Source organism: Gobio gobio (genome assembly GCF_949357685.1).
Source record: "Gobio gobio genome assembly, chromosome: 8".
Taxonomy (NCBI): Eukaryota; Metazoa; Chordata; class Actinopteri; order Cypriniformes; family Gobionidae; genus Gobio; species Gobio gobio.
This window is the reverse complement of record NC_137114.1, coordinates 39,471,481-39,543,569: the sequence shown is the minus strand read 5'-3', so window position 1 is coordinate 39,543,569 and position 72,089 is coordinate 39,471,481. Positions and strand designations below refer to the sequence as shown.

The following is a 72,089-nucleotide window of genomic DNA, read 5'->3' as shown; positions in this document are numbered from 1 at the left end:
TTCGGCGCGTCTGTGTTCACACGAAGCGATTTTCACTGGTGATGCGCCGAACGAACGTGTAAATTCAGTAGATGGCGCTCCCGGTACACAAGGTGGTGCTGCGCCACTTTACGCTTCTGACACTCGCTTGTCACACAGAAGAAGAAGAGAAACTGTATTTTCGTGCTAGCCAAAACCAACCATTCACACACTTTTGCTAACTGGCAAGCAGCACCATAGATATACATAATAAAGGCTAGATGTCTCGTCCGCGCTGCTGGCCAATGCAGGTCGACGTCCGCACCTGGCGGCCATCTTGTCACAGGCAGCTCGCTCACTCGTAACATTGTTTTCATGGTGCTTGCACTTTTTAAATAACCATAACTTGCTCAATTTTCTAATGATTTTCAAACTGTTTGGTTTGTTATAAACGTCAGATGTAGTTATGACACTGCATACTTATTCATAATTTGTTCAAGCATCCATAATTATAGCCACGTTAATAACGTTTGTAAGAAACCAAACCATTTATAAATCCGCACATCATCTTTGGCTACTTACTTCCTCTTTGTCGTATCAATGTGTGCTCGGCAAGACCGTTTTGTGCTTGAGTGCCACCAAGTGGTGTTTTCCTGTAGCTTCAGCAGCTCCAGGCACGTGAACAATTGGTCGGTCGGTTTGTAACGTGCCTTGCCGAAGAAAAAAACAAACCCATGGCGTTTTTAAAAAAAATTATGCTTTTACGTCTGGCGTTTTGCGTGTCAGTGTGCACACTCACATTGGCGCCCTTTGTTTAGTCACGAGGCGTTAAACGTCGGTGATAAACGCGTGTGAAAATCGTCCCGGTGTGAACAGGCCTTTAGGCTCGGAGCGGATCACTGCAGCTTCATGGCCTTACTGCCTATATAAAAAGGTTATCACGTTCCACATGCCTGGCAAGGTTTCATAAAATAAACATGCAGCAACAAAAATTTAATAATTTATAGATAACATAACAAAGAGGTTGCAAAGAATCGCACAGATGCAGTGGAAAGCATGTGATACTATTGCAATGAAGTGACATCTGTATGAGAGATTGACTGAGTCATGTTTGATGCTGTTGTAAAATACTAAGATTAATTATATATTTATAAAGCCAAAGTTAATTACCTGCTAGCTGACCTGTGTTGTGATAGCAAGTCCAAGGTTATCCAACTTTTTCGCCACCGAGATATTTTTTAATTCCCATCACATTATACTAAAATCTTCTTGAGGTTGATCCAAGGCCATGAGAAGATCTTTATTCAGGGATATGCGATAAATGTTTTAACATAGACGGAAAGTGTTTCATTTTTTTTAAGATTTCCTGTCAAACGTGCCCCTAATTGAAGAATCCTCCATTAATGAATACAAAGAGTATTACCATAATCGTATCATTATAATTGATGCACTGAATTTTCTTTGTCAGATTGATGCATTTTTACATCCTGAGTTAAAAGACTCTGTGTCCCTATCACACACTAACACTATATAAAATTACTTCAAAGTGCACTAGTACTTCCAAAATTTCTAGAATGCATGCCTAGGGGGTTTAACCAACAAACGTTTCATTGTGATCTGAGTTTCACTGCTGAAAAAACTCTTTGTCTTCTGAAAATGTGACTGAAGCACACAGCTGAAGGTTGTGTCCTGGCCCCAATTGCTCAATGTCCTCAGGTAACAAGATCATTCGGTCGACAGTTTTGGCCCTCAGAAGCCCCTGTGGGTTCCAAGTGTGCTTTAATCTGCATCTTCCAATTTCTCGTGGTCGAGTCGCTGGCACGCATGAAAAACTACTGAGTGTAGAGCATCTGTTTTTGCAGCCTACCTTTCAGACATCAGCGTGTTTTATTGAAGGACAGACGGTCTACTTATGGCTTGTGTGCTGCACATCATGCCTGAGGGCTCTATAACAGTCATATAGTATGCAGTGGGCTCTGACCCTTAACAGTATGCCACAAATATCAAACCAATGACGTTAAATAAGAATTATATCTGATGTCAGTGCAACCTGTTGTGTGGTAGTTCCCCACCATTTGCAGAGCTACACTTTACGCTTGCACTTCTGATGTACGTTCCGCCATGTCAAGCTTACATTTTATTTAAAGCCACAATATGTAATTTTTCGGCGCTAGAGGTCACTTATACAAAACAAAACCGCTTCTCCCGCTTATGTGTATGTGGGGTATGGCAGCACTGTTTTATCATATTAGATACATTTAAGTGTGTTGAAAGTTATGTTATAATGCTACTCTGTGTGTTCGCTCGGTGGCTACAATGAGACACTTGTTGCACACTGCAGTAAGCTAGATCGATATTAGGCATGGTAAAACACGGTACTCGCGGTAAATCAAGAAAACCAGATTTAAACAATCAGACTAAAGGTCCTCTCACACTGGACGTGATTTTGACGCGCGATTAATTTGCGCAATGGTTTTATTTTTTGATCAGCTGTTTGTGCAATGAGTGCTTCCACACCGAACGCGAATGTGCTGTGGCAAATTTATATTTTCTTTTTCGTTTCGATTTTTTTTAACACTCGCAGTGACAGAAAAGGCTTCAACCAATCACATACAAGGAAACAAAGGTGATGAAATGTCCAGTTGATGTCATTAGCTATTCAATCAACATTACCCTTTGCCAGGTATCGCATTCTCATGATATTACAGCTGTATTTGTAGTTACAGGTGTACAGCTGAAACTGTGTTTGCCCACTGTAGGCTACAGACAACGATAACATAACCTTTTGAGTTAAAACTCGCACATTTTTTTCTAAAACTAATTGTGTACGCGACTATGTAAAGTGAATGCGTTTCCGTCAGTACGACTGTGGCACTTAAATGTTTACATTGTGACTCAACTGGAAACACAGCAGCTCCGGATCGACTGGTAGTCGTGTGTTTGTCTCGTCAGATGCGCTGCTACTGTCTCTGGAGGAGCTCCTTAAAATTGTCCCACGGACATTTGAAAGTAAGTGCGGAACCGGCCATGATAAAGTTTTAGCTCCTGTACAAGATTAGCATACTCCCCTTCAGACTCTCTGTTCTTTAAGACTGGTTGCACCCAAAACCTTCTTTTCTGTCTTTTAACGAAAATGAAAAGCTCGTCTTCACTGAATGAGGAAGTGTCCGTGTTTTCTCAGCTGTCGCCGCAAATGTTTCGGAATGTTGGAGCTCTGAAACGTCGCGGCTGATGTGAATGGTTTTGACGCGAACTATTCGCACACAAAATATTCGTTTTTCCGTTACGCGTCCGGTGTGAAAGGGCCTTAACTGTGTTGAGCTGTATAACAATTAGTTTTATGTCGATGAATGTATCCAAACAGTTGCTCACTTGTCTAATAAAACATAATATATTAAAGTGTCTTTGGTGTTTCCATGGTTTCTAGAAAATAAAACTCAAGGAAATCAATGGTAAAGCGGGTATGATGATGTCATTGATAGGTGATGCACTGACACGATCCGTGTCCTGGTTAAAATTGCTTATTTCTCTTGATTTAAACATTGTTGGAAACATTTGGGATAATGCAAGTACACAAGTCAACAAAATATATAACATTGTTCTGATTTTGGATATTTTAATTAAAAAATCTATCTTACATATTGTGCCTTTAATTGAGTATTTTATTTGAGTTTAATTGAATTGACAATTTGTTGATAATATCACTGCCTTATTATGATATATTCAAATGATTTATTTTTATAATTGTATTTTAATTATGATTATTATCTAATAACTGACAGCTCTGTAGTATTCCTACAATGCGGCAAAAGGACCAGCAATTTATGGCAGTGTCCTTGTGCCCAGTTATCTGCTACTGGGTTTGCATTAATAAAACCCATCTGCCCCAGTTTGTGCTGGCTGTCTCCCTGAGCCTTCCTCAACATCAATGAAAAACCACCCGCCTGCCATTCTCATGGGACTCTGATCGCATCTACAGTTTACAGTCTCTACCATCCTTTCAAACGGGGCACACAATGTCCCTCTCTGGCTGTCACTCATTTTTGACACCTGTGGTGCCACACAAACTCTTCTTCACAGCTTGTGGGCTTGTTAACACAAAAGGGCAGTCAGTGTAATTGTGACTAAGTGATCTTGGGTAAATTGTAGCTTTCGAATCAAATATGGCACCGAATATGGCATCATGTAATTTGTTCTTATCTTGTGAATGAGTCATTGATGCATATTTTACTATTGCGCGATTTTACCTTTTCAACTTACTTTCAACTCTTTGTGTAATGTGGCTCCAAAAAAGGTCTGCAATGTTACAAAGCACAAAGTCACTCCAAAGTTAGTTATTCTCTATATCAGTAAACACTGTTTCTGAACTCCATTTCTCATTTGAAAAAATTCAGTAAAATATCCAAAAACCACTAGGCCAGTGTCATATATTTTGTTCAGTTGAGTACTTACAATATCCCAAATGTTTCCAAATATTTGTAAATCGTGAGAAAATTGCTATTTTAACCAAGGAATTTTATTCTGGTTTTATTTTGCAGAAACGCTTTACCCTCACTGCAGTGTGAACAAGTGTCATAGCAGCCAATTTTAATATGATAAACAGAGCTGCGTTACCTCATACTCATGACCAGAAAAGCGGAAGTGGCGCCGGCGACTGTGGCATAATAAAAGTCCTGCTGCTCGTGAGGCGTGTGTTGCGTTCATCTTATTAACAATCGCTCCAGCAGCCTTGCTCCGCTCCCACAACACTTGGTCCTGCTCTGCTTCATACTACAGTAACGTTAATAATCGCATCTATGAACATGATTTCTGCCCTAATCCTATCCCGATTCTTTTCCACCGGCTGTGAGGTGAAGACCACATGTCCCAAGATTCTGCGCTCAAACTCAAACGACATCAAGCTACGCCTTCGTTTTGAACAGGCGACCTCTAGTGGGCGGAAAAGTTACATAGTGCACCTTTAAATAATTCCCAAGACATACACAAAAAAAATGGGGGTGTTGCAAGGTTATTAGTGAGTTGTCACTATGTCAGAGACACAATTTTTCCACCTCGAATCTAAACTGCCTTTTTTGGCCTTCCTAGGGCGAATGAACTGAAGAAACAGTGGTTAAAGTGTGTTTTCTATTCCTCAGCTGTATACAACCACAACCTATTGTTGTGTTCTCACCATTTTTCTGCTTTCTGAACCATGCAGTTCGATGCAGGTCAAATGTTTTAAATGGCACAGTTATAATATGTAAGAGAGGTATAAAATAAAGAATTACCAGTGTGAAACGTCCTGCACAATTCGTGCATGTGAAGGTGGTTCAGGTTCAGCTTGTTGTTCTTGACTTTCATTATTGAACTCGGGCTCAAACTGATACGGCAAAACTGACGGCAGATCAGAGCTGATACTCGCTGGTTATGGTAAAGAGCGTTACCTTTCCGGCTGACCAATCACAGCAGACTGTGCTTTTTGGAAGGTGGGTTTTAAAGAAACCAAATCTAAAACAGAGCGTTCAGATGGCAGATGAAAAAAGGTGTGGCAACATGCGATTTTTTTATGATAAATTATGTAAACGTACTCTAGTGCCCTATAAACAAAATTATGAACTTTTTAATGCTTAATGAGCATAATAGGACTCCTTTAAGAACTATGGTGGAGAGGAAGCGGAAGATTTTTTAAAAGATTCATCCTTCCCTTGGGTCATTTTGACCCGAATATTTATTTATTTATTTATTTATTTATTTATTTATTTATATAAATATATATATATATATATATATATATATATATTTTTTTTTTTTTTTTTTAAACAATTGAGTGTTCATCGGAGTGGTCCAAGACCCTAGGACTTTTGTCATACTTGAACTACGTATACACACGGAAAAAAATTGACAAGTTTTGTGGTTGAAATTTTTTAAAAGTAACAAATCATTCCCTCACGGGTCAGTTGGACCCCCTTAGGAATGAATTGAATGTGAGGAATGCTTCAGTACACAGTACAAAATTCTAACTAAAAATGCTAGAACTTTACCAAAAAATTATTTTATTATGTCTACGTGTTTATCTGAATGCATCCTGAGAGGAACCGACTTTAGGACCCAGCAGAACAGCTCATTTGCTTCATAAAGAGCTATACAGCTAGCCTGGGAAAACCCAGACAACTTCCGGCAAATTTAGATTTGCTCTGCAAGTAGTCTGGCAAAGAGTCCATTCAAACCCATTTCTAAACCCTAGAAATCGCGGCACCAATCAGAAACGTTGGGGCGGGCTTTACACGATGACGACAGCGCAGCGACATTGAAGCAGATTTTCCGCTGCTGTGGAGCATCACTCGTTCGAATCAGCTATCGCATCTGTTTTAAGCGATTTAAACTTTTCATTTTCGTTAAAACCCGAGCAAAGAACAACACTCGAAGCCTTTATATCTAAAAAAGATGTTATCGCTGTCTTACCGACTGGATTCGGCAAAAGTCTGAAACCAGCTTGGCCCTTTGGTGGCTAAACGAATGGGTCTTAGCGAGAGTCCTCTGGTAGTGTTAATGTTTTACAAAATATAGTTTTAAGTCCTTTTCAGGAGTGAATGAAATTGTTTAAAGCTCAAATCTGTGGTTTATTTATAAAGAGAGCGCCCTTTTTTGTAAATTTGATCTGCCGTTTTCGGAGTTGTGAGTTCCAGTGGTTCAGCGGCGCTCAAACGATTATTGAGCCCGCCGAGAGACGCCTTTCCTCGGCCAGTCCTTCTGCCGTCTGCCGCTGGCTCTGATGTCTCTGTAGTGGTTAAACCGTCTCGTCTTGTGTAGATCTAACGGCTGATCTTTGCAATCATTAATCTATAATTTGTTCCTAGACAGATTGTTTTGTCTGAGGGCAAAGTGAAGTTCCATAACTTTATATTTTTAAGATATTAAACCTTACCGTTGTTGTCTCCTAGCGCTGACTTTGACTGAATTGCTTTATTTATTGTATAGCTTCTTATACCTTTTACTTATACTTTTATATTTGCTATTGATGATCACACATAAACTGACATTTAACAAAAAGAGACTGGGTTGTGTTTTGTGTCATATTTAATTTATTACAGTGATAATCATAGCCTATATTATGTGTGTGTTTTTTTAAATGTAAACGAAAAGCGGCTGGGTTTTTTATATTTCGTTTTGTTATAAACATGCATTGAAGATAATATGCATTGCCTGCACTACATATTCAAATATATACTGAGTGATACTGTCAAGAGCATAGTAGGCGGACTAGTGTCCTCCCGTCCTCAGGAGTTCGTTCTCCGGAGTCAAACTTGGTAAGTCACGGACGCAAGTCAGAAGTTTGCGTACGAAATATGTCATAAAACACCACTGCCTCATTTCATAAAAAAATTAAACATAATAATAATAATAGCCACACGAATGTGGTTCAGGCAACGCGTAGCTAGGCCTACATTGATTATCTTATATATTTATAATAAAACGAAGTATAAAACACCCTGCCTCTTTTCGTTTACATTTAAAAAATAATATATTAAACATTAATACGTGGTTTAGGTAAGGTGACCAGATTCCTGAAATGGAAACCGGGGACATTTCCTATTTGAGAACACAAGTACAGACAAGAACGAATATTGAGAAACGGCCAGAGTCAGATGTTTCTCCGTCGCTCTGCATACGTCATCTCCCTCATCGCTCTGATTGGTTTTAGGTCTATCCAATTGCGCCGAGAGGCATTTGAGCGACGCCTGTTGGTGACGCCCCTTTGGAAATGATTTGTCTATGAAGCTTTGCCAGACCATAACTCAGTTACTACTGAGAATGGTCTGGTTTTAACCAGGCTACTATACAGCCATCTAGTGGCAAGAGTCATGAAATATCATGTTATATTATTTATTTTTTTTCCACAAGAGGTCAGCAAAGACACCCAATGTAAGACATTTGCATAAAATTGTGAGTTATCTTGAATTTAAGTTGAAAGAATGTGCTTAAATTATTATTTATTTATTATTTATGGATAAAATCTAGTAGGCTAATTTTTAGGTAAATGAAATAAAAATAACAAAAAGGGTAGGATTTCTTACAAAGTGCGAGGGAGGGATGAGGGTTAATTTTTTGGTGCCGTGACCCATGACTACTGTAGGTGTTAAAGAATAAAGGCTTGATATATAAGAGCAAAGATTAACCTCAGCAACCCAAAGTGCTGATAGAGTCAAAGGCCTCACTGCTGACTATCACAGCTATTTATACAAGTGAGTGAGTGGAGAAGTGGGAAGAGAAGAAAGAGAGAGGAAATTAAGGAACATAGGCCTGCTCTTTTTTTGCTGTATGCATTACTTTTTGCTGAATGCATTGGTTCTAAACATAAAGCATATCGTTGAAGAGATATTGCCATCTACACAGTCTCACATCATTCAAATCCATATGATTTGAATTTTTTTTTATGTCTTCTGTGTAACACCAGAGATCTTGAAAAAATACAATAAAAACGGAAAAAATTACCAGGGAATGCCAAGGTACAAACAAACAATATACACAAAAGACTCAAAATATTCATTTGACTCAATATGAAAGTCACTTCTGTTTCAAATTTGCAGCATCATATTCGGGTATGAGGCATACAAGATATCTTCTTTAGTTTTCCACGGTGGAAGTCATACAGGTTTGGAATTAAATGAGAGCAACACTAGCAAATTAATCACAACTATTCCTTTAAAGATAAATGTGTGCTTGTATTTCATTATCAAAACACAATGTTTATGAAAAGGCACTTAAAATCCACCCCCCTGTACATTAAAAGCAAATTAAAAGCAACCACTCAATCTTAATGTCTTTTCCATTGGGTGCCAAGCAATTTTGCTACAAACGCAGTAATTCATTTTCTCCACCTGTGGAGTGGCGTGAACAAATATGCATGGAATGACAGTAATGGGCTGCTATGTCAACCTCACACACACACACACACACACATAGACACTCATCACTCAGTGTGTGTCTCTGGATCTGCCAACACCAGTGCACATCACAGATTCAGTGCCGCAGGTCTCGGATGCTGTGTGTGGAAATTCTCCCAGAGTCTGATTCCACCTCCGCAAGCATTAATGGGAATGAGAGACACCTGCTGAGAAACTCGAGCCCCAAAATGGCAGCCCTTCTTCCACACCAAATGTGGAAAACAGGAAACTAAACCTGAGCCGTGTTTACTCTACCAGCTTAATCTTGTCAATGGCCTAATGAAACAATCCATGCTCATTCAACAAGTGGTTCCAACCTAAAGAATTAGTAACATTTCAGATGCAGACCTTTTAAAGATTTAAATTTTAATATGCTAAATCGAGACAATAATAGGCCTATCCGTTTCACAATGGGCTGTCTATGAGAATCATAAAAGAAAATGCAATACTCCATTGCACATTGTTCATTTTTACATTTCTGTGCATTTCTAATTAATTGTGGTCAACCAATTATTATTCAAGTGGTCAACAAATAAGGGCTTTTAATGACCGATACCCATGCCGATATTTATACAGAAAGGTGAATGACGCAAAAAAAAATCTATTTTACACTATATACCTATATATATTTGTTTGATTCACAGAAATTATTATTTGTTCACAAATCAGATATAGTTTGTTTACAGCCTACAAGGAGTTTGAGTTGTAAAATATTTATTTGGACATGCAAACTTCAGATTTTAACCTACACCTGTGTGCAAAAACTGCGAGTTTCTGAAATGCAGTTAGGATATTTTTTTTAGAGTGAACAACATGGTTGTTCGATTACATTAATTAAAGAAAGCTGACTAAGGGTTAATATTAGTACTAATAATAATATGTAAGTCAACACTGAGGTGAAAGGAACAGGTTAATGCCAGTGAATGAGTGTATTTTGTTGCATTGAGCGCTTCATGTCTGACTCAGTCACGCACATCAACCTGTTCCATCAATGGCACCCGTGACATATTCAAAAAAGCATTTGAATGGGAAATAATACTAAATATCTACAACTGATACGACGGCGAACCTGTTGACTGCTCAATTTGAAAGAAACTAAGAGTAGTTCAAACTCTAGTGACGGGAAATTATTGAAGCATCGTTGAAAACATGGCAAAAACATCGCGGAAAATTACAACTCCTCTCACGCACGCGAACTGTTTGTGTTCACTTTGCGAGCGTTATTGCAACGAGCATTTTCTTTTTCTTTCATTAAACGCATAGTAGCATTTGTGTCGGACAAACACACTTGTAAATAGGCTACGTTACATTTCCGAGATCACAAAACATCACAAAAGCGACACTGTTGCGTCAACATCAGCGTAGACTCTGTTTAACAAGATTACTCTGAACCAAAGAACAGACTTAACTTACCTCACACACAAAACATTGTCCTCTGAAATTATACACGGGCTACACATTCACTTGATGCAGAATGTATCTCTATCACGCAAACAAGCTTATATTGTGGGAATATTCCTTCAAATCTGACAACTCCACGCGCTTCCCCGTGAAGGAGGTGAGCGCGCGCGCGTGTCTATGGTGCGTATGACAACAGGAAATTTTCTATTGGGAAAACATACGCTTATAGAGCACAGAAGCGCCTCCCCCGTCCAACACTACAGCCAGTCAGTCCTCACACCGACACATCACGATCCACACTCAGCTACAAATATGACAAGACATTCTCAGCAACAAACATCATGTGGACATGATGAACATAACGCCACTATAATACATTTAAAGAGCCTCAGGCGCACGAGGGTGGTGCAAATATACAAGCCATGGAGTTCAGAATATAATCTCTATATTAGCCTACACTAATTTAGTAGCCTAATTACTGTTGGATTAATTGTATTTTGGACCAGTTGCCAGTCATTTAGAAGCTGTTTGTCAATAATAAACTAGAAACCACTAAAAAGTTAAAACGCAAGCAACAAATCATAACATTCTGAGTTTGTGGATTGTACACTTCTCAAATAAAACATGATATCTTAATGTCAAATTATAAAGAGTTAATAATTAACTCATGATTTAAAATTATGTCATTATTTACTCACCCACATGTTCATATGATTTAGGCCTACTTTCTTCCTTGGAACATTTCTGTGAAAAAAAAAAATAGCAGATAAAACATGACATTTTGTCGAATTTCACTCCAAGACTAATGATCTTTTAAGCGTTTTATATGTAGCAATGTTGTCAAAATGGACAATTATATTTTTATGAAATATTGCAGTATTTTTTTAAATAAATGCTTTACCTGTGCACATCATTATTTAAAAAAAATAATGTGCCCTCATAATCTTAAAGTCCCAGTGAACCGGAAGTTGCAACCGACTTTATTTCAGTGATTTGACGTATTTCCGAGAGAAACGGAATACTAAATGAGCAGAACAGAGGACGTGGTTTGTTTTTTCCTCCCTATGACCTGATAGGATATAGAAACATAGGCGTTTCATTCAGAAAACGCACCTCCTCGCCATCTCTGTTTATTAGCTCGCGGGCAACAGACTGTCAGTTGGATGGGCGTGTTTAATGATGACATGTCGGCGTCGAAGCCCAAGCCGTCAAAGAGACGTCATCAAAAAAGGCCTACCAATGTAGAGGGGAGGAGCATTTTCAGATTTTGATTAAAGATTACGAAGCCAAATAATTTTTGGATGCGGATTGACTTGCACGGATGGATTGTTCACCACAAAACTAGCAATTTGCGCTAACAAAGTAAATATGGTCAATTTTGATTTCACAAGGACTTTAAATCAAAATAACATCTCTTCTCTGATGATGTGTTTACTGGCGCGAGGGCGGGACAACCTGTCAGTCACACGAGAACGACCAATAGCAAACCACAACCATCCAATCAATACCCCACAATCAAAATCAAGTCCCAGCCTACATTTTTATTGTTCAAGGAGCCGTATCATTCGGATATGTCACAATAGGGAAGAAAAAACGATCACATCTTCTGTTTCATGCCAACTTTAATGAAATGTATTATAACGTGTCACTGATAATATTTTTATTGTATGTGTAACCTGTCCTACTAGACCTGCTCCAAGGGGGATTCGAACCGGGGACTCCGGCATGGGAGGCGGGCGCACTAACAAGGACACTAAAGACCACAGCCTCTAGGGTCAGTCGCTAGCGCACCTCTTGAGGCCAGGGGAGTGAGGTTTTACATGCACAGCTCTGGCATACGTCCATTACACTCACCCCCATAAATCTCACTTCCATACGGGTCACGGCACACCAAATGTAACCGGTCCTACTTGACCTGCTCCCAGTGGGATTCAAACCAAAGTCTCCGTCGTGGGAGGCGCTAAAGACCTCTTGAGGCCAAGGGAGTGAGGTTTACACACACACAGCTCTTACTGGCTTACTGGTCTGTTACACATGGACCAGAGCAGCCTGGACATTCTGCCTAACACCTCATTTTGTGTTCCATGGAAGAAATTAAGTCATACAGGTTCGAAAAATGCATAAGGGTGTGTAAATGATGACAGATTTTCAGTTATTCCTATTTTCTGCCCACCCATTTGATGAATGGATACATTTTGACTCATACATAAACAGATTATTAATTTAATTATATGAGGGTTTGAATGACACTAATTTCAACCTGAAAATAATTTAATTAATTTTCATCAGTTGATTTATGTCTGCAAGGCTGACACTTTACAATCACTGTATTAACACTTAAGCCGGAACATATGGGCATGAGCAGTTCCTGGAATGGCACATCTCAAACACAAACGTCATGCTTATCGAGGTCAAGACAGCAGGAAATATAATGCTAAGCTTCAGTCTCAGATGCTTTGCTGTCACAGTGCTGCAAGCATTTGAGGCACAGAACATTTTATTTGAGATATCTCACCTCGGAGGCAAACACAGGGCTGTACTGTTTGGATTTCCAGGATAGCCGTAGTGGCGTCAGAGGCAGGAACTGTCTGAAAAGAGAGAGGACAAAGACTGGAAGAGTCAGTGGCACACCTGATACTCTCTGCTGGGGAGAGAGATCAAGCCCAAGGGATGGTGACTGCTTTCTGTTGCTCTGAACAATGCAGACAGTGAGACGGCTGGTATATAAACATGCTTCTAATATGTAGCCTACCGTTTAGGTGATATATGCACACTTTTGCCACCAATGTGTATCTTTGAGGTACTCTTTAGGTACAAAGGTGTACCTTTTGAAAGGGTTCCGCCCCAGTGACAGCTTTTGTACCTTTCTTTCTGAGAGTGAAAGTAAAATAAAAGTTGTTTGGCTTTAAATCAGGCGAAGAACCATATTTGAAGGGAGCAGAATCTCATTGAGCCCCATGTTAAAATGTCTCAATGACAAATGACCATATAGCATGTTAGTTAGCTAGAAAAATTAACTCTAGTGAGTAGGCTAGCATTTAGATAAATATATGTACTATATTACATATTTATTATATTTTTACTCTTATTCTCACTCCAAGCTAAACTCAAAAGTTAGCTCGATATTCTGGTGTACTGCTAAACGTTAACACATTTAGCAGATATACAATGTATCAAAGAAAAAAAACAAGTATCTCAGTTTCCACAAAAATGTAAAGCAGCACTGTTTTCAACTGATAATAATAAAAAAATGTTTCTTGATCACCAAATCAGCATATTAGAAAAATTTCTGAAGCATAATGTGACATTACATTAAAATAAAAAATAGAATAGAAAAACTGTTATTTTAAATTGTCATAATATTTCACAATATTACTGTTTTTACTGTATTTTTGATCAAATAAAGGCAGCTTTGGTGAGCAGAAAAGACTTATTTCAAAAACAATAATCTTGCTGACTCCAAAGTTTAAACGGTAGTGTAGCCTATATTTAAAATAGCAAGTCTTTTTGCAGGAAAATGAACCAAAAATTATTTGGTATGATATGTTTATCCTATCAAAAGCTCTCTAGAATGACAATGTCCCTTACGCATTACCACCTGCTAACATCTGGTGATGACAAATAGCAGAATATGGTTTTGTGAGTGAGTGAGTGAGTGAGTGAGTGAGTGAGTGAGAGAGAGTGAGTGAAGGAATGAATGAATTAAATGAGTGGATGAATGGAGTGAGTGAGAGTGAGTGAGTGAGTGAGTGAGTGAGTGAATGAATGAGTGAATGAGTATGAGTGAATGAGTGAGTGAGTGAGAGTGTGTGAGTGAGTGTGAGTAAATGAATGAGTGGGAGTAGATTAATTAATGAGTGAGCGAGGGAGTGAGTGAATGAGTGAGTGAGAGTGTGAGGGAGTGAATTAATTAATGAGTGAGCGAGTGAATGTGTGAGTGAGAGAGTGAGTGAGTGAGTGAATTAATTAATGAGTGAGCGAGTGAGAGTGAGTGTGTGAGTGAATTAATGAGTGAGTGAATTAATGAGTGAGTGAGTGAGTGAGTGAGTGAGTGAATGAATGAGTGAGTGAGTGAGTGAGTGAGTGAATGAATGAGTGAGTGAGTGAACGAATGAGCGAGTTAGTGGGAATTAATGAGTGGGAGTGTGTGTGTGAGTGAGTGAGTGTGTGAGTGAGTGAGTGAGTGGGTGAGTGAGTGGGTGAGTGAATTAATTAATGAGTGAATGAGTGTGAGTGGGTGTGTGTGAGGGAGTGAGTGAATTAATTAATGAGTGAACGAGTGAGTGAATGAATGAGTGAGTGAATGAATGAGTGAGTGGGAGTGAATGAATGAGCGAGTGAGTGGGAGTGAATGAATGAGTGAGTGAATGAATGAGCGAGTGGGAATTAATGAGTGGGAGTGTGTGAGTGAGTGAAAGAAAGAAAGAAATTGGCTATTTTAAAAAGTCCTCTCAATTTCCTGTTTAGGAAATTCTTGCAGGTCAATGGAAGAAAGAAAATTGGTGTCTTTAATGATTAACATTAATGTTTTGTAAAAACATGAATTAACATAATATCAATTCTACACTTTGCAATAAAGTCGACATGATATCAAAACTGACCCTTATTTACTAAATGAACTACACATTTCTGGTGTTCAGAAACACATTAATTTTCTCCACTGCTAAAACAATTAAGCTGTCATGTAGAGACAATATATTCCCAGGTGATAAGGTCCCCATTTCTTTCTCATTAAATATCTTTTTTTGGATATTACATTTCTCTTTACGGTTTGAAAGTCACATTTCTGTGAACTTTGCATATTTTTTGTAATCTATTTATGACATCCATGAATTCTATGTTGCTAGTTAGCTGTTGCTACAATAATTAAATTACTAAACAATGTCATTGATGTGCACTTGTACATCTGAGAAGCCAAACACCTTAATAAGATTCAGTTTGGAGGAAACATGATTTGCTGGAGAGGAATGTGATACTCGCTGGCATGAGGATGATCATTGTTTAAAAAAGGGAACAGCCATAGATGGAGAAAATGGCAGAGAGAGAGAGAGAGAGAGAGAGAGAGTGAGCCGAGCCACAGAGACGAGACTAAAATGAAACTAAAATGTCAGATGAGTCACAGTTATTCCAGCGAGACAGTGAGCTTTAATACGTGTCCACTGTCTTGAATGGAGGCAGGACATTTACTGTGATGCAGTTGGGAAACAAGCTATAATCTGATCTAAATGCAGCCTCTCAACAGCATACTCGATGAGGAGAATAAAAATATACATCTGACCTACTGAAAACAAAAGTCCACGACATCCTCAGACCCTGTCACCAAGACAACACTAACTCATCTCTTTGTATTTAGGCCAATATTTAATTAAATCACTGGAAAAGAATTTCGACCGTGAACGTGGAAGCCTGTTCCACTGCCCTTATGTGAGAGCTGGACCAGAAATAGATGTGATGTGCCAGGCATGCTGGAAGAGGTCCAGAGTATCCCAGATCTCCAGAGACAGACACTCTCCCATCTTCCAAAATCTCCCTTCAGATGGACAGGCTGAAGTTGTGAGGTTTGGCCTTGCCTCGGGCATCTGCTAACACATCTAGACATCTTGCCCGTGAGCGCACAGATCCAGTGCCTACAGCTGTAACAAGATCTCTGGATTAATTGAATGTTCCGGGTTCAGAACAAGTTAAGCTCTATCAATAGCATCTGCGCCACGATCGATTATCTCATTTCATTTCGGCTTGGCCCTCAGTTTGTAAACAAACAAAAGTGCAGTTACAGTTATGAACGTACAATGAAGGTCTATGGCGCAAGGCATTTTGGAGGGTTTCAATGCAATACGCAACTTGTAGTTTTATTCAAGCAATGTTTATTCCAGTGCAATGCCTTGCCCCACAGACTTCCATTTAAGTGCAATACTTGATTTCAAAAGAGTGGCGCAAGTTACTTTTTGTGGTAACGGAGCAAGGAGATACTTCAGATATTGATGTTAGACTTTATAGGATGAGGACATCTTTTAGTAGCTGGCCTTGGTTACACTCAGCTAAACATCACTCCCATTCGGGTCACAGCACCATTGAAACCCCACCAGTCCTACTCGCACCGCTCTGAGCGGGATTCAAACCACCATTTCCGGCATGGGAAGCAGGCACACGGTCTCTAGCGTCTATCACTAGTGCGTCTCTTGAGGCTAGGGGAGTGAAGTGTACTTGCACTGCTCTTACTAGCTGGCCTTGGTTACACTCACCCCCTAAACCTCACTTCTATCCAGGTCACGGCACCGTTCCTCTGGTTTTACTCACACCGCTCAGAGCGGGATTCAAACCGCTGTTTCCGGCAAGGGGGGCAGGAATGCAAACAAGGACACTAATGTGTCTCTTCAGGCCAGGAGAGTGAGGTTTACTCGCACAGCTCTTACTAGCTGGCCTCTCTTACATCCACCCCCATCCACGTCATGGCACCAATGAAACCCCACTGGTTCTACTCACACCGCTCTGAATGGGATTCAAATCAGCGTTTCCGGCATGGGAGGCAGGAGCGCAAACAAGGACGCTAAAGTGCCTCTTGAGGCCAGGGGAGTGAGGTTTACTAACGCAGGTCTTACTAGCTGGCCTCTGTTACACTCACCCCCCTAAACCTCACTCTCATCTGGGTCATGGCACCAATGCAACCCCTCTGGTTCTACTCGCACTGCTTCGAGTGGGATTCGAACGGCTGTTTACGACATGGGAGGCAGGCATGCAAACAAGGATACTAGTGTGCCTCCTCAGGCCAAGAGAGTGAGGTTTACTCGTGTGCCTCTTCAGGCCAGGATAGTTAGGTTTACTCGTACAGCTCTTACTAGCTGGACTCTCTTACACTCACCCATATCCACGTCACGGCACCAATGAAACCCCACTGGTTCTACTCACACCGCTCCGAGTGGGATTAGAATCAGCGTTTCCGGCATGGGAGGCAGGAGCGCAAACAAGGACGCTAAAGGGCCTCTTGAGGCCAGGGGAGTGAGGTTTACTAACGCAGGTCTTACTAGCTGGCCTCTGTTACACTCACCCCCCTAAACCTCACTCCCATCTGGGTCATGGCACCAATGCAACCCCTCCGGTTCTACTCGCACTGCTCCAAGCGGGATTCGAACGGCTGTTTCCGGCATGGGAGGCAGGCACGCAAACAAGGACACTAGTGTACCTCTTGAGGCCAGGGGAGTGAGGTCTACTAACACAGGTCTTACTAGCTGGCCTCTGTTACACTCACCCTCCTAAACCTCACTCTCATCTGGGTCATGGCACCAATGAAACCCCACTGGTTCTACTCGCACCGCTCCGAGTGGGATTAGAATCAGCGTTCCCGGCATGGGAGGCAGGAGCGCAAACAAGGACGCTAATGTGCCTCTTGGGGCCAGGGGAATGAGGTTTACTAACACAGGTCTTACTAGCTGGCCTCTGTTACACTCACCCCCCTAAATCTCATCTGGGTCATGGCACCAATGCAACCCCTCCGGTACCACTTGCACCGCTAAGAGCGGGATTCAAAAGCGTTTCAAGCAAGGGAAGCAGGAATGCAAACAAGGACAGTAGTGTGCCTCTTCAGGCCACTTCTAGCTCTTACTTCAGGCTCGTACTAGCTGGCCTCTCCTACACTCACCCCCCTAAACCTCCCTCCCATCCGGGTCATGGAACCAATGCAACCCCTCTGGTTCTACTCGCACTGCTCCGAGTGGGATTCGAACCAGCATTTTCGGCATGGGAGGCAGGCGCACAGCCTCTAGCGTCTATCGCTAGTGCACCTCTTGAGGCCAGGAGTGAGGTTTACTTCCACAGCTCTTACTAGCTGGCCTCCGTTACACATGAAAAGTCTTTAAAGTTACAATGGCACACAATGCAATGTCCACCCTGTTTTCTTTCTAAAACACATTTATAGTCTTATTGTCCAAGATTCACGAGTACATGTAAAATGCCTCTGAAATTACTTTTCCATTAACATCACCAGGACAGCTAAAGTTCAACTGATGGGTGTCTGGTAAGTAACGGAGACTTTTCACAATCCAATCAATGGCATAATTAACTAAATTAAGTCCCGCTCTACATGTTCTTCTTGTGAGCATCCTGTTTACAGAAGTAAAATGAGAATTTAATTTCAAGTGCAAATTCTAATTTAGGCCATGCCTAACAAACTATAGTGTAGAATTACAATGTCTGTAAGAAGGAGCCTAATTTGCAATCAAATTAATGCAACATTCCTGCTGGTGGTGCAAATATTCATTCTAGCAGAATTGGATTAACAATGAATAGACATGAAACCTATTTTTGGCTACTGACGCAATTCCTCCCTCACAGAGAGCTGCTAATGCAGTCCGGTGTCTGATCCCAAAGGCACCTGTGTCTCTCCAGCTGTGATAGCAGCGGTGAACAGACTCCGAATCTGTACGATGACACGAGTACTGTCCTCAACTCCAGCTGTCCCTGCATTTCAGACATCACCGCCTCCAAGTAAGGAATTAGCAAGCGGGTGTTATACAGGGCTGTGGGTTTAGCCAGTTAACATGCACCGGTTCAACCAGCTGAAGTGTGCTGTTAGACCTCAGAGCAACAAGAACATCATTGGTTTTTTTCGTTTTAGTAAGTACACATCGAACAAACTGAAAACGTCAAAACAAACCCAGTCTGAATGAGGATTAAGCTGCTTATTCTCAAGTTAGAGAAGGATTTGGCAGGTGAAGACGTTGAGGAGAGATGCTGAGCATCAGTGCTGAGCTCAGTCATGACTCCTCAGCCGAGCAGATGAGCATGTGTAACAGTATGAGGAGTGCGTGTTTGTGTGTCCGCTCTCTCGCCGTCCCTCCTCCCTTGAGCCGATCCTCTTTCAGACTACAGCTCTAGAATGCCACCGACCTGGTTGCCAAGGAAACCGTGAGTGTTGACAATGGAAGACAAGTTTATATCCACGTTAATCACTGCCTAACAATAAAGGCGAAACGGTTGCCAATGGCACAGACACTTCCTTAAAAGGGGGAAATGTACTTTCTTAACACGCGTTCTTGGTCATATTGTGAACAATATATCAGTGCATGTTACTTCAAATAATACATAATACAAAAATTAGTTCAGAATCTCAAAATCGAACCTACAGTATTTGCTTTACATGTTATAATACAAAAACATGTTTATCATCTGCGTTATCATTCATCACATTGCCTCTAGGGGATAATAAAAACCGCCTAAGCCAGTCTGAGCAGGTCTCTGTTTAACCTAACTGTTTAACCCGGTTTGGCCTAATCTGTTGTGCATTTGTATGGCACTTAGTCATTCACGTTTAGGCATTAATCAGACAATTCATAATTCCTGATAAACAGCGATAAGGAGTGCTGAGATTGTGTGTAAAGTGTGCGATGCTAGCATTATGCTAAGCTAGTAGCACACTTAGCTTGCAAAATGTAATACAAGTTAAAAACAGAACGAAAAATTTGTAATTTCACAATTTAGTGTACAATATGATTTTTGCGATTTACAACTTGAAATGTGTTTTTTTTTTGTTGTTGAAACTTTTACATTTAACAATTGTAAAATAATTGATGGTCATAGTTCACTCAACAAGATGTGAACCAGTGATTCCGGACACTGTGCCTGAAGGGCGTCATTTGTGGTTGCTGTTAAATAATCATTTGAAACTTAGCAAACTGACAGCTCCAGTAAGATGAAAATATAACTCTGTCATGGAAACTATGTATAAACCTTAAAGTGGGCTCTAATGCTATTTCATGCATTCTGATTTATTTAGACTTTTAAAGAGTTGGATTCTCATGCTAAATATGGCCAAAATGTCAAAAAATGAGTTGGATGTATGGAGTATTTCTGTGCCAAATACACTCCTTCAAGATTCGAACAAGTTTCGGAGAGTTTTTTTTTTTTTTTTTTAGTATGGCCCTGTATGATGTCATAAAGTGTGGAATTCCTTGTATGGGCACTTCTCCCGGATGAGCGCATGCACACATCAACCAGAGCGAGAGCAAGAGCACGCCCATCAACGAGCTTCGTTTGGAAGCCGTCGGCAGCGCTGTCATTTCGTTTTTAGACCACAAAATCAACAATGTCACTAAAGAACTGTGTTTTTGTTTGTTAGGGAAAGATAACCTTGTTCAGCTTCCCAAATAACAGCGTTAAGGAAACAGTGGATGCAATTTGTTTTTCAAGTGAGTGAGTTCTGCAAGTGTGTTTGTTTGTTCCCGGTCATGAGTCGAAACCGGCAATCGGCGCGCAACTGCATATAATGTCAACAACACAAACGTATAGTGAATCGAAAGTTATCCAGGGATAATGCCATGATGTACACTCACCTAAAGGATTATCAGGAACACCATACTAATACTGTGTTTGACCCCCTTTCACCTTCAGAACTGCCTTAATTCTACGTGGCATTGATTCAACAAGTTGCTGAAAGCATTCTTTAGAAATGTTGGCCCATATTGATAGGATAGCATCTTGCAGTTGATGGAGATTTGTGGGATGCACATCCAGGGCACGAAGCTCCCGTTCCACCACATCCCAAAGATGCTCTATTGGGTTGAGATCTAGTGACTCTGGGGGCCATTTTAGTACAGTGAGCTCATTGTCATGTTCAAGAAACCAATTTGAAAGGATTCGAGCTTTGTGACATGGTGCATTATCCTGCAGGAAGTAGCCATCAGAGGATGGGTACATGGTGGTCATAAAGGGATGGACATGGTCAGAAGCAATGCTCAGGTAGGCCGTGGCATTTAAACAATGCCCAATTGGCACTAAGGGGCCTAAAGTGTGCCAAGAAAACATCCCCCACACCATTACACCACCACCACCAGCCTGCACAGTGGCAACAAGGCATGATGGATCCATGTTCTCATTCTGTTTATGCCAGATTCTGACTCTACCGTCTGAATGTCTCAACAGAAATCGAGACTCATCAGGCCAGGCAACATTTTTCCAGTCTTCAACTGTCCAATTTTGGTTAGCTCGTGCAAATTGTAGCCTCTTTTTGCTATTTGTAGTGGAGATGAGTGGTACCCGGTGGGGTCTTCTGCTGTTGTAGCCCATCCGCCTCAAGGTTGAGCGTGTTGTGGCTTCACAAATGCTTTGCTGCATACCTCGGTTGTAACGAGTGGTTATTTCAGTCAAAGTTGCTCTTCTATCAGCTTGAATCAGTCGGCCCATTCTCCTCTGACCTCTAGCATCAACAAGGCATTTTCGCCCACAGGACTGCCGCATACTGGATGTTTTTCCCTTCACACCATTCTTTGTAAATCCTAGAAATGGTTGTGCGTGAAAATCCCAGTAACTGAGCAGATTGTGAAATACTCAGACCGGCCTGTCTGGCACCAACAACCATACCACGCTCAAAATCGCTTAAATCACCTTTCTTTCCCATTCTGACATTCAGTTTGGAGTTCAGAATCAGTACAGCGTATCTGTCTTTTATAAATATAAAACTAAAGACTCTTCGGAGATATGAAGGATGCAATACTATTCTATTCTATAGGTACTCAAGATTAACATGAGATCATGAGAACATCAGAAACTGTGTGTGTTATGTACCCTTTAATTAAACAATTGAATAATCAATTAAAAAGGAATTTATACCTGTTTATTACGCTGTAGCCACATTGGACCAGGGGTTTGGAAAATGCATGGATGGAGGATTCTGCTGCGGGCGCCATCTTCTAGTCAGATGCATGAATTCATTCTACACACGACTCTCACGGTGCATTATGGGTATTCTCTAGCCTTTAAGCGTACATCGGTTGTACACTCGTTATTGCGGTGCATTATGGGATTGAATGAGCAGGTTGAATTCTTAATGGCCCAGGAGGTTGGAAGCTCATTCTACCACAGCGGAACAGAGAGAGAAGGGTCTGGAAAGAGATTTTGTACCTTGTTGTGGCGAAATCATCAGTCGCCGCTGAGGTTTTTTTTTTTTATACTGAGGTTCAGCTCAGTATAACACAGTGTTTACACAGTGTTTTACTTACAGCATCAAATCAATAGAGTAGAAGAGAAAGAGGGAGGTAAACAGTGCTAAGAGCATTTCCCCCAGAGGACAGATGTAATTTATAATAATAATAAAAACTACATCACCACAAACAAACCTTAGTAAATAAATCATGTCACCGCCCTGTAAAACATTCATGAAGTTGCTATGTACAGTTTCTGAGTCAGATTTTTTTAAATGAATCATTTGATACAGATTAATAAATGATTTACTACCAATGAACTCAGTGACTCAATCGGTTTATCACACAAAGCCAAGTCAGAATTTTTAATCAAATAATTAGTTCACACAAAAATAAAAAATCTGTCATCGATTACTCACCGCCTCACCTTCATGTTGTTCCAAACCCATACGACGTTTGTTTTGAATGATATCTGACAGACTTATGTCCCTCAATTAAAGGTGTATTTCAATGGCGTACTCAAACTTGGTCAGGGAAGCTCAAGCATGAGGTTTGTTCTCGCACCTCAAGTACGTACGGTGGAACTTCCATTTACACTGTTTGAGCGCTCGATACGTTCGCTGATCAAAGTTTATGTGAATAAAAGCCTAAATTACATCTATTGATCATATAAAGCAATCAAGTCTCTTTATTTTACGATGTCTTATGAATGTTTTGAACCATCAGAGTTTTGGGTGAATAGACTTTCAATGAAGAGACAGAAATTGCTCAGTTTTCATTTGTTCCGAAGACAAATGAAAGTGTTTGGAACGACATGAGGGTGAGTAAATGATGATAGAACTTTCATTGGGTGAACAAACTCTTTAAAAGTAGTCATATGGACTACTTTTGTGATACTTTTATGGTAATTTTGAAAGCTTCAGTCCCCATTCAATAGGTGAATTATTCTTTAAAGGATGAAAATGAACTAAAATGCAGATGACTATGAACTGTGGGTGAAAATTGAGTGCATGAGGAGGCATCAGATCTCATTTAAAGACAGGCTGTGTGGTTTGATGAAGGAATGAGCATGCAAAACAGCAGATCTACCTCCCACACAGTGAGCCGACACCAGAATCTGCCATCTTTCTGCTCTGCTGCCAGTCAGCGGCCATTCAAACGCTTTACGGATCAGGGACATTATAGCATGCCGTCCCAGTCTGATGCTACTCTCTTGTATGAAGACCATTTCTGCCTAGAATGCCAAACGAGATTGAAGTCAAATGAAATTTAGATGGAAAAATGTGTATCTGGACACAAAACTCAATATGTTGTGACACAAGTGTCGCCGTCATACACTCTGAGCCATGCTGAAAGAAGTTTAGAATCAGATTCAGAAACGACATAATGTGAGACCTCCATGCTTCATGAAGATGTCACCTAGAGGAATGAGACGCAAATAAAAACATCAATCCCAAACTCCACACCTTTCAACCATCAAACAGGCCTTCATTTCTCCATGGGGCTTATTCTCATTTTGGCAGGGGCTTATCATCAAAGGTGGGATCTGGAGCATTAATCAGGCCGCTAACACGCCCTGAAGTCACTCTACGCTGTTGTGATAAGCTTTCTAAAGGCTGATGGTTGCTGCTGCTGCCGTCCGTGTGCTAATGCTGCTAGCATTAGTCACGGTTCTCCAAGTCATGCTGCTTCACTAAAGCGAGAGGCGACAGTAATAGATTTCACACTCAACTGGTGTAAATTTAGCCACCCGAGATTTCAGAGCACTCTTTCTCAGCCATCACATTAAAACTAGCCACAAGTTTTAAAGAACATATTTATGGTCAAATATTATAGTAGTCCTACCACAACTATTGCACTTTTTTTTTTAAAAATGAATTATGCATTAGCTGAAGTGTAATAAAGTAAGTTGTAATATTACAACATACTCTGCTTACACTAAAAAGTGAATTTCACAAAACCTGCCTGGATCAAATTTCACCTCAATAATAAAAAGAACAAAATAAGATATTACACTTCGCACCAAGAAACGTGGATAAAGACATTTTAGCAAATTTTACAATTTCCCCCTATATGGATGTAATGTGTCATTTTACTAGTTTTGTAATTATTATTCTTATTACAGTAAAAATAAGGAAGTACAATAATAGAATAAATATTGCATGTATATTTTACAATATAATTATATATCATACTATTTAATTTTACAATATAACAAATACATCATAATTTTGTCCTCGAAAAATATAATTATTTTATATCATTTTATCATATAATAGCATTATTATATTACATATTGTATTAATATATATCGGATTCATTTTCTTGAAGAAAAATATAATTTCTTATTTCTTAAATTTGGAGTGAAATGTGAAATGTTCTTCTAAGACTTTGAGATGTTCATCCCAAAAATTTGGACTTCAAAAATTCAACGACAATTTTAAGGGCATGTAGACAAATAAAACGCCTCTTTTAATGTTACAGCATTGTGCTATCAGATTCTCCTCGGCACAAACAGCAGCAGTCTTTGTGCCCGACTATCAACTTATACAGTCCTGAACACAAACCCAGTCAGTCTTTCAATAACAAACAGGTGCAGATGTGACTACATACAACACGTACACTTAAAACCTATCCTCTCTCATTGCTCATTCTCAACATGAATGATCTACAATGAGCATGATTCTTCATTTATCAGATGTCCTTCAGCAGTTCAATCATCACTAAGCCTTATTGATGTAGCCCTCTTTGATAAGGAAATCGTAGATTTTGCGTGTCTTGTTGACATCTATCTTGATGAGCGATCGGGCCTGTGCCAGCCGTAGACCCCCCTGCCGCCGGCACTCGTTCAGCAGGGCCTGTTTGTACTCCAGATACGCTCCAGGCACCAGACGAACCACCTGACATAACTGAGAGATGATGAGAGAATCGTTTAGGATCCATTATATCCCTTCAATGAGGCAGATGTCTTCAAATTGAGCTTGTGCCAGAAGCAAAAATCATGAGTTCCAAACCTCTTTTTCTCTCTCGTTGAGTTTCTCAGTGCCCGGCAGCCCTGTTAGGTTGAGAGGAGGTGCGCTTCTTCTGCCTGTGGATCAGAGGAACGAGAGCATTCAGATTCTCCTCAGCGAGACAGTTACCAACAGATGTGTTGCAAGTCATCTAATAATAAATAATCAAGTAAAGCAAGCCACAAGGGGCTGTGCATTTGAGTGATTATACCACGGTTTATTGAACACTGTGCTGCATTTAATAAAATATACATTTATTGTAGACTGGGTAAACCCAGCCTGATCTGCCGGCAATTTGATTTCGCCCTGCAACTCAGTCTGGAAACCTGTACATTCATTTCTACTGCTTCTGCGCTATTGGCGGGTTTAACACGATGACGGATAGAGAAGTGATGGGTCATTGCCCGTTGATCACGCCTCTTGTGGTCTGATTGGTTGAAGGACTATCGAATTGCATACAGTCATTTGAATTATGCTCGTTAATCACGCCTCTTGTGCTTATTTTTCCTCTTAATATAATAATCAATAAATCAGCATTTATTTGGAATATAAATCTTCTGTTTACTTCAATTTTGCTGAAAAAATTATTACTTAAGTACCCCAAAGTTTTGAATGGCAGTGTATCACGGTTTCCACAAAAGTATTAAGTAGTACAACTGAATTTCAACGTTGATAATAATCAGAAATGTTTCTTGAGGAGCAAATCAGCAAATTAGAATGATTTCTGAAGGATCATGTGACACTGAAGACTGGAGTAATGATACTGATTCAAAGAAATAAATTACATATTAAAATATATTACCATAGAAAACAGCTAGTAATAATATTTCACAATATGATTGATTTTACTATATTTTATAATCAAATAAATGCAGCCTTGGTGAGCAGAAGAGACTTCCAACAACATTCCTTTTAATTGTAAAAATCTAAACTTATGACCGTTATAGCAATAGTATTATTAAAATATTATAATTAGTATTGTTATAATTAACATTCAATACATTAAATACAGTACCAGTCAAAAGTTTGGAAACAGTACTATTTTTTTTTAAAATATTTTTTACATAAGTCTCTTTCAAGAAGGCTGCATTTTTTTAAACAACAAAATAAAAATATTGTGAAATATTATTACAATTTAAAATAATGGTTTTCTATTTTAATATACTTTATTTCTGTGATGCAAAGCTGAATTTTCATCAGCCGGTACTCCAGTCTTCAGTGTCACATGATCCTTCAGAAATCATTCTAATATGATGATTTATTATCTATGTTGAAAAAAGTTGTGCTGCTTAATATGTTTTTGGAACCTGTGATACTTTTTTCAGGATTCATTGATGAATAAAAAGTTAAAAATAATAAAAAATAAATAACAGCATTTATTCAAAATATAAATATTTTCTAACAATATAAATTATTACTATGACTTTAAATAAATAAATAAATTTAACATCAAAAAAAGAAAGAAAAAAATGACTGACCCCAAACTTTTGAACAGTAGTGTGTATTGTTACAAAATATTAATTTAAACCTTTTATTCATTAAAGAATCCTGAAAAAAGTATCACAGGTTATAAAATAATAATATTAAACAGAACTACTGTTTCCAACATTGATGATGAATCAGCATATTACAATGATTTATGAAGACTGGAGTAATGGCTGATAAAAATTCAGCTTTGCATCACATAAATAAATTATGTTAAAGTATATTCAAATAGAAAACCATTATTGTAAAACACAATAATATTTCACAATATTTTTTTCTTCTGTATTTTTGATCAAATAAATGCAGCCTTGATGAGCATTAGAGACTTCTTTCAAAACCATTAAAAATAGTAATGTTACCAAACTTTCCAACTTATTTATCAGTATCAGCAAACGTCAGATTCATACAAATTGAAATATGTCCTAGTTGTGCAGTGAAGTGACAAAAGGAGACAAAATGTGAAAGTATGAGAGAGAGAGAGAGAGAAATACAAAGAGATGTGAGTGGCTTCTTTTTTTGCTGAGCATATTTACAGCGGTGCATCTCAGAGAATAGATTAATGTGTTTGAGCCTGCGGCTTCACGGCTGAAGAGGACATCACAAAGATTGCAACAAGAGACCTGAGTGGAAGAGAGGAGACATAGCGTGAAAAACGGAGGAAATAGGCAGCACTATACCTGAGGTAGTGATAGTGGTGACCACAGGAGTGATTCCAGCGTCACTGCGAGAGAGAAACACAGTCAGTCAACAGCTGCGCTAGCGGAGCAAACATTATCACACAAATGCTTTTGAATCATCTCTGAAAGACGGGTTGGGGCTCTTGGGGTTCTCGGTAAAAGTGAACGATGAAAGGCTTTCTTTTATATTTTATTTAGCTTTGTCTACTTTTGCTGAATGCCTACCCCAAACTTTGTGAAGCTACCGCTGGAGCTACAAAAACACAAACAAACTGACAGCTAAAGCTGTTTGAATGAGAATACACTGTGGACTAGTAGGCAGGTAGAAATATGAATCATATATGTGATACCAATAAAACAGCAGAAGAAAGAACACTAGAAATAAACAGCAGTGCTTGCATGGCAGCAGTAAATCAGAATCAGAAAGAGCTTTATTGCCAAGTGTGCTTGCACACACAAGGAATTGTTCTTGGTGCTGAAGCTTCCAGTGCACATATCCAATACAAACAAAAAAATAGAAGAACTAATAGTAGAAGTATTACAATAACACCTTCACTACTCTTGACCAAAATCGTCACTTCCTGGGAAATTGGAGTAAAATATCTGATATATAAATGGAAGTTGCTGCAATCGGGGAAGCCACTGTGGCTCTTTTTTCCTACATCCTAAATGACTTGCGTTTTAAAGCTGGTATCTGTGTTTGGGAATGCAATCATGTGTGATGCTTCTGGGAGGTCATTACACCAAATCATTCTGATGACAGATCAAACCATCATTTCAGATGCTGTGCAATGAAATTGGTCCACTGGTTAGTCCAGTTATTCAATCACATCCACTGCTGAAGCAAAGTCATTTTGAGTTTTTGTTGCACATTGAGGGATTTATTTGGTAAATTTGTCTCCGTTGTAGCTTATGCGCATGTTTTCTTATATGATGAAAAATGCATCAGAGACACGCGCGACACGGATCGAGAGCAGTGGAGCTTTTATTATGCCTCAGACGACCGATTCTGCTTCTTCCAGTCATGTGTATTTTGGGTAACAGCGCTGTTTTATCATATTAGACACATTTTAGTGTGTTGAAAGTTGTTATAATGGTACTCAGTGTGTTTGCTCAGCGGCTACTATGAGACATGGTAAAATACGGTAATCACAGTAAATCAAGAAAACGAGATTTAAACAGTGAGACTAACTGTGTTGAGCTGTATAACAATGATTAGTTTTCTGTCGATGAATGAATACAAACAGTTGCTCGCCTGTCTAATAAAACACATAATATATTAAAGCGTCTTTGTTGTTTACATTTACATTTATGCATTTAGCAGACGCTTTTATCCAAAGCAACTTACAACTTGGGAGTACAGGAAGCGATTGGTCATGAAGAGTTGAGTAAGCGCAACAAGTGCCTGAAATACTGAGACCGTGTACATTGCTCAGTGTAGCACAGGCTTGAGTAGGGAGGGAATTATTTTTTTTTTTAAATGATGAGGTTAAGTGCTCACGGAAGAGCTGAGTTTTTAGTTGTCTTTTGAATGTTGTCAATGATTCTGCGTTTCGGATGGCGGTGGGAAGATCATTCCACCAGCTGGGAACGTTGAATGAAAATGTTCTGGAAAGGGATTTTTGGTGTTTGATATGATGTCACTGATAGGCGACACACGGACATGGTCCGTGTCCTGGTTAAAATCGCTGATTTCTCTGGATTTAAACATTCTTGGAAACATTTAGGATAATGTAAGTACACAAGTCAACAAAACATATAACATTGTTCTAGTGGTTATATTTTAATTTAAAAATCTTACATATTGTGCCTTTAATGCAATATCCCAAAAAGCGTATAAAAATGGGTGGATGGAAACAAAACTACAGAAAATAAATACATTTTAAAATATATTAAAATTGAAAATTTGTAATTATTTTAAAGTGTAATAATATTTTTTCAAAACAGTGATTTTACTTGATTGAATAAATGCAGCTGTGTTCAGTATAAGAGACTTCTTTCAAAAACACTTAAAAACTCTTACCGACCAGCATAATAATAACAGAAAAAACAAGTACTTTGGTACAAAACTGATACTAAATTAAAATAAAAAAAATCTAATGTGACGTTAGCAGAACGCTTTTTGACATGGTATTAAAATGATCAAGAATTATTAACTTTAAATGTATTATTTCTTAAAGAATACTGTTATAATAAGCAGCCCTGCATTAAGTTCATTTGGAGCCGAATTCATTGTAGAATAATTGTAATAATTACAATACTAAATTGTAATAAACTATTGCAATAAGTAGAAGAAGTATACAGAGTGAGTAAAGTGGCATTAAGGAAGTGATCTTACATGGCAGCCTGTTTGTGCAGCCATTGCTGGCAGGCACGGGTATCGTGAATGTACTGCAGGACGTCACACAACATGTTCCTCTTCCTGCGCTCGTCCTCTCGTACGCGCTTTACTCTCTCATACACCTTAGCACCTGCAGTCCAAATGACAGGGGTCAGATAAGCTAAATGTGACATATCTCGTAAATCTGACTGTAGTTAGTATGGATCATGTTTGGATGGATCTGTCATTGTTATGGTGAAATACTCTGCTAAATCATTGCTTACTGACTGTGTTGCTTTCAATTAACTTCCTTTTGATTTAGGCTACCGTCCATCTTACCACAGAAAGACTGAATTCCCTCTCTCCTGTACTCCTGGAGTCGGTGGATCTCCCTCCTCAGCTCAAACTCCACTGTCAACGATGGCATGAGAGAGAGAGAGAGAGAGAGAGAGAGAGAGAGTGAGAGAGAGAGAGAGAGAAAAACAGAGCAGATGGATCTGTGAACTTTTCACCCTGGCTGATTCAAACTACTGGGGCGGACAGACTAAACTCAGACTCCGTGCTGGTGAATGACATGGGGGCTTGTTCATCTAACCCGAACTGTCCTGCACATGCTCATTAAACCACAAAAATCAGGGCTAGACTGATCCTGAGACAGCTGAGGAAGAAAACTAGAGAGTCTAGTAAGTATAGAGCAAATTGATGACATCCTATACATCAAGTGTGCAAAAAAGAGGATTAAATAACTCACAGGCGTGACTCTCGATGAACTTGTCGTGCTCTATGGGTCCCACCACACGCGCAAAGCGCCTCATGACATCGTAAAGGTCCTGCACTTCCTTGGGATAGCGTCTCTCCAGAACTGACAAAGCAACAGATGCACAAAATCAATCTGATGAAGTAAAGAAAACACAATGGCTCTGTTCTAAATTAGCTAATTAACCTACCTAGCTGTCTACATAGGCAGCTACCTTGTAAGTCAGTATTCTAAACAAAACCATATAAGTGATTGAAACCCTTACATGAAGAGCACAGGAGATGCTATTCACATTTTTCACAATCACATTACAAGTCTGTGTACTTAAATGTGTTCAAGTCCTCCTTGGAAGTTTGTATTTATGAGTTGGGAAGTCGTGATTAGTTCAGTCAGGACCACTTTTGAGAATAATCAAATATATTGACAATTCTTGGCTTTGGTGAAAGACTCAAGGACCGTTCACACCAAGAATGATAACTATAAAGGTAACCATATTAGTGTCCACACTATTGGATGATATCGTTCTGTTTATAAGCACGTGCATGTCTGCCGCTTTAAATGCTCGAGCACTTAAAATTCTGATTGGCTGTCAATGTTTTTATCGTTCCTCAGCTGGATAAAAACGTTCTCAAAGTGATTCCAATGATATTCTCTGTGCTGTTATTGTTATAGCTGTGGTGTGAACTCTGTTATTCTTTAATATTGAGAATGATTTTTAGAACTATATCTTTATAGTTATCGTCCTTGGTGTACACAGACCTTAGGCTCTAAGGGGCTCAGATGCCATACTAGACAGTTTGAGATGCATACTTGAGGCATAAACCTCCCTAGCCTGACAATAACCAAATGTTTCTAAGCTACATACATATTGCAGAACGAGATACAAACAAACAATGGCAAATAAAGAGTGAACAATAGCAGTCCAGTCAAAATCATTTCTAAGCAGAAATCACAATGCTCTATTATGGAGATTCTAGGAAGTTTTAGTTTTTTATGAAGGTGCTATAAATTGACAATTCACTATATATTCTGTATTAAACTGTAATACTATTTTGTACATGTAACTTTGATAGTTTTATTGTTAACGAAAATGTTTTTTACTTATTTTAACAAATTTACCATTAACACAGATGCTGCATCTATCGTGTCCAGTATGACCCCCAACTCAGAAACTCAAGGTTTAAAGAAAATCCATGTTTTCACACTCGTTACTACAACTTTGGGGTGACGCACATGTTTTTATGTTTCATATGTTTCGGGCCCTAAAATGAAGTCTAATTAGGGAGCTTACTAGGTTTTGGAACAAACAGAGCAAATCTGCTACATAAGAAAAACTGTGTTTGATTGGCTTTCTTCGAGAAGCAAATGTCAACAGCAATGTATCAAAAGTCCAGCTGTGCCAAGCGGCCCTGTGAAAGTCTCCCTGATGGTTCTTCACCCACCACTGAAGCTTGGCTCCTTTGGAAGGAGTTGAGTAAGCAGCACTATCAGCAATCAACCCTGCTGCTACTGAGAGAGAGCGATAGAAACAGAAAACTGCTATGTGGGTGAGCGTGAGGTGTGATATTCTGCCTCCACTATGCTGTGATGTTACTGAGAAACACAAGCGCATACACACATACAACTCTCCCAGTAACTATATACAGTATATAGAATACTGTGTATATTGTATATTGAATACTGATTATGTGACAACTGAATGGAGATTACTGAACTATTATTAGATTTGTGAGTAATTTACAGCACAAGAGAACTCGGTCAGATAAAAAAAATTTATTGTATTAAAAGGACAGCTATAATAAGCAGCAAACAAGCTGCTGGTGTCTCTGGAGTCTCAAGAGCCTCTCCATGCAGGCTGACAGTTGTGCGTAAAGTTGCATTTCAGCCACTTCTAACCAAAGCTCACAAAGAGAAACGTTTACAGTGGGTTAGAAATTCATTTTCAAACAGTTTTATTTATGTGGTGTTTTTTTTGCAGCATGGGATAGTGCATTGTCCTGAATTAAAATCCTTTTATTTCAGAAGGCACTATCTTTCTTTTTATAACACTGCAGAAAATGGTCAGTTATGAACTCCACATATCTTGCAGAAGTCATTTTGACACCCCCAGAGACCCTAAAGGGCCCTTCCATCTCATTTCCCAATATTCCAGCCCATCACCCGCCGGCTCCTTGCTGACGTCGGAGTCTCGTTGGAACGTGGTGGCCACTCACCAAATATCTAGAAACACATCCATCCAGACCAGGAGTACCCACCCCTGATCTAGACCATCCATTGTAGTACGGCATTTGTCAGTGAATAAAACCATTTAAAAATGAGCCTTCATGTATTTCTAGTTGTGATTAGAAGTGGCTGAAATGCAACTTTCCGCACAACTGTCAGCCTGCATGGAAAGGCTCTTGAGACTCCAGCAGCTTCAAATACCTGTTTGCTGCTCAACAGTGGCTTTATTTTATATCTGTCCTTTTAATACAATTTATTTTCTTTGACAGAAAATTTCCTTAATAAGCCTTTATCTGACCGAGTTCTCTATATGCTGTAAATTACTCACAAATCTTATAATAGTTCAATAATCTCCATTAAAGGCCTTTTGCACAATATTGCACCATTTCATGCTTTTCATCTTCAGAGAGATCGTTCCTCCTCCTCACATTGCATGAGAACTGTGACTTGCTTAATAATGTGGAACAACCTCTTAAAGTAGGGTTTCATTTACCTAAGTAGACCTGGCAAACGATTTAAAGGGGTGGTAAACCACGATTTCACTATTCTAACTTTAGCTAACGTGTAATGTTGCTGCTTGAGCATAAACAACATCTGCAAAGTTACAACGTTCAAAGTTTAAAGCAAAGGGAGATATTTGCTTTTAAAGAAATCAGTTTCTAAGAACTACAGCAAACGGCCAGTAGGCGACTACACACATTCCTCCAGGGTTGGTGACATCAACAGGCTCAATATTTACATAAACCCCTCCTCCGAGAATATTAAATAAGGGGGGGTGAGGCCATTTTGTATCGCGGCGCTGTTGTGGTATAGTAGGCTGGAGTGTTGTTGCCGCGATGCCGAGGAAACGCTGTTATTTTCATCCGGATTGCAGGTCTGGGGTACTTGCTCTGTTCAGCCTTCCTTGGGACGGGGGTGCGTTGCAGAGCGTTTAACATAAAACATGTTATATGCACGTGTGTTTGAGTCAGCGGGGAATCAGGCGCGGGCGGGGCTCCCGCAGCACATCTAACAGAGGAAAACATCCACCGTCTTCGCGATTTCAATGCCAGATTTGCACAACGTCAGCTGCGTGAAAAAAACACTGCCGGTGCGTGGATGCACGACGCGCGCTGCACATTTCACGGAGGACAACACAATCTTCCACAAACTTCGCGAGTTCAATACAGGATATGCACAACGGCTTGTCCTGAAAGCTGGATTTACAAACAGAAGCTGTTCACGGGCCACAACCTGTAAGTCTGATTTATTTTTCATCGATGTGTTTTCCTGTAATAGGTTGTAGCAAGGAAGTAAACAGATGACAACACTGTTCTGCAAACCAGTCTGTTAAATGCTCATTCATACTTAACGATATCCGACGATCACCTAACGTTACAAACACTAACGTTAAAATCTCAACAGCGAACCTGACATTAGTGTAAATGATTCTTTGATTAGAGCTTTTATGTATCGTTAATCTACAGGCTTGCTAAACATGGTTCTGTGTGTGATTTGGCTAACTTACTAGTTAAAGCCAGTGCTTAGTGTTTGTTTTGGGTTAGTTCTTGCGACAGATATTTGGCTATAATCGTTCTAAAAATACAAAAGTTAAAGTGCCATTCAGTAGCGATCATTATAGATCCGCAGTCTTTACTCTTGAGGACTGAACAGGTTCTGCTCGATCATCTTCACTCAAATGTTCTGGGTCTGATTCGGGCTCATATGGTTTTATTGACGCCGTTGTTTCTAATACTGAGTGACCAAAGCACAGCCTCCGGTAAGGGGCGTGACGTTTCCGACATACGTGCACTAGGCGTTTAGCGAATCACAACACACTGGGCCAGCTAACCAATCTGAGCCCATCGCGTATTTTTGAGGGACTGGCTTCATACAACCCGGAAAGCATCAGACCGTTTTACAAGGAGGGACAGAGCAGTGTAGAATAAAGGTCAAATATATGAAAAATAAGGCAATTTGTTTTAAAACGAAGCATGAACACATGTTACAGTGCACCCCACAAACACAGTCAAGCCTTCAAAAGAATGTGTTTTACCACCCCTTTAACAAACCTGTCTGGGATTGATATATATATTTAGCTATAGATGCATCAAACTACAATATGTCAGTGCCCTCCACGCAGCAGTGGCTGATAGGATCCGAAACCGGCTGGTGAACGCACAGCCAGGTCAAGCTGTCTTGCTCTCTTGAATTGGGGATAAACCAACACCGCTGCGAGCCATCAGGTCTTGGCCACTGCCTCCATTATCACTCGCAACACACACATACTTTCTTGCAGTCTCCATGACAACAAGGCTGCAGTTCCACGGTAGCTATCGCCTTGCTTTTGTCTTGAGAGTGCAGGGAGACGGGGAGAGTGTCTGGGAGCCGATAGATAAATAAAACTGACTTAAAGCCCTCCTTGCATCACAAACACTCAATACGTCTCAGGAAAACACGCAAACCTGATTGGATTTCCCGGTTTGTTTCGCTGCACGCAGAGGAAATAATTGGATGAGAGTATTCCTATCGAAACCAGCTGGCCAACCGAAATGTCCAGTGGGAAATAGTCAGGGATCGGGTTCTATTTACTGAGAGAAGCGACACAGTGCCCAGAGGGCCTGGATCAATAAAGGCTCGAAAGATGCAATCTCCTTTGTCATTACATTCGAAATGTTCATTTCATGCCAAACTATTCATAGGGGAGCAATCACAGCTGGTGAAAACAGCTCTGGGATCAGTGTTGATCTGGAATTGCAGGATTTCGGGCACTCGTTGTAAACATTTCACACAGACGGCTCGTGTTATTGGAGGTTAGGGAGGGTTATATTGAGGCTGTAACTTCTGGTCGGAACATTGCCTCACATACTGTTCATATAAATGGAGTACAAGAGATGGCAAGAGCGTCTGGTTAATATGATGCACAACAGCATGTTTTAAAAAAGAAGTCTTACTCTGAAACTTGCGTAGGTTGATGAGGCCGTGGTCTCGAATGATCCTAAAAGACAACAATTTAAACATTTCACACTGTATTCTGTGAGAAGCAAATCAAACCTTAAGCCTGACTAATGAGCCTTAAATAGACCATTATAAAACAAATCCAGAGCTAAATATATGCAAGTAGGCATGTGAAAATTATATATATATATATATATATATATATAGATTGATATATATATACACACACCAATCAGGCATAACATTATGACCACTGACAAGTGAAGTGAATAACACTGATTATCTCGTCATCACTGCACCTGTTAGTGGGTGGGATATATTAGGCAGCAAGTGAACATTTTGTCCTCAAAATGGATGTGTTAGAAGCAGGAAAAATGGGCAAGCGTAAGGATTTGAGCGAGTTTGACAAGGACCAAATTGTGATGGCTAGACGACTGGGTCAGAACATCTCCAAAACTGCAGCTCTTGTGGGGTGTTCCAGGTCTGCAGGGGTCCAAGGAAAGAACAGTGGTGAACCGGCGACAGGGTCATGGGCGGCCAAGGCTCATTGATGCACTTGGGGAGCGAAGGCTGGCCTGTGTGGTCCGATCAAACAGACAAGCTACTGTTGCTCAAATTGCTAAAGAAGTTAATGCTGGTTCTGATAGAAAGGTGTCAGAATACACAGTGCATCTCAGTTTGTTGCGTATGGGGCTACATAGCTGCAGACCAGTCAGGGTGCCCATGTTGGCACCAGGATGCACTATAGGAAGAAGGCAAGCCGGCGGAGGCAATGTGATGCTTTGGGCAATGTTCTGCTGGGAAACCTTGGGTCCTGCCATCCATGTGGATGTTACTTTGACACGTACCACCTACCTAAGCATTGTTGCAGACCATGTACACCCTTTCATGGAAATGGTATTCCCTAGTGGCTGTGGCCTCTTTCAGCAGGATAATGTGCCCTGCCACAAAGCAAAAAAGGTTCAGGAATGGTTTGAGCACAACAATGAGTTTGAGGTGTTGACTTGGCCCCAGATCTCAATCCAATCGAGCATCTGTGGGATGTGCAGAACAAACAAGCCCCACTGTCGCAATTTACAGGACTTAAAATAATCTGCTGCTAACATCTTGGTGCCAGATTCCACAGCACACCTTCAGGGGTCTAGTGGAGTCCATGCCTCGACGGGTCAGGGCTGTTTTGGCAGCAAAATGGGGACCAACACAATATTAGGTCATAATGTTATGCCTGATCGGTGTATATATGTATAGATACACTACAGTTCATTCAATAGGATTTTTTTAATACTTCATTCCAATAAGGACTGATTAAATTCTTAAATTTCTTGTGCAGTAAATCAGCATATTAGAAATATTTCTGAAGGCCATCACACAAATAAATTACATTATAAAACATATTAAATTTGAAAAGTTATTTTAAATGTTAATAATTTCACAGTATTACTGTTTTTTTACTATATTTTTTATCAAATAAATGTGAGCCTAAGTGAGCAGAAGAGACTTCTTCCAAAAACATAAATAATATTACCTCCCACGATAAACAATATACTGAATATTTTCAGTAATTAATCATCTTTTTCCATTAAAAAAAGAGATGATTTAATAATTAAATATTGATTAAATTGTCAAGTAGTTCATTGTTAACAGCATCTACAGACACAAATAATTAATTGAATTGGGAAGACAAGAAACTACACTTAACCATGATAAAAATCACTGTAATGCACAGCCTTGGTTTGCTGCTTTATTGAACCACACTTGGCATTATCAGCTGCGGGCTATGTTTTATTAAAAGCATCTCATTGGTGGTGTGTGGTGTCTCAGATGCTGTGTGGAAGCGGCGGGTCACTGGTCTGTTTGCCGCTCTGCAGGAGATCTCAGACGACAGCTGCGGCTTCAGTTCAGTACAGAACCGAGGTCAAGCTCGCCTCGCACACATACCACAAGCCCTTTACAGGGCAGCCAGGCCTCATTAATGCTGATTTACACACCGTTACTGTTACCACTAGAGCTGTTTGTGTGTTTGTGCTAAGAATCAGTTGCTATGGATTAGGTTACATAATAACACACCAGACCAATTCCAGGAATGCGCTTCAGCGAGTTGTATGTGCATGTGATAATTTGAATCAATTGGTAACATTGTAGCATATATGTTTTGTTGACATATTTTGTTTATTGAGATCATGTTTAAATGGAAATATAAATAATGCTTGATTTTTAAACAGAATTGAATAGTCTAGTGTGGCCCTCTAGTGCTTGTTCTATGGCAGTGCAACGTGTGGTTTTCCTACTTACTTTTTTCTCCTCTGTCTCTCTTTCAGCCTGGAGTGATAAATATCCACTACTGCAACCTTCAGTGCTTTGAAAAACATACCACAAATATGGTCAAAAGAAATGAACAAGAACTCAGCTTTCACTACACTGTGATTTCATTACATACAAAAAGAGAAAATCATTAATACGTGCAAATTCTGTCATTTTACTGAAATGTATATTACCATTAGGTCTGTCAATCGATTAATCGTGATAAAATAAAAGTTTGTGTTTGCACAATATATGCGTGTACACTGTGTATAATTATTATGTATATTTGAAAACACACACATGCATGTATATATTTAAGAAATATTTGCATGTATATACTGCATATATATTTATATTATATATAAACATCAATATTTTATATAGAAATATTTAAAAAATCTTAAATATATACATGCATGTGTGTTTATATATACATAATAATTATACACAGTACACAGACATATATTATATAAACACACATTTTTATTTCGGATGTGATTAATCGTTTGACAGCACTAATTAGTATATCATTTTTTGCTGTACTATATAACTTGCTGACACCAAACTTGAGTATACTGTATGTGTGTGTGTGTGTGTGTGTGTGTGTGTGTGTACAGATGGATGGATGAAATTGATCCATATTTTTGTATTGTTGCACTTCACTTACCATGAAGAATATCAGAGTCATCATCAACAAAGTCAATATCTTTCAAATCCCATTCAGCATAATTATCAAACTCCTAATTTAGAGACAAAGAGAAAGAGGGAGGTTGCTTTGAATAATGTACAAATTAATTTGTTCTCAACAGACAGCACATTAACTGTAGATCACTCACCTCCATGAAGTCTGCTCGAGCCGGCATGTATCCAGCCATATCTCTGGACAGCTGAGAGTCGAATGAAGGCCTTGGAGGATCATCAGTGGCTGACAGAGACACAAGACAAAACCCTTACCTAAAATATATATTCATATATTATAAATAAACATTCACAGTTTGCAGAATTGTCTCTGTGTGTTTGTTTGCCACCTTATAAACCACATGAAGCAGACAAGCACATCTAGTATTCATGCTGTTCACCTGTCTGGCCAAAGTGTGATAAATCAATGCCTGCAGGGGCTGTTGAGCTTTTCAACTGCACACAGTGCTTATTAAATGTATTTAAGGAGGATCAGGATGACATTAAAGAGTAAACATTACATTAAAAATCTCCATAAAAAGTGGTCAGTATCGATTTAAAACTTTTGATTTAAAAAAAAGTTTTAAAAACAGTTTAAACAGTTTAAAAAACAAAACTGCCGAAGAACATTGGGTAACACTTTAGAATACTGATCCATCATTAATGAATAACTACACAGGAACCAACGAGTAATGCATTATTAACACTCAAGTAACTACCATTAACTAACAAGAAACTCTGATTAATAAATCGTTAGCCTCATTGCATAATTGCCCAGATCATATTTGGCCAAACAATGACTTAGGCAATTATGCTATGAGGCTAACGAAATAAGTAAGTAATAGTGCTTAGTCGAATGTGGTAGTTCACTATTAGCAACTACTATTTTTTTCACTCCTCCCAGAGGACTACTAAGAACTACTATATACAGGTTCATAATTAACATGTATAATGCATAATATATAATTAATTCTAAAGTGAAGGTAATGGCAACCCACTAGTAATGACTCGGGTATTATTAAGTCCTTGAGAAGGAATTACTAATTATTTGGATAATATTCTGAAGTGAAAAACATGATAACTCGGTAGAAATGACTGAAGTCATCGTAAACTTTTGACATTTTGTAAGGTTTTGGATAGTAATGACTTAAGTGTTACTACATACTTCTGTAGGAATTACTAGTTATTTGGATCAGTATTCTAAAGTGAAGATCATGGTAACCCACTAGCAATTACTTGTTACTATCCAAAACCTTACAATGACTTCAGTTACTTCAACAGTGTTATCATGTTTTTCACATTAGAATACAGATCCAAATCATTAGCAATACATCGACACAAAAAAGGCAGGTCCCAGGCAAAAAGAGGAGAAGGAATTAATTAAAAAGCCTTTATTTGGTATGGCTTTAGTCACCTTTAAAAAAAAAAAAAAAAAAATACAAGAGCCAACAAATGGTCTTCTTCAGGGCAGGGCAAAGCAACACAAAGAATGAGAATGACACCAACTTATAAGTTGAGCCCTACCCATAGTCCGAAAGCATTCAATTAGCCTAATAAGGCCTAATACAATAAATTAACCCAATGAGACAATCATTGGGTTAATTGATTGTATCAGGCCTTATTAGGCTAATAATTTTTTTCTCATGCACTGGTTCGCTAGCAGAACAGCCAATCAGAACGATCAGATGGCCCGACTGACCGACAAGCGCCGATGCTGATTCAACATGTCGAATCGGCTGAAAAATAGCCGACGAGGACCAACGTCAGCCGACGGTGCGGAACACACAGAGAAAACTTAGTTGGCTGACGCACGAAAACTGCCTGACAGGAAGTTTTCATGGGAAATTGCATACATGTGTCACTCACCGTGTGTCTTGTCAATGATTTTGGACAAAAAAAGTTACATGGTGTACCTTTAATTATATTTTACTGGACTGTGTGTGTGTGTGTGTGTGTGTGTGTGTGTGTGTGTGTGTGTGTGTGTGTGTGTGTGTGTGTGTGAATTTAGAGTTCACAATCAACACAACAGTAACTTGTTTCTGGAGCTCACTTACGCTTAAAGGGAATGGCTGTGTCTGCTGACCGGGACAGATGATCTTCCATCTGTCTGAGATTGAGCAGAGTGGAGGCGAACAGAGGATTGTTGATGAAGTTCTTCATGTAGTGGCCTTCACACTCCTCTTTGGTCTTGGTGCGCATCTGGTAAGCCACATCCTGCCTGAAGAAACACACAGAGTTCATTAGTAGGCTTGAGCATTGACACAAATTGCGGGACAAGACCCCCCCCCACTTTTTACGATCAATGATATTGGACCCACTCACTTTTATCGTCTCTAATTCAGCACATGTCTGTTTACCTACCCCTAACCGATAAACACTCATTATTAAACACGTTAGACGCCTTATTTCCCCTTTTGTAATATTTTCTTCATTTTTATTGAAAATAAATGCCTTTCCGATCTGATATGTGATGGGAAAAGGGATTAGAGTGAGTTCGGTAAAAGGTGGATTCGAACCTCGGTTCGATTTGCGTCAAAACTTGATGCCATGAGTCTTACCCCTACACTATTGCCACCCTCAATGATATGGTGATTTTCATAATTTTGTCATGCCCAACCAGACGTTTAGCAAATATATTTGTACTTAATGTAAATGGCACCTACTCCAGTAAAAAATTTTCCAACCCACATTTTTTTTTTGCTTCCGCGCCCATGTATAAGACACAGTACGTCATTTTTTCTCAAGGAAAAAGAAATCACTCTCAATAAATGCTGTAAACTATACAGGGAACCTTGTCTGTTTTTAGGCTACATTAGTATAATATTAAAAGGTTAACAACCGATTTGTATACAAACATTTTAAATGCACATAAGGCCATTTTTATAATAAGTTATAATAACTTTTTAATGCCATATTCATACATTAAATACTGAAGAACAAGTAAAATTATAATGAATATGTAATACAGTGCATATATTTATCAAAATGCTCCTCTCTAGAGGTCGTTTTTTAAGCTATGGTAATTTTTATGGTCAACGAATGGCTTTTCTGGGGTAAATGTTACGTTGACATTGCTTAGAAGCTGTTTTAATGATGTCTTTCTGCAGTTGAAAACTTGAAACACCGAGCGATTATATGAGACGTGATCCTGATTTCGATAAGTTGTACTGTATCTTTCAACATACCTTCTGACATAATATAATTCATGGTTATTTTGTGCTATAACTAGTATTAAACAGGAAGAGATTCACGTGCACTTAAACTGAGGCGGCTACAGCAATCTGTCACACCACATTAAAGAGCATGGAAACTGCTTGATATCAGAAGTAAAAAAACTATTGGAGGCTACAAATAATGTTTAGTGAACATTTGATCAACTGAAAACAGCATAGACTTGGAATTAATAATCGATATCAGTTCAGCAAAATGAGATTCGATTAAAATCGAAAAATCAATAATTTCAACCTAACCCTAGTCATTAGCAAGTGTTATTTTAGTATTATGTATATACTTTTATAGTATTTATTACTATTATTTTTATATGTTGAATTAGCTTTTACTTTTATATTTTTGTATGGGGTTTTTTTCTTTTCTTTTTTTGTCTTTAATTTATTTTCAACTTGAACTTTTTATATTTTAGATATTTGTCAAGGCAACATTTTCATTGAAGATTTTAAAGTTTAATTCTTCATCTAATATTTAGATTTAGTTTGATCTGATTTCAGCTTTATTAACAAAAACATTTTAATAGTTTTTAGTAGTAGTAGTTCTTAATAGTTTTAGTTAACAATAACAACACTGATTTCACATTTTTGTTCTTTTTTTTCAATCAAAAAACAAAACAAAGATGTTTTGTTCTAAAGTACCTAATTGAACCCTAGTAGTTGAAGATACGAAACAAATAACTAGACTTACCAGTTCCCAAAACCACAGTCCATGACGGCCTCTAAAAGAGCCATCTCCTCCTGCGCGGTCCAGCCAGGCTCTAACACAGGGAAATCTGATGTCTAGAAGAAAGCAGATCACAGTCAAGATGTCATTTATGGACACAAAATTGTACAGGATACAAGTTATGGGGCCCAGAATGTAACATTTAAAACTTAAAATAAACTATTTTATCTTAAAAAGCTGATGAAATAAACAAAAAAATCTTGTTTTGAACATTTATGGTTTAAATCGACATTTAAAACAAACAACTATTAAATTTAAATCTTAAATCTAAAGGTTTAGTTTACATTTGAACCTTTTATATTCCGTATAATAATTTTAATTCAAACTCTCTTTACCATGATTTCATACTTGTGGTCACTTTGGTGCTTTTTATACTCGTATCCTCTTGTAAAGCACTGAAACAGAAAGATAATTTAGTACATATGAATTGACAGCAAGAGCATATGATGCATGCAGTCAGACGGTAGTGGGACCCTCCATCTAGACACCCACCTGCAGACACAGGAGGAAAGGTGACGGTCCACATTCGGCACACTTAATGTAGGGCTCCACTAGATATGCCGAACATCCACGACAGGGAGGCTTATCGAAAGGATCATCTGTAAAAGAAAAAAATTATTTATTCACAGAATTAAGTTATCAACAAACCTATATCATGTATATCCTATATCTACCTGCACATATAGCTGTGTGCTGTATATCATATTTACCAGTAAGTTACATATATCTGTATCCTGTATATCCTATCTACCTGTAAGTTGCATATAGCTGTATCCTGTATATCTACCTGTAAGTTACATATAGCTGCATGCTGTATCATTTTTCGGTAAAAGTGTTTAGGTGTCACTGAGATACATTATATAACTGAAAATTGCTAAGCTTTTTATGTAAGCTAACGTTATTAAAAAATATATAATTCTATTATTCTGACGCTTACAATTGTTGATAAAATATAATACAAATGTATATAATACATTACAATACAATATATTTATACTTAATTATTTAAAACATAAATGTGTAAAAAAAAAAAAAAAACTATACTGTATAACGTTATATGTGGAAATATAATTTTAAATGTAATGTACTAAATTTTTCTATGTGTTACAACCGTAATGCTGATATAGTGATATTTACCACGGTAAATTATTAAAATATGGTATTTATAGATTTCAAACAATATCAAGATATAAAACATGGTATTGTCAGGGTACATGTACCAACAACTATGGTAGTAACGTTACCACAGTAATTTTGTTAGCGTCTGACCATGGTAAATTTCTGTAACGAACGAACTGTATACATATGTAACGTTACTGTATACATAATGTATACGAAATGTTTCGTATATAACGTAGTTATATGCCCTCGAATAGCAGATTTGCAAGGTATACTTACTTCCAAAAGACGCCAGACGATCCATTCTGCAGTGATGCCTGATGATAAGGAACAACGTACAACCTTCCTCTTCTTTGATGTCGTTAAGAGCGCAATTGAGATGTTTACAGTTTTTTTTAATGAATGCAACTCAACGGTTTAATGAAAACTAAACGTATGTTGTATTTAGCATATTACTGAGAATGTAAACACACTTCTGTGGATCTGTGTCGTTCAGTGAACATCCCATGAGGGGAAGTGACCTTTTTGCAACAGCGCCCCCAGCGGAACCTCCGTGGTAAGTTTTACAGCCTCCCCTTTTGTCCTTGTGGGGCCGACCATAGACCGGGACAGGCCGACACGCGTGGCACACTTATTTCAGATTTCAGATGAGTCAAGTCAAGACCTCCTACCTAGTCAGAGTAATTTTTTTTCATGCAACTGATGCTATATATATATATATATATATATATATATATATATATATATATATATATATATATATATATATATATATATATATATATATATATATAAAAAGTAGTGATGGGCAGACCGAGGCTTCGTGAAGCACTGAAGCAGTTGAAGCAAATGTGTCATATTGTTTCGAAGCTTCGAATCAATCTGACACCCGTCTCTACGGCGCCATCTAGTGGTCACTTCCATGTGTTGATCTGAAATACCTTGACAATGATCCATGTAAAAAAAAATTGTTTTTAACATCTGTCTGACAAGTACATGATCTTGGTTTTGTAACCTGTAGCCTCGTCATTGTAAAGAACTATATATATATTTGTTTGTTATACAAAATGAACATTAATAAAATAAATAAAGCCACAATGTGTCACAGTTGTCACAAAACATTTTTATTCAAAAATATGAATTGCTCTGCTGTTGAAGGACTCAGCTGACTTCTTTTTTTACATATAATTTCTCCAGCCTTTGAAAAAATCCTCTCACAAGGGACACTTGTTGCTGGCATGCACAAATATTTTTGGATGATGTAAATACATGGATGATGTATTGTTGCAGAAGGCTAGCTGCCTATCACAATACACACATCTCACTTTATTTGGTGCTTCCAAATGGAAATGCTCCCACACCACAGATGTACGGCATCTCTTGCGTGCAGCCTCCATTTTTATATATTCAATTAATATATCTATCTATATATCACCTATGAATCTATATCTATATAATTCTATATATCTAACTTATGCTGTGCTATCTATCTGTCACTATCTAACTTAGCCTATATGAATGTGTCACTATATCTATACTATATGTCACTGTCTATACCTATCAGTCAATATATCTAATTTAAATCTAGCCTAAATATAACTAACCAAAGCGCACTATAAATCTCACTGCTATCACAAAATCACTGCTATCACAAAATCACTCTCCTCTCACAAAAACCCACGAGGTGAAGATGGATTTACTTCACTTTTAAACTGTGGTGAATTAGGTTTACAGATGTGTGACTGTGTGGCTTGTTCCCGCCCCCTTTAATCAACGCAGTTTCGGAAGGCGCCACCTGATGAAACACTTTGAAGCTTCATTTAGCCATAGTCACGTGACATGGGTGTTTCGAATCACAGTTCGGAGCAGTGTTTCGAAACATCTGCGCTTCGGGATCTCGGCAAAGCCCCGAAACGTCTGTTTCGCGTCTGCCATCCCTAATAAAAAGTATCCTTCAAGTGTGTACTAATCAAGCTTATACTTTTAACTTGCAGGGTGTACAACACATATTTTGCACAAGTACAACAACCTTTATGGTGACCAGCCCAGATCTTTCAGCTTCATCACTATCCCATCAGAAGATCGTCGTAAGTAGGCCTTGATGGATATCTTGCTGATGATGACGTATGATATGATCCAAGTTGTACACTCTAAAAAAAAGGTTCTATATGGCACCAAAAATGTTTCTTGACTCGTAATCATAGGGGAACCTTTTTTAGTGCTATAAAGCACCAATTTTGGTGCTTCAGTGGTTCTTCAAAGAACCGGTGAAGAACCTATGAAGCACCAAAATTGGTGCTTTATAGCACTAAAAAAGGTTCCCCTATGATTACGAGTCAAGAAACATTTTTGGTGCCATATAGAAACTTTTTTTTTTTTTAGAGTATATGTCAATCTGTTATTACACTTTTAATGTATTCGACTTCTTAAATTATTTGATTTTAATTAGGTAAAGACACAGATTCTTGAGGGAATACATATTCCCTCTCTTTTAGTTTCTGAAGTAATAGACCATTGACTTTAAGGACAGTCATTCATATTGTTAATAAATGTTATTAGGTAATGAACAAATCAACATGTTCAATAACGTGAATGTAAAATTACTGCAATATTAGTTTGCATTGATATTTGAAAATTCCAATTAAAACAATTAATGATTTTATTTTAAAGAAATTACTACAAATTTACTTTAAAACAATTCAATAATTGTACTTCAAAATATTTATTATTTTACTTAAATATTTGTGCCATAACCGTTTTATAAAAAATAAAATTGCTGGCATATACAACACACTACTAAAAGCCTGTTCACACTAAGAGCAATAACTATAAAAGATAACTATTGGTGCATCCCAACTCGCATACTATCTGTCTTCAATAGTATTTGAAATTAGAATTGGTGTGTCCCATATTGTAGTATTTGGAATGAGTATCCAGACGGTATCTTTAGCTACCATTTCCTGTGGATATTTGAAAGGCAAGATCCATTGACACTCTTGCTGCGTCCCAATTTACCTACTTATACTATGTCCTAAAAGTATGTACTCTTTTTGAGTGTGTAGGAAAAGAGTAGACATGATTTGGGACATACCATCACGTCATACAATTGCATCTTTAAGGTTGCTCTGTAGCATCCTGTCACCGTAAACTGGCCTGTCAATCATTTTGTCAAAGTTAAAATCCAATAGTGAAAGCCACTGGGAGACCACAGATGGTTCTCAATAACTGTATTGTATTAATAGAAAGACAGTTAACAAAGTATTTTTTATTTGCTTTTTGCAACACAGAGGCAGTACTGGCACTTCTACATTTGAATCTGTAGCGTACCCTCACTTTTTCTTGCATATACCAGCACTTCTCGCATGTTGCCTGTGCTTTGAAATCAGGTGTAAGTTCTCCTCCTCCTCCTCCTCCTCCTCAAAAGAGCGACCATGTGAACACCTAGTTGGATGTGAATCATTGCAAGATGCTCAAGCTGAACTGGAAAAGATAAGGTGCTTTTCATTATAAGTTTTTACAAATAAATAGTGAACAGACATGCACTAGGACTCAAGGACTAGGAAATGACTAGGACATTTCCAAGAGCTAAAGTCAATATAGAAAACAAACCGATAAATAAATGAGAATCTTACCATCACTCCAATTCTCTGCATGAATGGCTCCAGCATTGAACAGATTTCTTGTTTGCAGATTTCTGTTGCAAACACACAAAAAGAAGTTTATTTAAAGTCCATACTTTGGAAAACTAAGGATCAGAAAGCAAATGTTTCGCAATTAGCATATAGTATTTCTTTTGCATATCCCACCCTAAAGCATTTAAACACTTGAGAAATGTTTCTAATGTGTGATGGTACTATGGTGTTAGGCCCATTCACACAATGGATGATAACTAGAACGATAAAGAGATATAGTTCTAAAAATCATTCTGAATACAAAAGAATAGCAGAGTCCACACCACAGCTATAACAGCACAGAGAAACGAAATTGCTGGAATCACTTTCAGAAATGTTTTCCAGCTGATGAACAATAAAAACATTGACAGCAATAAACAAACAGAATGCTATTATCCGCTGGCGTTGACGCTAATATAGTTATAGCGATCGCTATTGGAGTGAACAGGCCGTAAAGCATCTCTTTTTAATACATTTTTAAAGGCGTACCTAGATATATATTGATTATACCCAGTCATATCTGGAATACAGTTTAAGGTCATGGCGAAGGTTTGATCCACCGCGACCCCACCATATCCATGTGGATTATCCTGACACTGCACGGAAACCTTTAATAAAACACAAACATACAAAGCCCTTCAATTTACAGCAGTTTTCAGTACTAACGGACTAACTAGAATGCCTGTAAATAATAGATAATGCATACATAACAGACACATTTAAGAACTTTTTGAAGCAGAAAGTAAAACTTTATAAAGCTCAAACGTTGATTAAAAGTAGAGATTCAAAAATGAATTACTCGGTTATTTATGACGTATCGTATAGCCAAACCATATGTTGCTCTTAATATTTGAGGCCCTATTATTACAGACAACAATTTTTGTGCATGCAATGTTAGTGACATCATCCAAGACATTATAGCAAAAAAAAAAAAAAAAAAATATCATAATAAAAATAAATTAATAAACCGAGCAATGCATTGGGCCCTAAAAAAGATTAATAAAATTAAATATCTTTTAGAAGGTCATGGCTTTTTTCCTGACATCTAAAAATTCTAAGGCTACAGTGTGTTGAGATGCTTCAGAAGGATAAAAGGAAATTAACCTGGGCTGTCAACGAATATTCTAAATTCGAATATATATTCGAATAGTTTTTAAAAAACGAATTTCGAAGGTGAAAATTAATATTCGAATAAATAAAAAAATGTGGGGGAAAAAACGCCCGCGGTAGTAGAGGCGTGGCTGTCTGCTTTGCAAGTGGGCGCTAGCGCGCCTGAAGCCTTGTGTACTTTGGCCCGTCTCCAGAGCGCGAGCCCCCGCTGACTGCGCGCGCTCCTCCCCAAACTGACGAGGTGTTTATATTTGACGCGCTCGCCGTTGACATTTAGAAATCATGTTAATTTAAAATACTTATATCACTGACAACAGTAGTTCTGCCAGGATATTGCCATTTAAAAGTGAAGTTGCAGCCCTCAACTGATGTTGATGTTGACATGTTGTGTTTTGGCCTGGAGCACCACCCTCCAACTATCTACCAATCACAAAGTCAGTAGTGTTTCGGAATCCGGGTTGCCAGCTCTGCTCTAGTTACCACAGCTGCAGCTACAAACTTTTTGGATAAAAAATAAAACTTTATGAAACCTTAAAGACCTCGTTATGAATCAGAAAAACGTTGTGACAATGACAAAAAAAAAAACTTGCTGTGTAGGACTCGTCACTTGCCATTGAAAGCTCTTTGTAGCAGCCTACGTTCCTGCAGCCTACCTGGCAACCTCAAGTAAGGAGAGGGGGAGAGGGGATACACTGCTCTACAGTCATTTGAAAGTGATTGCAGTACCAGTTTTGGCCACAATCTTACATACATTTCCTTTAAGAAAGAAAGATGTGATCGGAGTTTTGCCGACCGGCAAAAGTTTAACTAGCTCCGCTTCATCTTCTTCGTTGCTCTTGTTGGTTGTAGCGCTATCCTATTGCGTGCAGAGGGAATTTGAAAGACAACCGTTTATCCCGCCCCTTGGATTGAGCCCTGCCAATGGTGTGTTCCCAGACCCAACATCTTGTTGTGGGTCTGGCTCGTCAGGCTAATATTCAGCAGAAGAGAGAAATTAATCTCACTGCTTCTCTCGTGAGTGTATCTCAGTTTCACTGATCCACAGCATGTGATTGGCTGTTCACTACTGATGTCACAGCTAAACTCCTAAACTCAGGATCAAAGCCTGAGTTGACAGAGAAAGCTGATGATCAGCATCATGGGACCAACAAAGCCTGAATAGATTGGTTTGGTTTTGTCAACTCGAAACTAATCCTGTAACCCTGAGTTTGTTAAACTACCATCATGGTACAGGTCCCTGTACTGTACAATGATTAAAAATATTTCTCTCCACAGTGTAAAATACAGCCAAGCATTTCCAAAAGTTGCATCTAAATACAATATAGTATATGAATAAAAACAATTGTAGAGACAAAAAGAAAGCAAAAAAAAAAAAAATCTGCATCTGGCCATACCACTTCATCTACATCACAGGCGATGTCGTCTCTCGCAAGACAGCAAGGGAAGAATCTTCTTGAATGGCGACTCCATCCTTTTTACAGACCCTGCATAAGTTAGGTCACATGGTCACAATAGAGGGATATTCTGACATAGGGCTGGAGATCGTAAGCCTTCCACCGCAATGCCCCAAACAAACCTCCCTCAATAAGGCTAAGGAAGGGAGAGTATGATGGGAGGTATTGGAGTGGATGCTCATGAAACCAGAGCAGAGCAGAGTTTTGGGCCAGAGCAGATCAGTGGAAAGATATATTGTCCCAGATGATGATAATGTATCTCATCTGCTCTGCATCCATTTGATCTTCTGCTATGACAATGTTGTGTAGTCAGTCTAAAGATTAGAGTATGTGATCCGTGTTGTAAGGACCTAAGCTCCTAGGGACCTCATTGATTCCAGCGCACAATATTCAAAACAGCTCTGTGGCCAATGATGTTTCTCACTCTTCCTCTTACTGTAACATTGTCTTCCATTTTTGTTGTAAACTCGCCTGTGGCCTTTTTATAGTGCTTACACCTGATTGTTGAGTTTACAGTTAAGCACCTAAGTGTCTACACACCTGACGGCCGTGTTTGATCAACTGGTTCATAGGTGTGGTATTTTGGAAAGCAGTGCCTTGACATAGCATAGAAGTGACATCAGGTTAGATTTCTGTGCCTAATGTAAAGAAGTGCGTTTAGTGTAAAGCTTATAGTTGTGCAAATCTGGGCTGAGGCTTTGCTCCTCGAGTGTCAGGTTTCATTAACTGTGTGTTCATTTTAATTTTAGTGTGCAAGCAATCGTAAAAAACTAACTGACAAATAAAGCGAGACATTCCTGCTGACTTCTTATGATCAGTAAACCACCTGCAGATCTTTTCAGGTCAGCGTTCATTTAAATTGATGGAAGCTCTATGTTGCGGAGTTATTTCTTAACTCGTGTAGTTGCTAATTTACTTCTAGTTAAGTAGAATGTCTGTTGGGGAGCATCAAAATAAAGTGTTATCAGATTTTAAGCACAGCCTACTAATGCTCTAATGAGAGTTAGTTGACATGCAGTTGCAAAGTTACAAAGTTAGTGGACCATCGAAATATCGTGTTACCACAATCTGATCTAGTCAATCGAATTTCCAGCACTGGAACGCATTATCACTTGCCATGGTGGCAACTCTCAGACAGATTGTATCCTAAAGCTTTCAGCGGCAATGCGGATTGATGTGATTGACTGATGTGGTATGCTGCAAATTCAAACAACCAGAGCCAATCAAAAGCAGCAGAATAGCATCGCTTTACTAAGCGGTCCGGAGGAGGCATCGTGCACATCAAAAACAGGCAAAGAAACAAATTCATATTATTCAACATATCCTAGCTTTTAACAGAAAATATTCAGAAAAAAACCCTGTTGTAGTCTTTAACATTAACAGATTACAGTTACATTTATTTTGTAATTAAATTACGCAATGCCGTTACATGTAACTAGTTACTAAACACTGCGTATAGAGGCCCATAGAAACAGCCGCTAATTAGGCATCTATGTTTATATATCTATGCAACTCAAATCCACCACATACCAAAAATAGCATGACTGTTGATATTTTGAAAAACCCTTTAGAAGCCAATGAAAGTAATCTTGAGCAAATCATATTGTAGGACTGCAAATATATTTGCAAAAACCTGTAATGCTTGATCCATGTAGTAGTGCATTCATTGTTTTCAACATCTAAGCCTGTCATTCCATTATCCAACCACTAGAGGTCACTATCCATGAATTCTGACTCTGTCTACTCATCATTCAGTCCCTCCAGAAAAACGCGATTATGCGATCGCGTGATTTAACGCATAATCAGCCAAAGTCCGCATATTCATGCGGGGGCCGCATTTTTTCAAATACGCCGCACTTTCGCCGCATAAATTGTCTATTTCCGCGTGCAAAATATGCGGGGCTATCATGATTTCATAATCCCCGCATTTTCGTTGCAAAAAAAGTCATATATATTAGCAGAAAGTTGAAAATTTTTCGTTTACTTCACACAAGAGCCGCCATTTCCGCCTATTGCCATGGGAACGTTTTGAAGTGACGTGTTTACCCGACGCGAACGTCATCGAAAAGCTTCAAACCCCGTGGAGAAACCATAGATACCGGTGAAACCATGATGAAGCACAAACTCCCATTGGCCAACAAAAATAACAGCAAAAGAGCAAACCAGTTTCCCTGTGTGCTGACTGATTTCAAAACACAGCATCATGAAGCTTTGAAGCGTTATGAATCAATGAGTCGATTCAGCGGTTTGAAGCGTTATGAATCAATGAGTTGATTCAGCGGTTTGAAGCGTTATGAATCAATGAGTCGATTCAGCGGGTTGGATCGCCAAAGTCACGTATTTCAGCAGTTTGACACGCGATCCGAATCATGAATCGACTCGATGATTCATAGCATCATGATGCTGTGTTTTGAAATCAGTCATCACTATATAAGTCGTTATTTAGTTTTTTTTGCACACAATAACTATTATCGTCGCTTCATAAAGTTATTGTAGAACCACTGTAGTGAGATGGACTTTGTAACGACGTCTTTAGTAGGCTACCTTTTATGGGTCTTGAGAGTGTACATTGTGCCAATGGAGGCCTTTCTGAGCCATCGGAATTCAACTAAAATATCTTAATTTGTGTCCAACAACATAAAGGGAAGTCATTAATGACAGAATTTTCATTTTTAGGTGAACTAACCCTTTAAGAGATTGCACTTTGTGCATTGGAAGCACTCAAATGTCTGTTTTGTATAGCGACATCTGTAAAACAGGAAGTTATTTATTAATTTTTTCAGAAGTTGTAGCATATTCCTTTTGTAAAGCTACAGAACTTGATTGACTAAATGTTTTGTAAATTTGAGCCATTATTAAGGTCTTCAATAAAACAAGATGAGAACTTAAATATTCCAGCACTTTCTGTGATGTAGTGCTTTTTTTCTCTTTCTCATCAAACCGCAGTTTTTGCAAGTTCCCGCAATTTTATCGCATAAAATTGCATAAATATCCCGCATTTTTCATCGCATTTTTTAAGAAAACGTGCCGCATAATCAAGGATTTTTGCCCGCAACAATCACAAAAAAAAGCCGCATTTTTCTGGAGGGACTGATCATTACTTCACCTTCACTCAACTTCCTGTTTATGTTTTTAAGTTGAATTGCAGACAGTTTATTTTGCCGCATTCTGAACTGTATCAAAATCCCTTTCTAATTAGGTCATATAAGACCTAGCCCTATCTATTTTAAAGGGGGAATCCTGAAATCATAAAAACTGCTTGCCAAACTCACAATTAAATAACATGTTTCAAATCAGCAACAAAATCTGACATGAACTGTCCTATAAATGTTGTTTCTTATGCTTAAATAGCATTAAAAAACACATTTTTCAGGCTAGACCATTCATAAGTAACAGGAGCACATCGACTTTGTTCATCTATAGTCTTTGACTATGTATCAGTTCTTAACGAAGATGCTTTTACAATAATGAATGACAGCATGTATTGTCACTTTTTAATCATTTATTTAAAGTATAAAGCAGGGGTGTGGCGAGACATTAGCACACGTGACGAGACAAGATTTTTGCACAGTATTTTTAAGAAATACTCAATGACAAAATTCATGACTGGAAAAATAGCCTGCAGGTGCATTTTGAAATGCTTTAATAAGACCTGCTTAATATATAAAAAAAAAATTCTTAAAGGGTAACTTCAGTGATTTAGCATTAGGCTTTGTATCAGTAGAAACCCAGTAGTATATTCAAATTATGGTACTTTCCCCCCCTCATATCCCCCTGAGACGAGAGAATTATGCATTTTATTTCTGGAAAAAAATCCTCCGATGACGCAAATATCGTCATTTTGCGTCATCGGAGGATTTTTTGGCCAGAGGCTAAAGACTACAGCCACTAGATGGAGCTGTTCCGCTTGTTATCAACCCGCCCATAGGGGAGAGATCTCACCCACTGAATGCAAGACAGACAGCCACACAGACTTTCATAATGGAGTAATGCAGAGTAAAGTGAGTGTTTCAACTTTTCAATGAATTCCTGTGATAGTTTAGCTTCCACATGCGATCAGAAAACGTGCCAGACTGGCGCTTAAGGTTCTGCTCAGCTCTTCGTGATGAATGAAATCTGACACTGCTAAGGAAATCTGACACTGCTGTGTCTGTGTCGTGACTTTCGTTCGGCTCACTCACACTTTATTGAAAAGACACGTTCAGTTTTTAATTGTAGTGTTTATTCTCTAACTGAACGAAATTATTGTATTATTATGAAAATCAAAACGACGGTGTAGCTACGGAGTGGCCTCGTAGGGCAGCGAAGCAGGTGCATTCTGGGAGTTGTTGTCTTTCATCCACATGAGACAAAAATGTCTTTGCTTGTCTTTTCTCAGTCTAGAAGGCACCAAATTCTAAAATAATTTCACATTTCTACTGCATAAATGACCCAGTTTAAATACAAAGCTTAATGCTAAATCACTGAAGTAACCCTAAGACATTTATCAGACACTCTATCAGGCTCATTTAAATCTCGTCACACCCCTAGTATAAAGTTATATATATGTATACATTGTTTAGCTTTTTAACACTACTTAAGCTTACAAAAATAGAGGTAGCCTACTGTATTCTGCATTAAATCAGACTGTAATTTATCACTGTAATTGTGAATTTAAGATGCTCTTCCCCCCTCTCTTAGGCCTTTTCTTCTTTTTCTTCGGATGCACACGCTTCTCTTTTTCATAGCGTCCATCTCTGTTCATCAGCTCATGGCCGTTGTCTCCCATGCCATCAGGTACCATGAATCCTGGAGAGATCCCTACATCAAGGTACATCAAGCCTTTTTGTTATTGAGCCTTGAAACAAATCATATCAATATAAAGTGTTTTATGTTGCATCTTGGACTTTAGAAATGTCTCACCATCTGTGAACATTAGGCTGTCGGCACCCACAACATCTGTGTTTGTGGAGAAGTCTGCAGTTGCACTGATTTGTCCATTCACAGCAAATGAATCCTGCACTTGACCAGCAGCTGAGGAAAGTGAAACAAATGGAAACAATGCATACCACAAGAACACTTATAGTACATAAAAATATACAATAAATAATAATAATAATTTTTTGTTTAAATAGCGCCTTTCCATTGCTACAACATAACAGTTGTATGTATACATGTTGTATAGGACACAAAGATGTTGGTATAATTTGTTACTATGGTAACTATGAAAAATAGTTATATACTATAGCTGTATATTATTAAGTTAATATCAATTACTAATATATTTAAATATTTCAAATATAAATGATCATGAATTAAATTGAATTAACAATGAACAATATATTTATAAATTCCCTTTTAAATCAATATCACTAACTTAAATAGTAATATATTAAATATATTATTTTACAACTATATTATATATATACACTACTGTGACGCATTGCTGCCACATACATATTTTTTCCACTCAATTATGTCGTAATAACGAGATATGTCGTTTTAACGACATCTTTTTTCATAATAACGAGATATGTCGTTAAAATGACATTTTTCTCGTTAAAACGAAATTTTTTATTTGATATAGCCTATGTGCCTTTGTCACACTTCCATATTTGAAAAGCAGAAGCAAGCTCAGTGTAAAATAGGCTCTTCCGCTGCCTGTATCTCAATTCTCTAATGTGGATACAGGCATATTTTGTACACATAAGTTTACAACACATGTCCGTATTAGGAGAAAATATGTCGTCATTACGTGAAAAATTTGTAATTTTAACGACATAACATCTCGTTATTACGACATAATTGAGTGAAAAAAAGAATATGTATGTGGCAGCAATGCATCACCGTAATATACTATATATATATAATATAATATTGCATATTAAATATATAATTTACTTACCAGTTTGATTACTTACACACACACACACACACACACACACACACACACACACACACACACACACACACACACACACACACACACACACACACACACACACACACACACACACACACACACACACACACACACACACACACACACACACACACACACACACACACACACACACACACACATATATATATACATACATACTGTATGTGTAAAATATTAAATATTTAGTAGTTTACTTACCAGTGTGATTCTGCCCAGTTACTCTTACCCTAAAAAATATTGTGGGGGGAATAACTAATTACACTTGAATATAATATATCATACAAAATCAAAAGGCTTAAAACTGAACGTCTACTACAACATGTGTATCTGTGTTAGGTAAATGTTACAATTTTTACCCATGATATGACTCCGTCACAAATGGAGTGCACCTCCATAAGAGAAAGGATTTTTTTCCAAAAACCACTTCAGCATTCAAGCCGAATTGGTCATCCTGGCACTGAACTGAAATCTGCAGTTACAACACATTATCTATAGCAAATATTTAATAGTTCTCCATTTTAATAAACCATAACAAATGTACGTACTTTATCAATGTCTTCACATTGGACAGGGACCTGAAAAGAAAAAAATAGAGATAAATCAAGAAATTCCTATGTCGAACTGATAAGCAAAATCTGCTTAGAATCAGTAATTATTCCAATAACGAAAACAGTTCTTAAGAATGACCTTAGCATTCCAAAATTCATGCTAAACTATCCAGAAGCCCCCGGTGAGTCTGTGCAGATCAGACTGTACTTTCGTTACGTTTCATCTTCGGTTCTCCATCCCACATATTTGACATGCAAATGACTTCAACAGAAACTTCCTCTTAAACTAACTAGTGAATAAACATTGATTCTGTCTTCCGCACTTGATGATAACATGTTTTTCCAAAACAAACTTGTGGCCTCCCCACAATACAACAGAGGTTAACGCTAGCACGCTTTCAAACATCCACCAACGACACCCTTCCACTATATAAAGTTCATCTTCATAATACTGTAGGATTCAACTTTAGAAAATATATTCTTATTTTGTATTTTGTGAGTGTAAAATTCCATATAAAATACCCTTTGTTTTCCACGCATCATGGCTGAGCCTTTACCTCTGAACTCAGTTGACGTGTTTCCGGTGGACACCATAGAGTGCTTTCACTTAATGCTGACTCATAACAGTCATAGTTTCACTCATTTATTGACAAGCGTAGCACAAAGAACATACAAACCTAAGGAAAAGAGTTAAAAACAATAGTTAATAAGTATTATACATCTACACAGAGTAAGCAGAAACTTATATACAGATGATACATATACACTGTGCTAAGAAACAGTCTACTTTAAGTAGTGTCCTTCATTATTATTATTATTATTATATCATCTGTATACAAATTTCATCTATATATACTATTAAGATTTGAAGGACACTGCATTTGCACATTGAATACAATGAAGCATACTTCTTTTCCCCAAAGGGAATTGGAAATCTTTCATCAGAAAGATACTGTGATGTATGCTTGAACTTTCCATGTCTCACCACTAGGTGATGTTCTTGCACTACACAATGAGAAAGTAGGTCCACAACAAATATGCAGCTTTGTTTGTCCACCGTAGACGTACACAAGAGCACATAGAGAGGGATGTGGCTATGGTTACCTTCATGGAAAAGACACAATCCCATTATAATAATAAATAATAAAGGCACACAAAGAACTGGGGCACGTTCAAAGCTCAAACCGGTTTGCTACGGTGCTTTCCGGTTGAACGTTATGTTTCCTGGAAACGGTGTGCAACGGGTTTGAGATGCATTTTCTCTTGTTTGGTGGGTGTGTCAAATATGTCAGCCCAATCAGCAGCAACATGTATATAAACCACACGGTATTAAAGAGACAGCTCGCACAATGGGTCCAAGTGAAGTTGTTTACAAATGTGTCCGCTGCAGCTCAGTATACGCAACAATTGAAGATATTAGAAGACGTAGTGATTGTAGGTGTTTGTCGCAAGAGTTTTATAGTAAAAATATAGATAAGCATCATGTAGTTGTTTATATTTATTTGCTTCATTGCAAGGCAAGTTTATTTATATACCAAATTTTATACACAATGGTAATTAAGTGCTTTACATAAAAATGAGAAAGAAAATGCAAGGTATTAAAAAAAGTAAGAACTAGAAATAAAAATGATTTAAAGGTGCACTATGTAAAACATTTTCAGTAAAATATCCAAAAACCACCAGGCCAGTGTTATATATTTTGTTCAGTTGAGTACTTACAATATCCCAAATGTTTCCAACTATTTGTAAATCGTGAGAAATTGCTATTTTAACCGAGGAACCGGGACGTGTGAGGGAGTCGCCTGTCGATGACATCATATCTGCGTTACCCTCGATTTACAGTTTTATTTTGCAGAAACGCTTTACTCTCACTGCAGTGTGAACAAGTGTCATAAAAGCCGCCGAGCGAACGCACAGAGTAACGTCATAACATCATTTTCAACACACTCAGGTGTATCTAATATGATAAACAGAGCTGCGTTACAACATACTCATGACCGGAAAAGCTGAAATGGCGCTGAAGACTGTGTTATAATAAAAGTCTCACCGGCGACTATGCCATAATAAAGGTCCCGCTGCTCGCGAAGCTTGTGTTGCGGTCTTCTTATTAACAATTGCTCCTGCTTCTGCGTCATACTACAGTAACGTTAATAATCACATCCATGAACATGATTTCTGCCCAAGTCCTATCCTGACTCTTTTCCACCGGCTGTGAGGTAAAGACCACATGTCCCAAGATTCTGCGCACAAACTTGGCATCATCAAACTACACCTTTGTTTTGAATGGGCGACCTCTAGGGGACGGAAAAGTTACATAGTGCAGCTTTAAATTATAATTGATTACCAGGAGATAAAAAAGTTAATTAAATGGGATGGGGATGTTCTCTTTTATTCTATTTATTACTCTTTTAAGAACACAAAGAATGGCCTTCTCAGCTGCCATAGTTGCAACTCTTGCGTTATCGGAAAAGGGTGTTCAACACAGCACTGTTTACGTTTAAAAAACGTTTTGCAACGTTTTGCCGGGGCTAAATGCAGCCCTGGACTCTGTTCTGTGGTCCCCATCTCCTCCCGCCACAAGAGGGCAACAGAGGGCGGTTGGCTACAGACAGTCCCAGTGGGTTTAATCACACTTTTGCCAGCTGCTACCTAGTATGATCTTAGAGCCGTACTATTGAATTCCAAGCAAAGAACGGTTCCTAATATATGGAGTTTAATAACTTTTATGCAAATTGCTGTTTGCACTGTGTGCGGTTTAAGTTTTAGTCCTAGTTTTGCCATTGTTAGCATATGCTAGTTAAAACCATTGACTTGTCTCTGGTGTGTTAACATACCCACTAATGACATCACTGATTGACGTATACCCAGCATCAGTTTTAACAGTAGTCAGATGCATATTTGCGTTCACTATACACTTTTAAATATAAAGGTTCTTTATTAGCAACTATGGTTCCATGAAGAACAACATCCATGGAATGTTAAAACATTGAATGTTCCATGTCCCATGTAAAATACATGGAATGTTTTTATTGCACAAAAGTAGAAATACTGTGGAAAAAGCTTCTTTAGCTCAATAAAAACGTACTTCATTCTAAGAAGAAAAAAAAATGGTTCTGGGATCACTGTGTAAACTCCCTTTTGGAAGTTTTATTTTTTTTTAGTGTATCTCCACAAACCACACTGCACCCAGATGTGTTATAAATTTGCTTTAGTGAAACTTGTGCACGTGTCAGCTGATTTTAAACAGGATTGTCCGCTACACTAACAGTCTTGTGTGCTAGAATTACCAAAATCTAGACGCTGAATAATGGCAGCACAAATTATACACGGGGGAGCAACAAACGAAAGCAATGATGCAACACGCATACAGAGAGACACGTGGAGGCCCATACGGCAGAGCGGTGGGATCCGTGCCTTTGGGCTCTGGTCCGGCTGGCTTGTGACCCGCCCTCTGCCTGTAAAGGGTCTTATAGACACAGACCGGTGGGGTTTGGGCCCCTTTTGTACTGATCTAAGACTGGGGTCGCTCCATACAAGAAAGAAGTGTGCCACATTATCATGAAAATATGTCGTACCCCCGCAACCATCACCCCATGTCACAATACATTCCCCCTCCTACTGCTTTGTTTCACACTCTCCCCCTCCATCCTGACACCCCCCCCCCCCCCCTGAATACGGGGCCCCAAAGAAGAAAAGAGAGCATCTGCTATATGTCTCTGTGGTTGCTCTTTTAAAAACAGAGGCTGTGTTCTAAATCGATACTAGATTGCTGCTTACTGAATACTATGCAGTATATTGCATGAATGATTTTATATATATATATATGCTATTTGTATATTTCCTACCTGTTAGACAGAAGGGTACAGGTAAATATGACGTTTATTATAATGGGTTAGTATGAAGATTGTTTTAAGTTTGCTTAAATTAAAAGTATATGTTTTTTTAAACCCAATAAATGTTGATAGCTTTCGGTTATACTGCAATGTTGAATGTCTATCATTAAAGTAAAAAAAGTCTAATTCATAGAGAAATCAGTACTAATAATATCATTATGATACTAGCCTTCATTCATACAAATGAGCTATCAAACAAATATTTACAATATACAGTCTTTAAGTAACTGAAATTATTACAATATAAAAATATTATAAAAATATAATATTTAATCGATTGACAGCAATATATATATATATATATATATATATATATATATATATATATATATATATATATATATATATATATATAAATATAATGCTACCTTACATTTAATTCAGCAAATATACTGTTATTATTATAAATGTTTACAACTTATTTTATTTATTTCTGTATTTTAAATATTGTTAGAATTTAATTATAATGTTGGGGTCAATAATATATATTTTTTTAAATTAAAATTAATTAAAGTTAATGCTCACAAAAGCTTGATTTATTTGATTAAAAATATAGTAAAACTAATATTATGAACATAAGAACTGTTTTAATACTTACATTTAATATTTATTTTTAATATTTACATTTGTTTTGCATTTTAATATATTTTAAAATGTAATTTATTCCTGTGATGGCATTACTCCAGTCTTCAGTGTCAGATGATCCTTCAGAAATCATTCTAATATGCTGATTTGCTGCTCAAAAAACACTTATTATTATTATCAATGTTGAAAACAGTTGTGCTGCTTAATATCGTCATTAAAAAAAAACTTTTCAGGATTCCTTGATGAATAGAAAGTTCAAAAGATCTGAAATTTTATATATAAAATATTAAATATCAAGTATATTGTGTTACTGAAAAATGCGATACCAATGCATTGTGGTATACAGTACTGTTTGCGCTGTTGTATACGGCATAGTTTTGCCATTTGTATTAGGTCACCTAGGAATTTCATGTATTAAAAAAATATAATGCACAGTATGTATAATTTCTTCAAATATTGAAGAAAATGAATTCCGAACAATGCAAATCACAATTTTTCTTCACACACTGCCTAAAGACTCCATGAATAATAATAATAATAATAATAATAAAACCTTTTTTTTTCTCTTTTTTTTTTTACATTAGGGCTAATTTAGCAGTCCTGCATCATTAGGCACATCAGGTGGAGCCATACGTCAAGGAATGATTCCACAGCTGGTTGATATGCATCATGCACCACATTCAGTGTCAAAGAGCACAGTATGGAATAAAGAAAGAGGGCTGATCATATATTATCCCTGATTATGATCTCATTCCTCTCACTTCTTTGCCTCATTGGTTCCCTGCAGCAATGATGCGTAATACCACTATGACATCATTAATGCATTCGGCCGCCTGCCTGCGCTGATGAATGAGGTCAGTTGGAGGCATCAGGGCCTGCTGCCAAACTCGCATATGCACTCTCTCTGCCCGGAGGCCTTCCAGATGTATTTATGTAAAGGTTTATCTATTTTGGCAGATTAATATGAAAGCTTTCCCTATTTACCTGCAAAATTATGAAACGACAAGAGCCTCTCACTCAAACTAAAACCTAAAAAGTGCTGATGTAATGACATTCAGAGCAGATAACTTAAACATTTTGCTGGCAATATACAATCTCTAATGTGAATATAGAGATAGTTTCATAAACAGTCATTTCCGTTAAAGGAATATTTTCCCAAAAATGAACATTTGGTCAGTGTTTACTCTAATGTCATTCTTTTAATGACATTCAACTACTTGCAGATAATATAATATTGAAATAAAAGGTCACTTATGCATAATTTCATGACTGTTTCTTAACAGTACGTATTCTGCTTACTCCATTTGGATGTATATTACTTATTACCTAGTGTTTTTTATTCTTATTCTGACTAATCTGGATGTCCTTCGATAAAGAGTAGGGGTGTAACCCCGGCATCCTGGCCAAAAAAATGTGCCCATTGGCCCCTGTCCATCATGGCCTCCTAATCATCCCCATATATATATACGATTGGTATCATCCCTCAGTCTCCTCTCCACCAATCAGCTGGTGTGTGGTGGGCGTACTGGCGCAATATGGCTGCCGTCGCATCATCCAGGTGGATGCTGCACATTGGTGGTGGTTGAGGAGATTCCCCCCTTCTATGTAAAAGCGCTTTGAGTGAGTGCCTAGAAAAGCGCTATATAAATGTAATTAATAATAATAATAATATAATTTACATTTTATTCCAATTCATATAATTCATGTATAGCTATTAAGGGTACCTTTACACGACAATAGCCCCTTTCACACAACAATACTGGTAAATTACCGTACAATTACCAGAATGACTTTACCGGTAAATACACAAATAAAATGTATAAAGGCCTTCTGAAGCGAATCGATGCATTTGTGTAAGAAAAGTATCCATATTTAAAACTTTATAAAGTAAAATATCTAGCTTCCGGCGAATCGCCTTCCGTATACAACTACTGGAAAAAGTGTAACGGCCGCGTCTCTCGCAGTTAAAAATGCTTACGCTACGGCTGATGAAATTCCACTCCAGTTACGCTCGTCAGACGTAGTGTAAGCGTTTTGAACTGCGAGGGGTGCAGGCGCTACACTTTTTCCGCATAACAGATGATCAAACAGAACGTGTTTTTGCTCTTAAAAACACGATATGCACGTAATAGTATCCAACTGAAGAGCCACAGCGCTGATGAATGGAAAAGAAGGCTGGGTCTCGAGCACGACACGTTGAAAAAGCTGCGAGACGAAGTATATTTAAATAGAAAAACTATTAAAAACCTTACTGTAAACAGCGCAGAGTAATCATGTAATCTCCATAAGCCTTTATGATTGGCCCAAAGCAGACCTCTTGTCCTGTTCACACATGATCTGTTACAGGTAATTTACCAGTAAAGAGACTGTATTTGTGAAAGGGGCTAATGATGTACTACAAACAGAAACGTTTTTCCTTTGCGTTTTTCGCATACAACGTTGTCAAAACAATCCTCCTTCCGCGAGAACAACTAAAAATGCTGTATTATGATGCCAGTTGTTGGCGATATCACTTTATAACGGAAAACTACGCGCCTATAGACTGAATGTAATACGTTTTTACAAATTCACGTTTTTGTAGTTTACACAGAGATAATGATAATAAAAAAAAATATTTTCAAAAGCTTGCACTTTGAAATCTGTTTTCAAGTTTGCGATTCCAGGCCCCCAAATGGGCCATAATGCATAAAACGTTTTTTTTAGTTGAAAGTGGTGTCGTGTAAATGGCCTACAGTATACAATTAAAAACTGCACTTTGTAATTAAAGTACATTTTAAATCATGCTTTAAAGACGTAATTTTTCTGATGTGTTGTTGACTATAATACTTGATTTAAATGTTAACTGTAATGTGTAATTTGATATTAAATTTAAAGTAAATATATAAATTGCAACTTCATCATTACAAACATAATACATTTTCATTTAATTATGAAAACTAGAATGGCCATAGCGGTCATTTTGACCGTTCGTACTAGACTGCACCGAATATCATATTTACATTTGAAGCCTTTAGGTTTTAGAGTTAAGCTTTATATGTCTATCATCATATTTTATGATGGCATCACCGTAAAAAGTGTCAAAATCCTCAATTTGAATAAAATCGAACAACATTGATTAAATTGAGCACTGAGCGCCAAACGGACGCTGATTGGTACATATTACGATCTTTTTTATAATATGTAATTGTGTAAGAGCTACTAGACAAGTGCGTGACTCGCTTTGTGCGTTTTTGAAAGTCTAAATGCCAACAAATATGGACAGAAGAAGAATATTTTGTTAGATAAAAACATGTTGTGAATTATGGAAATGATTAGATCTATCTTTTTTCAATACATTTTGACTTTTGGACTTTACAACGCTCTGTTATTATTATTGGAAATGTTTGGATCACACAAATCGGAAACAATCCTATGCAACTACATAGCATCATCAAGGCTCTGAAGCAAGACTAAAACCTCTGCGCCAGACAATCTCTTTCTTGCTGACATTTCAAAGGTTTGTCTTTTGTAATTTTAATAAAATAACAATATTAGAACACAATATACACACATTTAGGAAAAGTCAGGGTACTATAGCTATATGGGTTTAATTTCAACAAAATTATTACATTGCAAAATGTAAAAATGGTCAAAAGCAAGACTAAAACCTCTGCGCCAGACAATCTCTTTCTTGCTGACATTTCAAAGGTTTGTCTTTTGTAATTTTAATAAAATAACAATATTAGAACACAATATACACACATTTAGGAAAAGTCAGGTTTACCTATATGGGTTTAATTTCAACAAAATTATTACATTGCAAAACGTAAAAATGGTCAAAATGACTGCCTTGGTAGTTCTAGTGTTAAATATATACTCTTGTTTTTTTTAAGTATGCTGAAGAAGTGTTCTTTTTTTCCACAAGGGGAAGAATGCTAATACTGTTCTTTTCCATATATTGAAAGCATCTGTCAAAGGGTTTGATTTTTGGGTGTACTGTTCCTTTAAATGTTTACAGATATTGCATCAGCCACTATCATTCTTACATTTGCGATTAAGTGCTTATGTCAGTTATAATTGCATTAAGCACACATAAAGGCACGTTTCGCCGTTTATTAATGAATCTACCTGGATCCATCTGGCCGATGGGTCTAATTAAAGTCCAGATGCTGGTTAATAAACCGTGTGAGTCAAGGAGAAACAGAGAGACTGTTTCTGTATGTGTAAAGTTCTGTACGTGCAGTTCAAGCTTTTTCTCTCCACCCATCACACAACTGAACATATCTGAATTAGTGCCTCATTATAATGCACACTGCTCTGTCTGAGGCTGTCAGTATTTAATACACTTTTGATTCATTTGATTCAATGTTTAATTCATCATTGTATGTTACATAACAGTGTCACAAAGCTTTTTCTTCTTACTGGAGCTTTTGAAAGCCACAATAAAAACACTTCTTAAATTATCTATTGACACCTTTTGCTGCTGATTATAAGTGGCATACTGATATACTGTCACAGAAGGGAAAATATGAGAGCGTCTTGGCCAATTGTTCATTTCCAGAATTGCTGAGGGTGAGATTCATCTCAGTGCATCATCACCTACAGTCATTCAGAGTCCATCTGCCTGCCTTCAGTAGCCAAAATGATGACGAGACTGAGCGCTTTAATGCGCTACTATTAACAGCAGACATTCTGCAATCATTTTATTTCTTTTCATAAGAAATTGAACTTTCATGATTTTCCTAGTCGGTTAAACTGTTTTAGTGGTGCTTGTTATATGCACTATTTACCTGCTGTTGCTTGACTTAGCTTTGAACAAACTTTTGCATTTAAATAATTCCATATTGTTTGTGCTACAGATATGAATGATACCTAAAATCATGAAGAGTGTGCATGGTGCCACGTAAAATCACAGAGCGGGGTCAGCGCAGGCTGAGGTGCACAGTGCGCAGAAATCACCAACTTTCTGCAGAGTCAATAGCTACAGACCTCCAAACTTCATGTGGCCTTCAGATTAGCTCAAGAACAGTGTGTAGAGAGCTTCATGGAATGGGTTTCCATGGCCGAGCAGCTCATTCAAGTGCAATGCAAAGTGTTGGATGCAGTGGTGTAAAGCACGCCGCCACAGGCAGCAATGGAGACGTGTTCTCTGGAGTGACGAATCACGCTTCTCTGTCTGGCAATTCAATGGGCGAGTCTGGGTTTGGTGGTTGCCAGGAGAACGGTACTTGCCTGACTGCATTGTGCCAATTGTTAAGTTTGGTGGAGGGGGATTATGGTGTGGGGTTGCTTTTTAAAGGATCATGTGACACTGGAGTAATGATGCTGAAAATTCAGCTTTGCATCACAGGAATATATTATATTTTAAAATACTGTATATTTAAATAGAAAAGAGTTATTTTAATTGTATTACTGTTTTACTGTATTTTTGATCAAATAAATGCTGCCGTGGTGAGCAGAAACTTCTTTCAAAGACAGATTTTTTATTATAAAATAAAAGTTTTTTTTATATATTTTGTCACTCAGAGAACTATTTAAATGGACAATAAAAACAAAACAAAAAAAGACTTTTCAGAAATCCGTTGTCTCATAAGCCTCTGTGATGTTTAGGTCTCAATCTTCTCAAGCTTCGTGTATCATGTTCCACACTGAACACATGGTCGGTCTCATATGTGTCCTGGGGCTTTTGCATCTGTGTTCCCAGCACATAAATGCGTGTGTGTGTGTCTTTATACACGTGTGTGTGTGTATGTTTGACCCTGTCAGCTGAGCAGGTCAGACTTCCTCTTCCTTTGGCTGAAGTCAGTGCTGAGACGTGTATATGTGTGTTAGTTCATGCAGGTCAACAACAGGGTGTGGAATGTGCGTTTCCCACACTGGGTGAGCACTTTCTCATGCAGTATGTAAAAACATGTGTCATACCTCACTAAAGGGGGCGGAAATACCGCAGGTCCGCTGGGCCTTTGGCTATTGGGCCGCTCGTGCTGGCGAAGCTGGGACTGGTGGGTGGGAGTTCTGTGAATCAGCTGGAGGCCTGAGACGGATGAGAAAAACAGAGACAGAATTGAAAGGAGCTGGACTGATGAGCCTGATCTGCTGATGAGAGCACATCTAGACGGACCTGAACAGCCTGTAGCTGCGAACACAAAAAAAGCGAGGAACGGCCCTGCGGAGAGCACAAAGACCCCGCATTTGAAGCTCAATGTGTTTGCTCATGGCAGAACTGTTCTGCCAAAACACTGTCAAGGCATATCAGCGACCACGTCTGTGATCGTTCGCACATACCCGTATTCCCACACACACGCTGGAAGACTGGGATAGACAGACCGAGTTGTTGTATTTGCCCAGACATCACGGTCTCATTTCTCAAAACAGAGTACACTGATTAGATACCATCTCCATACCCTCATCAGGGGAACATCTGATGATGTACAGTGTTGTCTTTGTAAGAGGTTGTGTTCCCATTAACTCTACTATACACTCTACACAATATGCAATGTCAAATAAAATCCTAGTCCAAGTATTTTTGTCTTATTTTTCAGTTAAAAATCTACACTAAAGGTTCCAAAAGAGGGTTCTTCATGGACTTTTTTAAAAAGGCATTTATATGAATAAGACTTGTTTTCAGAGAATATATCTTTAATACTGACACACGCTTGTTTTACATATAATCGATCAAGCTAAAAACAAGTGAAAAATTCTTCCAGTGCAGTAATAAATACACTTGCACAGTAAAATGTGACTTTTTTCACAGTTTTAGTAAATAAAACAACATTTTTGGAGTAAGTTTTACAAGAAAATACTATTTCAGTTTATCTATTTCAAATTTTCATGTTTACTTTGATGTGTTTGCCATTTCTTGGCATTTATTTGTGAAATTTACTAGCAGTTTCTGTGTGTTTCAAAGTAAATCATACACCATTTATTTTCATTACTCACCTCATCTGATCAATAGGAATTAATTATCATATTAATATGTCTTATGCAGTGTTGCTTCTTCATTACATTTTTTTTATATTTTACTGGGAGGAAAAAAGTGTAGGCTTATGAATTAAAAACTCATGAAGTATAGCCATTTAAAATACAAAGCTAGGGAACTTTTTTAATTCGTTATGTTAGTCATAAGTAGGGCTGGGCGATATGGCCTAAAACAAAAATCCCCGATTTTTTTCACAAAAAAATCCAATTTACGATTTCTGCAGATGACAAATAAATTGTCCAAAACAAGTTTTAACTTTATTTTGTTTTTGTAAAATATTTGTGGCTTGGTAGCACATGGGGTCCAAAACTTTCTTCCACAATACCATGTGGTGTTACTACATTAAATCCAAGGTGAATGTTTGTTTATGATTAGTGGACTGAAACCCCTGATCTTGGCTCATGGCTCAATGGTTTCTCCTGGTCTCCACGTCAGCTCTGTTTGATCCGATATCTGTGGTTTATAACAGAGAATTCTGGGACGAACGCTTCCACTAGATCTCAAAGAAGTTATTTATTCTGTGGTGAATTCAAGCTCTTTCTCACTGGATCTCCCAGCGCTGTGTATCGGTGTCACGGGATCGGCCCGTGTATGAGCTTGCGCTGCGCTGTCTATTACTGCTCTGAGCTGATAAACGGTCCATGCAGCGAGCTCAAACAAGTAGCGCAGTTCCGTTCAGACTTCAAACACACTTAGCCAAAACCCGAACCAATTACGAATGACACTGTATGTTGTAAGATGTTGTTGTTTGTGTATCTCTATGGCAAATGCGTGGGGGGAGGGCTGAGCCCATTCGGAAGTACGGGAGCGCAGAGAGGAGCGTCGGTGGATGTTAAAGAGAAAACCGATTTTCAGTCAAACAAGTTAACGTAAACTACACATTCAAGTTAATTGATAAAATCGATTTATCGCCCAGCCCTAGACATAAGCAAAACGTTTACATTTTAAAACAGATTTTTACTGCTGAATATATATTCAGTAAATATGCAAAAACACGTGATGCAGCTAATCTATTTTCAACATACTTTATTTTAAATGTTTCCAAAAGTTTCTCATTCATATTAATTTATACGTTAAAGAAATTTATATTTTCATAAAATTCATACTAATCTGCCACAAAATGTAAATGTGAGATCTGCTTGGCTCTTTTGTATCCTTCGTTTGTAGTTTATTCCTAATAAAATCCCCTAATAGCTATGAAGACAGCAATATGCGAGAAAACTGAACCCTTGCGCTCAATGACAAATGTAAATGCCACAGTGGGACAGTGGACAATATTTCTGGCAGCCACCTGGTCCCTAAAAATGAATGTGTCAGAGAAAGTGCAGAAGATAAGAGATGAAACCTGCTGAGAGTCCAACTGTGCCAAGTGAAACTCATCATTCACTTGCTGGTCAGCCACAAGGTCTTGACCCTTTGACCCTCTCACTTTCTACCACACAGCAGATTGCCTCAGACACCGGTCTAACAAGCAGTTCCCTCAGTTATAGGCATGTGTCCTGGGAAAGGGAGATCCGACCTCAGTGATGTGCACTGGAACAGTGTTGAAGACGGATGAGACAGCTGTCTGGGGTCGCCTGTCCCTGTGTGATATATCTGTTAGCAAACTGCTGGCGGTCAATGGTCCAAGCATACACAAAGATCAATGCCCCGGTTGGCCCAGAAGATCGGACTGGGTGTCGCCATCTCTTCAGACGTCTTTTTGCAATGATGATTTCCCAACTTCTAAATTGAGCAGAGAGGCTAATGGAGACTCAAGTAGAAACATTATACTTCAAGACTTCACAATGTAAACAGCAACCATATCAATGTTGGAAAACACTGAACTCACTGCTTATTTTTAGAAGCGAACAAGAGAGCAACAGGTTTGGGACATCTTTATCTTGAAATCATAATGCCAGGGGCCAGTTTATTATTTTTGACCTCAGTGTTGACATTTACACATATTTACATTATAAACATGCAAGACAATATGATGTAAATAACTGAGTTGTTAGCGGCTCTATAGCAAGAACTGCATCTAAACAGCACATTTTACCAAGTAACACCCTGTGCCACAATTTTTTTTTTTTTCCATTTTTACAGTCATTTTTACAATTAGTATTTAATGCTCTTCATTAATTTTAGAATATTATTTACACTGCTGTTCAAAAGTTTGGGGTCAGTAGGAAATTAATAGGTTTTCAACATTGATGTTAATAAGAGATGTTCTTAAGCAGTAAATCAGCATATTACATTGATTTCGGATTGATCAAGTGACACTAAAGACTGGAGAGATGATCACAGGAATAAAAAAAATACTTAGAAAGCAGTTATTTTAAATTATAATAATATTTCACAATTTGGTTATTATTTTACTGTACTTTTGCAACCTTGGTGACTTCTTTCAAAAAGGCATTCAAGTGAAATTTTTGTTTTCGTTCATTTTAATTTCCTTAGAATGAAGAAATTAAATTCCTATACAAAAATGTAATGGACTACTTAAAGCATTTTAATAAAGCATGTTTAAGTTTTACTGAAAAAAATTATATGCTACTGTTGCATTGTCCATTTATTTTTCATTTAATACATTGTATGTCTAGAGATTGGTATTATTTAAAAGCAATATGGACCAAGATTTTTTTTTTATTAGTGTTCACCATTGGACACCGAGTGGTAGGGAGAAAGAAATACTCAACTACAAGTGTCTATAGCAAGTAAACAGGAAAATCAACTTTTTTTTTAAATCTGTTGCAGGTCTGAATGACAGGAAAGGATGCATATTTACAAATGACATGAAGTTGACCAGACAAAACATGAAATATTTTTTGTTCATATTGTCTGCAATGAAATACAAGTCAAAGTAAATTTAGAAATCACTTCTTTTTTTTTATTTGCGATTTCCATACTGTCCCAACTTTTTCTGATTTGGGGTTGTAGTTTAGATTTGGAAACTGTGCACTCGAAATTCACAAAACTTTCATTGCTATAACTAACTTGGGTGTGCTGAACCACTGAACAAGTTGGTAAACAATTTCAGTGCTTATTAAGAGACAGCGTATTTATCAAATCACTGTTTAGAAAGGTTGCTATTAAACTTTTTTCAAGATTTAGCATTTCAATTAATAGTACAATTCAATCAAATTGAATTGAATAATCCTTACAAATCATTCATATTATGAATTAAGAATTTTAAATGAGTACAAAAAATAGAGTTTAATAAAACATTTGTATAAATCTTAAATGGAACAAAGGAAAGGACCATAAAAAAAGGCGTCATTTTTTGCACCGAAATGGTCAGAAACGGCCTTGATTCATGCTTGATAAATCGGCCAACTTTAAGAGACAGGTCTGGTCATTTGTGATTCTTTCAAACCTGTTATTAAACTGTTATTACCATATGATGCCATGAAGTTTGCAAACAGAGGTTTAGTGCTCGTTTTTACCAATTGAGGGGCTTGACAAGGTTTTTTTTTTTTTTGCTCACCAGCCACAGTGGCTATAGTGGTTTTCCAAAGTTACTAGCCATTCAGCATTTTCACTGGCCACAATTTGACATTGATACCATGGGGAAAAACTGCCATATAGATCATTTTTAATATTTTCTGGCAGCAGGTATATTAGGTTGTTGTCACTTTAACTCATCACAAATTCACAAAAATGTAATGGCCCATAGAATATTTTGATGTATGAATATCTGAGCATGCAATATATCAAAAGAAAGAGCAGACACTCTGTGTTTAAACAAACAAAAAACAGGGAAGCGTTTTCTCACAAATAACAGAAAATTCGGTTTGGCAGGAAAAGAGTTAAGCACAGATCCATTATACTGTCACACATGCGTTTTATTTCTCAGCTCTAATTTCACTTAAAACATAAATCGAGCATACTGCGTTAGTTCAGGCAGGCCACGTAGTCAAGCTCCGCTATCAGCTGATTGGAAATATTCTAACTCCGCCCCTATCAGCTGATCCAATTCCTATGCACTCAATTGGCAACTCTCAAACAGGGCGCCTTACTTAAGCATAGCTTCACTTCAATCTTTCTGCTTGGATGCTTCTGCTGCACGCTGCTTTTGCAACCCACCTCCTCCCCAGCTCCTCCTTAAACTTTGTTTAACTTAATCAATTTCATTCTGTTGTCATCGATGCATACTCTGTTCTAAATGGGGGATTTGCTCTGCCCTCCCAGATTAAAATGGGAGGTTGTCCCCAGAATCTGCTGCTGTTCCCTGTCTTGGCTTTTCATGGAGCTCATGAAAAGGATGGGGAATTTAGAACAGAGCCATACCGCTAAATGTAAATTTTATCTCTC

The 72,089-nt window shown here is 38.0% G+C and overlaps 2 protein-coding genes and 1 long non-coding RNA gene across 3 annotated transcripts in view; all 3 read right to left on the bottom strand.

The window, feature by feature from the left end:
- Window positions 1-10,484, bottom strand: part of dusp14 (dual specificity phosphatase 14) — a 16,361-nt gene extending 5,877 nt beyond the window's left edge. Inside the window, exon 1 of the mRNA XM_079824531.1 lies at window positions 10,296-10,484. The gene's annotated coding sequence lies outside the window, so the exon portion shown is untranslated. The remainder of the gene's footprint in view (window positions 1-10,295) is intronic.
- A 14,164-nt stretch (window positions 10,485-24,648) lies between these two features.
- On the bottom strand, window positions 24,649-44,186 carry tada2a (transcriptional adaptor 2A). Its single transcript, XM_079823535.1, has 15 exons — window positions 43,934-44,186; window positions 43,028-43,134; window positions 42,871-42,930; window positions 42,500-42,591; window positions 40,639-40,802; window positions 38,743-38,831; window positions 38,574-38,646; window positions 37,898-37,961; window positions 35,602-35,645; window positions 30,440-30,550; window positions 30,028-30,099; window positions 29,707-29,839; window positions 27,369-27,412; window positions 25,210-25,283; window positions 24,649-25,104 (listed from the first exon to the last, which is right to left on the bottom strand). Exons 1-15 carry the CDS (start codon window positions 43,956-43,958, stop codon window positions 24,919-24,921), a joined length of 1,338 nt encoding a protein of 445 aa, XP_079679661.1. The 5' UTR covers window positions 43,959-44,186; the 3' UTR covers window positions 24,649-24,918.
- A 9,189-nt stretch (window positions 44,187-53,375) lies between these two features.
- On the bottom strand, window positions 53,376-56,599 carry LOC307130769. The gene is made up of 6 exons (XR_013817085.1): window positions 56,500-56,599; window positions 56,358-56,387; window positions 56,169-56,281; window positions 56,011-56,039; window positions 54,792-54,902; window positions 53,376-54,689 (listed from the first exon to the last, which is right to left on the bottom strand). It is a non-coding gene; the product is annotated as an uncharacterized lncRNA (long non-coding RNA).
- Window positions 56,600-72,089: the final 15,490 nt, after the last annotated feature.

What these genes read in the sequence shown, in the direction of transcription:
- tada2a (XM_079823535.1), bottom strand. Translation starts at nt 43,958, where the DNA reads ATGGATCGTCTGGCGTCTTTTGGAA. An exon ending in CACAGCCATTCCCTTTAAGC is followed by an intron (nt 38,832 to 40,638) that starts GTAAGTGAGCTC and finishes TGTCTCTGTCAG; the next exon opens with CCACTGATGATCCTCCAAGG. An exon ending in CACCACTATCACTACCTCAG is followed by an intron (nt 25,284 to 27,368) that starts GTATAGTGCTGC and finishes TCTGATCCACAG; the next exon opens with GCAGAAGAAGCGCACCTCCT.